Genomic DNA, 66,764 nt, shown 5'->3' with positions numbered 1-66,764 from the left:
CTGGAGGAACTGGCATCGCTGCTTTTCCTAACTCGGGAATGCAAAGTCAGCCTCCAGAGCGGGAGGTCACGGTCAAAGCCCCTTTTGCGATGGATGGCGTGAGCTGTCGGAGCTGTGTCATTGGAAACGAGCTCCTTCCAATGGAAAGACGCTTGTTTCCTTCTGGGAAATCTCAGCAGAGGGTCATTAATCACCAGGCAGGGCAGCACTGCCTGCTCTGTGATGGGATATGGGTTCAGCACAGTGCTGACAGTGGATGTGCCATATGGCCTTCACTAAGAGCTCTGGGCCAGCTCTGGTGCCTGGTGCTGCTCCGTGAGTGTGCAAGCCCGGTGTGCAACAGGCAGTGGGATCTCTCTGGAAAGCAGAGGGCACCACTCCTGTTTCTGGCCTGACTACATGTTTCTGCATGCAAATTTGACAGTGGCTTTTCAAGTGCAAATCTCCTGTGAAAACAAAAGGGAGTCCCGAAACTGGAGCATTGAATTAAGCTGTTCTTGCAACATCTACCCAGATCCTCCTTCCTCGTGCCCTGCGCTGCAGAGATGCACCCAGCACCTTGCTCTTTGAGCTCTGCCATCTATTTTTAGCTTGCCTGGAGGAAGCACACATTTCCCTGCAGTAACACCCACCCTCAACAGACACTTCTGCTCGGCTGAGTTGACACCCAACTTAGTCGAGTGTGCCCGACTGCTCGGGGCTTCTCATCAGGAAGGTCGGTGCCTGATGGGATCAGACAGGGAGAGGGAATGGCACAGAGACATGGCCAGGACGTGCAGTACCAACACCAAGGGTCTGGCCCCCCTCCAGTCCCAGCCTGAGGGCAGGGAGGGACAGGAGTGCTGGGGTGTAGGCGTTTACATCAGCAGGTAAAATGTAATCCCCAAACGTTCCCAACATCCAACCTGGCTTCTCCCAGGTGCTCAGTGCCGCGGTGCTTTCCCCTGGCAGGGCGTCAGGCTCCTTGGGAAGCACCCCCCATTCATGGGCACCCCTGGGCAGGCTCTGCCTCGTGGTGTCTAAAGCCGGGTGCAGCGATGTGGCCACGCTCAGGGCTCAGCTCCGCAGGGCACGTGGAGACACGATGCAGTGGGGCATCAGCTCCAGGGAGCTGGGTCACAACTGGAGCACCCCAACATGCAAACTGCCCCCCCCAGCACCTTCCCACAGAGCTCATCGGGTGGGAGTGAGCAGGTTCCTGACACATCTGCAGGACGGGACGGTGCAGTTCGGGTGACACGGGGCTGTGGCAGCATCCCCAGCCTGGAGCGCGTCCACAGCCCGGGGCTCCACACCACACCACAGCCGATGAGTCACCACCCAGGGCTATTTTTACCCCCTGGGGCAGCCTCGCTGGGTCATTCCCGGTTCCTAATTGCTGTGATCAGACCTTCATAAATCTCCTCCGAAAGAGGAAGTCTGGGAAATCGAAATGTGCTGCTGCGAGCGGGGCGGGCTGGGCTGGGCTGGGCTGCGGCAGTGCCGGCAGCACCACGCAGGGCCAGCTTTGGCCAGGGGACGGTGAGAAGGACGGAAAGCTCCGAGCCCTGACCTGCTGCCCTTCACACCTGGCTCTGCAGAGCTCCCCACAGGGATATTTTGGCTGACATTTAACTAAGGCCACCACAGGAACAGCCTTCTTCCACCTCCTCCTCTGTTCCCAGCCTCTGCCTGCTTGCCTTATTGCTCCCAAGCTCCTGGTGCAGCCAAGCTGAGCCGAGCCGAGCCAAGCCGAGCCAGTCCAGGGGAGCAGTGCTGGATGGAAAAAGCCAACCCCTGATCTCTTGCCCAAAAGTCACACCACACCCAAGCGTCTGCAAAGGCTTCACTGAACAGTTTGTTGGCTATTTTTGTCATTGCCTCTGCCCTTCCTGGCCAGGGCTGAGATCAGAAACAGCAGTGCCATAATGGAGAGGATGAGATGACTCTGTCCTGGGAATGGATGGAAGAGAAAGGCTGGGAGATCCTGCCAGCAGGGTGCTGGAGATATTTGGACATGTTATCATCATTGAACCTTGGTGTTCTGGACTGTCAGGGTTGGGTGCTGGTTGGACCCCATAGGAGGGTCCTGCTGATACTGCCAGGGTTTGGTAGTGGGTTGTGGGCTGAAAAGGAGCCACCAGCAGAGATATGCAGAGCACAGAAACATTGCCATCTGCTGACATGTCCGGGCACGCTGCGTTGGACCCCGCCACGCCACGGGTCACCATTTCCAAAGGGAGTGGGATGTCGGCTGCTGCCCTGGCTGGGATAACTTCTCCCTGGCTGGCAGCAGGGCAGGAGCACGGTGGGATGGTCCTACTGAAACACAGCTGTGGGAGGACTGGCTGTTTGGCACTGATGTGCAGCACAGCAACTCGTGACCACAGCGATGGAGGCCGAGCTCCGAGCACGGTGCTGCAGGTGCTCCCGCTGCTCACCAGCCAGGAGATGATGGAGGTCTCCCTGCTCACCCCAAAAGAGTTAATGAACCCTCACCCTGCTGCAAAGAGCAACTTCAAAGTGTGGGGCAGCATCCAGCACAGCAGCCTCGTGCAGACAGAGAGGGCAAGTCTGGGTAATTACAGCCTCTGATGCAAGTGCTGCAAAGGATTTGGGAAAACGTGCACTTGGCTGCAAAAAAGAGTTTTGATTCCCCTCATCTTGTTCCCCCCCTGAGTTCCCCCCTGGTGCCCTCCAGCTACAGAGCTTGGAGATGCGTGTCTTGGACTGAATTTGCTTTGTTTCAAGTTCCCTGGGAATCTGGCACTGGTGTTTCCCAAAGGAAGGGTGCTTCCAGCTTCCCAAGCAGCAGGGCTTTGCCATGGTGGGCAGAGAGCTGGGAGCCCCCCCATGCTCTGGTCTGGGTCTGCAACCACCACCCCCAAGAGATGCAAACCCACAGCCCCACTGGGGACCAGCTGCCAGCCCTGCACCCCCAGGCTGCAAATTTATCCCTGCATGGATCTGGCAGGAGTGAGGGACCAAACTGCTGCCCATGGCCAGCTGGTGGGCAGCGGGATGTGCTTCCCCCATTCCTGGGGAGGCAAGCACCCAGACACAGGCAGGAGACTGAGAGGCTGGTGCTGCTCCCAGTTTCTTGCAGAAGGAGACACAGACACGGGTAGGCGTGCAGGGACATGCTGGGGCCGGGCCACGGCCTCCCACCAGCACCTGTCTCTCAGCTGGATTCAGCCTCAGTGCAGGGATGGGGTCAGATGAGCAGCCACTGCCTCGTCCTCCCCATGCCCTCGCCCAGGGACCAAGAGATGAGTTCACATCACACCCCCCAGCTTGTCCTTCTCCAGCCTCCTCCCTCCTAGCTCGAGGATGCTGCTCCCCCAGCCCACTCCTGCCTTCCCCCCGTGTCTTTGTTCATCTCCTCAGGGACAGGGGCAGGGGCACACACCTCTGCTTTCCCACCACCCAGCACGGCCCCTGGCTGGGGTGCTGCCAGCAAGGGACAGGCTCATGCTCTGGGGGAGTAGGACAGGCTGGGGACAGGGTCTCAGGGCCATGAGTAGCCCTAAAGGCTCCCTGGAAGAGCTGGAGGGGTGAGCAGAGGTTGGGGGAGAAACTGGGTTTCCTTGCCTGAAGTGGGTGCATTAAAACCCAGAGTTTTTCACCCATAGGTATCACTGAGGTTGTTTTCAGCTTGGTTCTAGGGCACAAAGGGGTCTGGGGCCATGCCTTCCTCATGCCCTGTCCCACCAGCAACCCCCTTTGCCAAGGGACCTGTGCCAGGCTGGGCAGTGGTGGTACCTCGAGACACAGGGACTGAGGTGGCTGAGGGATCTCTGCAAAGCCATGACTGCCTGTCCAAATCTGTGACCACCATGAGGATCCCTGCAAGTCCCCCTGGGACTATATGGGATCTGGTGCTGGTGCAGCTGCTCCAAGCTCCAAGCTCAGAGCAATCCTGGTCGGGTGGAGCATCCCAGGGGCACGTCCCAGACTCTCCTCTGGCAAAGCACATTTCCCCTTCTCAACTTGGCCGGTGACCTGGCAGCAAAGGCAGTGTTTCACTCCTGTGTCAACATTTGGAAGAAAAGGGGGGGGGGAAATAGTAATTTCTGTCAAACGCTGGGAACGTGGATGTCCTGAAAACAAACAGAAGCTCTGTTTCTTCAGTGAAAGGCCGTTGTAAATCTGGTCGTCTGCCAAAAAGTGATAAAAATGATTGCTGTTCCGGCTCTAGAGAAGAGTTTTGTTGGAAATGTCACCCCCCACGCACTCTCCCCCCAAATCTCAGTTTTATGAAAACACCATTTTTTATCAGGAGCCTGGCAGGCAGATGTTTGGCCCGGGCCCCCGTTGGAGGCCAAATGCACCCAAACTGCCATTCCCAGCTCCCTTTGTGTCATTTGTTGATTGACAGCTGTCAGTCATCACTCTGGAACCTGGATTCCCCCCTGCCCTTCTGCAGTGGTGTTAGTACAGATATTCCCCAGGGAATGGTCATCCCACACCATTCCAGGGCACCACTTCCTACCTCAAAGTGATGTGCTTAGTGCCCAGCACAGGAGGATGAGGGATGAGCAAAGGGGCTGTGCCAAGGAGTCAGGCCACAAGTGTTGTAGCTTTGCCAGGATGAACCATGGCGAGTCACCAGGAAAAAGCCACTGTCCCTGGCCAGTGCCTGCCTGGCACAACCTCTGGTCCTGGAGATGCTCTCTGGAGGATGCTCTCTGGAGAATGCTCTCTGTCCACACTCTGGCTTGTTAAAGGGCAAGGGGAAGAACGGTTGTATCCTTGGATCTGTGAGCTGGACTTGTCAGGGCTCGTCCCATATTTATTTATGAGCAGTGGCAGGTTTTCAGTGAGTTGTTTTCCTGGTGTAATACTAAACTCCCAGCCTTTTGTTCCAAGGCACTGCCCCAGCTTGGGTACCTCAGGCCCAGCCTCACAATGCCCCCCATTTCATCCAGGGTGGCATTGATCCCTTTTCATGGAGCAGAGCAGGGCTGAACACATGAAGGCAGTTCTCAGTGTCCCCTCTACTCGTCCTGGCACAGCTGGCTGGGGCTTTCTATGTCAGGTGCTGTGTGATGGGTACCCTCGTGCTGGGCCACTGCAATGGTGGCAGGGACATTGGGGACCTGCCAAGCCCTCCAGCTGCAGGGCTGGGCACTGCCAGCACCACTGACTCACAGGGATGTGGACAGGCTGCTGCACTCAGGTACCTGCAGACCAGTTCTCTGCAAATAGTTGGTTTAATGGTTGGGTATAAATATTTCCTCTGCTCCAGCCCTGTTGCAGGTCTTTGCAGGGTCACATCTTTCATGGAAATCTTTTGGACCTGCCAGGGAACAGCCCAAGGGCTGGAGAGGGACCAGAGCAGGGTTACAGTGTGGCTGTGCAGATGTTTGAGGGCAGTGTAAGGGACTGGCCTGCCTGGGCTCTGAGGCTCACCTCAGAGCAGAACCCACTGATTTGGGGGTTCCTCTCCACCACCTCCACGCAGAACCCCCATCCCTCAAGGTCCCGGCTGGAGGAGAACAAGAGGAAAGGACTGATTTGGGATCAAGGGCTGAGGTGAGCTCATGGCCACGGAGCTGCACACCCCGGTGCCCGCGGGAGCCAAGCACTGCCTGCCGCGGGGACGTGCCCGGGCACAGCCGCTTCCCCGCCGCTTTGCAGGATGAAAATCCCACGGTGCGGAGCCTCCTCCTCCGCGGGGAGTGGCGGAGGGGGAGCTGGCAGGTGGAGCGCCCGGGGCCACAATTCCGGATCAAAAAACCACACGCGTCCCGGCTCCCGATAAGGAGGCAGGAGCGAACCCCCGGGACCCGTCGGAAATGCGCATTCGCTGGCAGCGCCGGGGGCGAAAAGCGCGTGCCCGCCTTCCAAGATGCGTGGTTGTTGTTTTTTTGCACACTCAGACATAAATAATGATAGAAACCACGTGCAGGTTCCAAATTAACTGATAGAACACCCAGTTACCCCGGTGGATTTAACTCCCCCTTTCCGGGAGCATCCACAGGTGGTGTGGAAGGATTGCTGTATTGTTTTCTTTGCCCAGAGTAGCTGCTCTGGACATTAATTTTGAAGCAGACTCTGTCTTTTTAGTTCAATTCCTGCTGTCTATAGCTCAGCCTCATCTTTAACTGGGAAAAACTCCCTTTTTGCAATTGCAGCCTCACTTGGGCTCACGTGGGTCTGGGAAGGAGCAGAACCCCTCCACTTGTCTCCATCTGCTCCTGACCCATGTCCCTGTGGAAGCACCGACAAGATACTCCAGGATGATCAAGACAGCGTCCTTCTGGAGCATGTGCCTTTTAACACCTTTCCTTTCCCGAGTTTCATGTGGTGATGGTCAGACAGGTAACAGAGAGCAGGAGTGTGGCTGACTTTGGAGGGCCTGGGATCTGATAAAACCGGATTGCTGGAAGCATGGCCCTTCTCCCACTATTTCACACCAACCAAGGATGTCTGATTGCATCCCTGCCTGCCCCACAGCAAGCTCCTGCACAAGGCAGAGCTTCCAGCTGCATCCCAGAGCAGGTCCCTAAGCCAGACCCATGGTGGGAACCTGACAGCAGGGAGCCAGGGAGAGCTGGGGTCCTTCGGCCTTTATTCTAATGATAATCAGGCTGAATTCCTCTGGACAATCTCGAGGGACAGAGCACAGCAGTCAGGGAGCTTTCCCAGAGAGCTAACCTTGCTTTCAGGGGTTTCCCCTCTCCAGTGGGATCCAGGTGGGCACAGGGCCCTACTGGGGACCTGTCCTGGAGCTCCTGCCCACGTCAGATCCCCTGCACGGAGGCAGCATCCCTGGAGCACATGGTGGCTCATCCTCTGCAGCAGGAGACGGTTTATGCCCGGACATGTCCCACAACCTGCTGAGAAGGGAGAGCTGTGTTCCCTGGGCTGGTTTCTGTCTTCCTAGTGGTATGAATGAGTGCTGGTGGAAAGGGGAAGAATGCCATGTCCTCTCGGGAAGAGTCTGGTCCTTCCCAGCAGGCCAGGAGAGTCAGCCCCCCAGGATTTACTCTCTCAGTTGGTGCTAGAGCTGCTGTAAATGCAGACAGCCAAAGAAAGTGGGGGGAGTGGGCCTGCCCTGGGACCCTCTGATCCCCATGGAATTGTCATCTGGAGCTGAGTGGAAAGGTTATTTTAGCGCCTGTTTGAGAAGCAACAAGTTGTCTCTGCTGCTTCTTTTTTAACCAGAGCCTCTGTGGCCAGTCCCAGAACCGGCTGCAGTGTGGGCAAGGAAGCAGCAGCTCCTGCTCCTTGCAGGCACCCTTTCCAGGGATGATCCCTGTCCATGGAGATGGATGGACACCCATGATAGGGTGCCTGGGTTGGTCCATGGAGATGGATTGACACCTCTGGAGGAACTTGTGATTTTGGTGTTTTGCTTGATTTACTTTCAAAGTCACTAGTTATGAGGGTCCATCCTAAGTAGCCTGAGGGCTCAGCCAGGCGCACTGGTGCTGAGTGGGGACTGGGACAGGGCTGCTGAGCCATATGTGGAGCTGTACGTGGCCTCTGTGGGTGCCTGCACCCAGCTGTGGGTGTGGGGGTCAGAATGTGGGGTGCAGCCCATCCCTTGGTGTGTCACTGGGTGCCCGTGGGCAGCACAGTGCCGAACACGTGCGTGCAAGCCCGAACCTAGGAACCTGCCACGTGGAGGGATGGAGGAACCCAAAAATCCCAACTTCACCATAAAAATATCAATCATCTCCAAACATCCGTGCGATGCTGATCCTTCCCTCCCTGCCCGGTATTTTCTCACGCTCCGAAGCTGGCAGCAGACACTGGGAAGCAGTGTTGGAACTTGTCCTGCCGTCCCATCAAGGCCGTTTATCTCCACCATCGAGCCCTAGAGCTGGAAGAGCTGCAAGTAGGGGCAAGGCACGCTCCTGCTTGCTGCTTTCCATTGCGTCACTTGGACACGGGCTGAGCGAACGCCCCAGGGCCAGATCCCACACACACCACCCTGCCTGGTCCTGCAGAGCACAGCAGTGTCTCGGTGGATTGACAGGAGTCACCTTGGTGATCCCCCTGAGCACCACCAGGATCCCTGCCTTGCCCTCCCAACAGCCTGCAAAGAACCAGCATGTGACTGCTCTGCATCTCTCCCAAAAGTCATCATGGCCAGGGCTGCACACCCAGCGTGACCCCAGATGTGACCCTTGATGTCTGACAGGGATGGGGAAGCTGTTTGGGAGACACCTGAGGAGCAGAACATGGCCCAGGCCCGGCTGGATGCTCCTGCTGGGATGCTGGGGACAGGAGGGGATGGTGACATAGCTGCCTGGTAGGGGATGATGAGGCACCTGCCTCGTGTACGGCTCGGCACCGTGCTCAGTGTGGGATCCTGCTGGGAGCGAGCCTGGGTAATTAATGCAATTACGAGGCAGGCTGCTCCTTGCCCCTCCCTTGCTGGCTCCTCTGTGGACCAATGGATTTGAAAACCCAGCCACCCTGCCCTGCACCCTCTCGGCCCCAGCACTCCCAGCCCCAGCTGCCCATGGCTTCCAACACAAACACCTGAGGTCCCCTCACTGAGCCCCCACGGGCACCAGCCCCTCAGAGCCCTGGCTCCTCACTGCCAGGGCTTGGCCAGCATGGCACAGCATGGGATGGCACAACGTGGCATGGCACCAGCCAGCTCTGGTGTGGGAAGGGGCAGTGTGGCCCTGGGGATGGGGATGCTCACCTTCCCCATCACACCAGCCTGAGGCATGTTCCTCCAACAGCTGTTCCTCACCTGGGCCATGTGCCACCAGCAGTTTGTAGAGATGACAGCATGATGGTCTGTGCCACCAGGACAATTAGACCTAAGAATCTGACCCTTCCCACCTCTCACTGTGCCCAAGTTGAGGAGATCCCCCATCCCTCAGTTCCCAGGGAAGCTCGTGCCTCCATCCTGGTAGCTTCAGGTCAGGCACCGCCTGCCAGATGGATCCCCTTTTCCATAGAGAACCTGTCCCTGGGCACTGGCCAAGAACATGCTTTTATCAACAGGGGAAAAAATAGCTCAGCAAAGCTTTGTGTGCAGAGGTTCCTGATGGAGCTGCACAGCCATGGGCACCGCTGGCAATGCCCCCAGCAGGGCAGAACTGCCCCGAGCCCGTGGGACTGTGGTGCCACGCTGCCCTGGGGGCTGGCATGGATGGAGCTGGGGCTCAAGGCACGAAGCAGCACCAGGAGCAGCCGAGCCAAGACAGGAAACCCGCCTGGTTTCCTACGCACTCATCGCTCGGATGGTTTCTCATGTGTGGGTGCTCTGCTGTCTAACAAGAAGGCTGAGCTCCCCACGCAGTGACACCGAGGTGACACCAGCAGCGACACCAGTAGTGCCTCCCTGACCTCTTATTCCACCGCCTACATGCATGGAATTTACTGGCAGCAAACAGCCCTGAGACTGTCACTGCTGGGTCAGAGCAGCCTGCATTTGGCCCCACACTCTCCTGCATAGACAGAGCTGTGCTGGGCTCGAGGTGGGGGTGGTTTGAGGGCTGGTGGTGAGGCCAAGGGGGTTGTGAGGGCAGGAGGAAGCTAGTTTGGCTTGTGCAAAACCCACACAGCCAGAGGAAGCTTCTCTTCACAAAGCCAAACATTAAAATGTGAAACCATTTTTTATTTGATTTCAAGTTAATAAAAAAAGCTGACACTCTCCATTTAAGGAGTATTGCAAGGTGAGAGGCTGCTTTTAAATGAAAAGTTCCAGCTGGTGCTGAAAGTGTTAAAAGCAAACACTCAAGAGTATTTGTCTTTGGCCTGCCTAGTACTTGTTTTTCTAACAGAAGAAATAGTTTTATTTCAAAATTACCAGAACCCTCTTGCTCCCCCGGGCCTGGCTGTCCAGGCAGGTTTGCTCTGGGGCAGGCTTTCCAAACCTTGGAAAAAACTGAGCCTTTAAAAAAAACCAAAAACACTCTAAGCAGTAAAAAAATAGGCAAAGCTGTAAATGCTTGTTGACTACATTAATTTCCCAGTTTGGTCATTTCCTGAGTGGAAGCCTGTGAGCGGCATCCCATCCTTGCGGGGCAAAGCACAGGATTCTGCTGTGGGGCAGTGACTGCAGGGCTGCCCCGGGGCTGCCCCATCCCAACATCCACACGCCGTGTTGGCCACCTCACCTCGAGTCTGCTGGACCTGGGATTGGATGGGCAGGAAGAAGGAAAAAAAAAACAACCCAAACCAGGCTGTTTTGATGGCAAGAAACCAAATGTCCCTCTGCACCCTGACCTTCATTGTGTGGGGAAGGAGGGAGCGACTGGGAAAACGTGATAAGGATTGCCAGAGGTGACACCAACGCTGGGTTTGAGCCACACGTGCCAGCACATGCAGTGAGTTTGTCCGTGCTCAGCAGCAGGGGAACGCCGAGTTCCGGCGTTTTGGGATGGCAGCGCTGGAGCCAGCAGGACTGTGACAGGGATTGGGGCTGGAGGAGGGGGGCTCCCCACTGGCTGGTGCCCCAGAAGAAGTCCTGGTGCCCAAAAAAAACAGACCTCACTGGAGGAACCAGGACTGGAGAACTGAGGGGGAAGGCACTGCTCTGGGGAGCTGCTCCAGGGGAAGTCTGCAGCAGCTCTTCGCTGTCCCCAAACTGGGGGTGCCAGGGTGGGAAATCACTCCCTGGAGGCTTCCCTCACGTTGACCCTGCCCCATCCCTCATCCACAGGGTGCAGCGCTGTTCCAGGGGGGCGGGACCCACTCACAGTGCTGGGAACGGGAGTCCTGGTCCCCCCCAGGGCTGGGGGGATGATGTGCTGTGCCACCTCCTGCTCCAGTGCCACACAAACAGCACAATTGGCGCCCAGGCTTAGCTGAGTGTGCTAATTTGGCACCTGGCGACTTGACCGGGCTAAAAAAACTGTTTACATTCGCATTCCATCGTGTTTGGTTTGCGATAGGAGCAGAACAGAAGGCGATGGATGCTGTGGGTTCTCGGCAGGCTTAGGGGGCTTTCCTATGAGAAAAGCTGTGATAGAGCCCTGGCAGGTGCCTATCCAGCTCTTCTTTCCCTGATTTTTTTTTTTAATGTGTTTAGCCTTTACCCCATCCCAAATAAAAGGAGTGATTTAAAACTCTTTGCAATAAAACAATTCAAACAGAAGCCAGTTTGCAGCGCTGTGCAATGAGGGAGAGGGTTCGTGCTATTTGCTTAATTACAGGTTTTTGTTTGACAAGTACTTCTGGGTGAATTGTTTGCAAATAACAGGTGAGTTTATTCATGCTCAGAGTCCTGAGCCCTGAGATTAGAGCTGGGCTGGGAGATGGGAGGCTGGAGGGTGCTCAGGGCTGTGGGTGACCTCTGGAAAGCCCCTGTTCTCTGGTCCTGGAGGGCTTGAGGGACCTGGGACCCTTGCAGGGTTTTGTCAGAGCTGGGTGCCTTACACAGTATGGTCTTAATCACGTGCAGTTTATCCTTTTATAAGTTGCAGACAAGGATTAACTAGTTTATGAAGTCTCTGTAAAATGCAGTCCATTAATGGGGGTGAGCAGCTGTGGGAAGCCTGGATTCAGCATGCCAGTCCAGGCCACTGACTCCCAGGTGTTTCCTGACCTGGCTGCAGGAGATAATACCTCTCCTCAAGACTTCTTCCCCACTTTATGATGCAGATAAGGGAATTTTGGGGTGTTGGAAGGAGCTGCCAGGTGTTCAGCTGATACCGTAGTGGGGAGTAGGTGGATTCATGATTAGAGGTGTCGAATGTTCAGAGCTGGGATGGACAAGGGATCTGTGTGACCAGAGCTGGTCTCAGTCATTGTTTGGGCCATCCTGCTGCTGATGTCCCAGCACTGGAGCATGAGGGTCTCCCTGGCATGCCCAGACTGATGGAAATGGCAGCTGCCTGAGTGTGTGGAGCAGGGAAGTGACACCAGGCAGGGGGATGTGGCCTCAGCCAGGAAAAAAAATAAGTGTGGGCAGCAAACATGTTCCTGTAGCCGCCCACCTCCCTCTCCAAGGGCTGCAGAGAGCGAAGTCCAGGTGTTCAGATGGAAAAGTGTTCCCCAAGTGAAGAAATCCCAGTGTTTGCAGCCTCCACACCAGGGAAGAGGCACACCTGAAACTGTGACTGTGCCATGTCAAGACTGTGAAATGGAGACTGAACTGGAATCATTCCATCAGGAACACGTGGAAAGGCAGCAGCCACATCTCTCCCTCCCACCCTTCTCACTCTGCATCTGCCCAGACCCTGCTTGGTCAAGCCTGTGTGAGCCCCGGGGCCGGGTCCGATGTGGGGTGAAGGGGTGGGAGGCAGCTGCTGCCGGCCTTGTGCGGGATGCGAGTGTTGAACTGGGATCAGAGGGGCTGAACTGGTGTGACTCAGGTGTGACTCAGGGCCGAGTCACGCAGCACCCGCTGCACCCGCCGGCTGCTGCAACTGCGCCTCGCCTCAGCCTGCGCTCGCTCATTGTGCTGGGGGTGATCCGGAGCCGGCACGGAGCCACGGTGATTCCGAGCCATGATCTGGAGTGTGGGAAAAGCGCAATCGCTGCAAACAATCAGAGGCAAAGCCGGCAGCAGCACGCAGCGAGCCAGCGAGGAATTTGGAGACACATTCCAGCGGGGATGACAGAGGAGGGGCTGGGAGCTGGGCCGGGAGCGCAAAAAAAAAAAAAACATGCTCCGATTTGTTTTGGTTTTGATCCCTCTCTGCAGGGCTGTCCCGCCCCGCTTGGCTTTCGAGTAAAGCCGCTGGGTGCTGCAGGCGGGTGGCACGGCTGGAGCTGGGACACGGGGAGCCCTGGATGGGCGGGCAGTGCTGCCCTGCTGGCACCGAGGTCAGGGGCAGCTCTGCTGTGCCCTCCCACGCCTCGGCCACGCTCCCCGTGACCGGGATCTGGGACATGGGGACATGGCTCCACCAGCCGCGTGTGGCCATACCCTTCTGGCAACAGCTGCCACCAGGATGGCACCAGGGCCGTGGCCAATAGCCCATGTGCCAGCAGCCACCCATGTGGCTCAGCACCCCCCTGCCAGCAGGTGCTGCTGACTCCAGGAAAGCTGCTTCCTGCTCCGTGCCTCAGTTTCCCCTTCAGCCAACAAAAAAGCACCTCTGCACCTTAGAGACCAGCAAGGCTTTGCCTTGGAAGGGACCAGCTTTGGGCACAGGGACATGTCCATGTGCACCTTGCATCCAGTGCAGGCAGCAGTGGTGGCACACAGGAGCCGTGGTGGCCCCCAGCCTGGCGTCCCTGTCCCACTCTGCTGAGGGGCTGCAGCAGAGTCTGTGACCTTCCAGCTCCTTCCTTCCTTCCCTCCCCTCCCAGCAGCCCCTCCCAGCTCTTCCTGACCCACTTTCTCTATCTTTGCACTGCACAGTAAAGCAAAAGCAAAGTGGAGCAGTGGGAGTGGACGCTGGCAAGGCCACCAGCACACTGTGTGGTGACTGACAGCACTGCCCTCCGTGGCACAGGACAGGGCACGAGCATGGGGCAGGAGAGCTGGTGGTGCTGGATGCTGCTCAGGCTCTGAGAGAGGACTTGGGGTCGCAAGGATGGTTTTCTTTTGCAACATGTTCAAGGCCATGGCTGTCCCAGACAGCCCTGCACAGTCACAGTCACTGACAGCCCCATCATGTTGTTGGTGTCCACTCACCCCGCTGGGAAGGGAAGGTGTGGGGCAGAGCCAGAGGGCCAGGAATTTGGACTTCAGCTCAAAAGATTCACAGCCACCTCCACATCCTTGGTGCCCACCTTCATCCCACCCCACCCATGTTCTCCTGCCTTGCATGGGCACCTGGTGGGCAGAGGCTCCTTCCGAGGCCCAAGGGAGGGATAATTGGCAGAGTGTGCAGGGTGCCCTGTGCCATATTTCACTCATTGCTCCAGGCAGAGCAGCCATCCGGGAGCAAAAAGCATTCAATTGTTCACTGATGCTTTCCTTTGAAGCCCTCATTCATCCTCCAAGGTCTGTATTGATTGGGGACTCCAGGAAAGCATCTGCCCTTCTCTGCCTTCATCAATGACTTTCCCACATTAATCCACCTCTTCCCTTGATAACCACACTAATTACTCTCAGCTAAGTTGACTCTGGCAGGTCAGTAGAGGCTGGGAAGAGCAACCTGCTCCACGGCCTGGCTGTGCCTTAAAGCTGCAGATCTGTCCAGTGCCAGGCCCCAGCACTGGAGGGAACTGGCCATGCTGGGAACATGAAGCCCATGGCATGGATCTGACAGGAGCTTGTCAGGGGCCATACCGCAGATGTGTGCTGCTGAGAGAGGTGATTGCATTCCATTTTTGAGGCTTATGTACCTCCAAGGGAATCAGTGATGACTTTCCATGGGTGGGGATCCCAGGCTGTGCCTCAGTGGGAGGCACATCCACACTCCCCATCTGCATCTGCCCAGACTTGGGGGTTCAGTTCTGTGAGGGGCTTTCTCTGCAGGGCTGCAGAGTGTTTTAGACCACTGTGGAAGGTTCACACCCTTCAGCCCAGGGTGGTCTAGGCATGAGATGAGGTCTTTTCCATCTCTGCCTCTGCTTTTCCTCGAGGGGGAATGGGAGGGACGCAGTTCTTTGACCTCAGCCACGGTCGGGCTGAGCTGTGGCTCAGGAGCAGCCCTGCAGGAAGGAGCTGGGCAGAGGGAAGCCTGGATGGGCTTTGAGGGGCTGAACGTTGTAGGACACGTGCCAAATGTCCTGCTGGTGGGCTCCCACTCCCCCACCACTCCCAGGAGGCCGTGAGCTGTCTCACTGTCACTGCTGTGCTGCAGTAGGCAGCTCAAAAAGGCTTCCAGAAGACATGGGAGGTGCAGAGGGAAATGCACGGCAGGGATGATCCTGTTTTAATGCCACAGAGCCTGCTCTCATGAGGAATTAAGGCAAGAGGGGGTGTCTTGACCTGTGAACCCAGAGCAGCAGAGGTCAGAAATGTGCCCAAATGACCTCTTTAAGGAGGCATGAAAACCTGAAGACAGGATTGGGTCAACACCTGGCGAAATGGGAAGGAGACCTCAAGGGAGAGACATGTTTAGTCCTGATTCATCTGGAATCAGCTTGGCAGCTTCAGGTTTATGTCATGTAGCCTTTCTGAGGCAGTCTGACTTCATTTTCCACAATGTGTTGCCTGTTTAAAATGCAGTGAATTACAAAATATGTCAGTCTGGCAAAGAGAGGGAGATATTTTATCTTGCCATGTAAGTCTGCTTGTGACCCAGAAGATACCAGCTTTCTGCTTTGTGGTTCCCCCAGGAAAATGCAGCATCTCCTAACTCAAAGCCTGTCTGCCTGTCTCACTCCAATGGAATGGGTTTTGCTCTCAACTTTAATGCACATAAAGTAGCTTTTTGGGCTGCAATAAACTCAGATTTGAGGGTAGAAAAGGGAGACAGAAAGTGAAGCTTTGCAGGAGGGAAGGTGACCGTGTGTACACATGAGGAGTGCTGGAGATGTCCTGAAGACAATGGGGCTGTAGAGGTCTTGGATTCACAGAATCATAAAAATATAAAATAATTAAGGTTGGAAAAGCTCTCTAGGACCATCAAGTCCAACCGTTACCCCAGTACTGCCATGCCCACCACTAAACCAAGTCTCTAAGCACCATGAATACACCTTTTTTGAACACTTCAGTTGATGGGGACTCCACTACTTCCCTGGGCAGCCTGTTCCAATGCCTTACCACCCTTCCAGTGAAGAAATTTTTCCTAATATCCAATCTAAACTTCCCCTGGTGCAACTCGAGGTCCTGACCAGCAGGAATTGTCCTGTAAGGCCAGGCTGCTGAGAGCAGGGAGAGAAGTTCCTCCTGCACAGCCATGGCACCCTCCACTGGTGCCTGTGGGGACACGGGTGCCAGGGGACACTGGGGAGCTGTGCTGGGCCCCTCCAGCTGCCCTGTGGGGTCTGTAGGTCCCCCAGGCCACCCTGTGAGGACAGGACACCCCAGGCTGGCCCCCGCCAGGCCCCGGTGGCCATTCCTGAGGTGCAGCCGCCATCTAGTGACACACAGACAGGCTGGCCCCACTCCCTGATGGGTCCTCAGGGCGGTGCTGGCCTTGTCCCTGTCCTTGTCCCTGTCCCTGCCGTCCCCTGCTCCTCAGGGTTGGGCGAGGGGGCAAAGCCAGACCCAAGTAGGGAGCAGGAGTGGGGTCCCCTCTCCTCACCCTCTTGGGGTGAGGCAGTGCAGAAACACCAAAGTGCAAACCAGTGTTGCTTTATTTATTTATTAAACCATGGATTTGTTAGGGTTGGGAAAGCCCTCAAAGACCATCGAGCCCAACCACTAACCCAACACCACCACGTTCACCACCAAACCGTGTCCCAAAGTGCCACATCCACACGCCTTTCGAGCACTTCCAGGGATTGGGATTCCACCACCGCCCTGGGCAGCCCGTTCCTCCCTGAACACCACCCGTGAGCACAACAGGACGAGCCCAGAGGAAGATCCCAACCCTGTGGATGCCCAGCATGAGGGGCTCAGCCCTGCCCAGAGCCACCAGCAGTGACAACCAAACCTCTCCCGTCCCCAGCCATGGCAGCCTGAAGCCCTCCCACCCCATGCTGCTCCTCCACTACATTGAGGCCCATCATTATATCTTTAAACCCCCCATAATGTCCTCTTTCTGCCTCAAAAACCAAACAAAGGCAGTGGCCATCCCGTCTCTTGTCCCCCCTCCATTTTCCTCCTGCTGGCTGCCGAGAAAAGGGATTCAGCCAGGCCCACTGCATGTGAAAAGCCCCCGCCTGCCTTGTGTTTTATGAAGGAAAATCTCCTTGGGAGAGCAGCCAAACGTTCCCAGCCTCCTGCTGGGTGTTTCAGACGGGCTGGAGGATGCGAGGGCACGGCGGCCCCGCGGGGTTGGGGGGAGAGCAGGGGGACAGGGCTGGGCTGCTGGGATCTGCAAAGGCTGCCATCAGACTGCCGTGGAGGACGAGACCAGGAGGTCACTGCTGGACTTGGGTGGCCAGAGACGAGTCTGTCTCTGCTGCCCTGAGAGAGGGAGTTTTGCTGCTGGGATGCCGAACTCGAGTGTGCATCCCTGGGGAAAGGATGTGGGAAGACGGGTCTGTGTGTGCTGTGAGCTGGGCACTGGGGCTGTGACACATGTGGGACCACGATCTCACCACGAGTTGGGCTCTGCACTGCACTGTGCTGGGTGCTGTTCCTCTCCTCTCCGGAATTTCTCCATTATCCCCATCCTTTTCCTCTCCTTTTCCTTTCTCTTTCCTCCTGCTCTTCTTCCCACACTCCCCCCCACTCAGCACCTCTCCTAGACCACACATCCCCACGCATTAGAGACCTCTCAGACCCAGCAACTATTTCAAAGGCATCCAAGAGGCCCCTGGGGCTCCAGCCCACCAAATCAAACTCAAATTTGCAGCTTATATGCAAACATGCTGTGTGTGGACGCGGAGGCTCCGCTGGCACACACAGCCAGTAAACAGAAACACATGGCTGAGCCTGCAAGAGCAATAACCTCCGCCGAGAGCTGGGATGTGGGGAGGGATCTTAACCAGCAGCATCCAAAGGGGATGAATCACACCCCGCTGCAGCTCCAGGGGCACTGCCAGGCGCTGAGTTCCCATGCCAGTGTCTGTGGCAAGGCTGTACTTGAGAGAGAGGGAGAAATAGGGGGGGAATGGATGTTTCTGCTCTGTAGCTGAACCGAAAACCACAAGGACAAAGTCAGACAGGCTCAGACCCAAAGAGAGAATCTCTGCCATGTTTCCTTTCCTGGTTCACTGTGCAAATGCTGCGTTGCACACGAAATTAAAACCTTCCTTTCTTTCTTGGGGGCCATTTAATATCCTTTAAAGGCTTTTTCTCTTTCTTTCGAGGCTGGGACCAATTTCTCAGGGAAAATGCTGCTCACCAAAAGCACGTTTTGTATCTGAGAACGACGAAACAAAACATTTAGCAGCTCCAGAATTAAACTTGTTATTGGCAAGCCTTGGTGCAAAGTATGTCAATGTTTTTATTGCATCCATCCGCCCTCCCCTTTCCCTGTGAAGCTGCTGCCTCAGTTTGACCCACGCCAGCAGACAGCTTCACACATTTTCAAACTTTGAACCTCTTATTTGTAAAACCAAAGGAACCTCAGCTCTTAAGCTGTTCAGCTCCTGCTAGCGTGGCTCTCCCACTCCACCTTCCTGTCACCCAGAGATGCTGCTCCTCCTTGCTTTATACATTTCCCCCTCTAACGTTTCCTGAAATGTGTTTTTTGGGGTTTGAAACCATGTCAAAAAAAAAAAAAAAAATCCTCTGGACCCCCAGCACTCTCCCTGCTGGCTTTTGCACCCAGATGTGGTGTGTGGCCCTGAGGTGGGGACCCAGCTGTGCAGCAGTGTGAGAAGGACATTCTCTGCAGAGCCATCTCTGCCTGCACTTTTCACAAGGGCAATGGGATACACTGATTTTTTTACACCAGAGCATGCCTTTTTCCAGAATTTTTTCTTCTCCAAAGCAGACAGGGTGAAGGAGGGAAAACTCCCCACCAACAGCTCTCCCTTTCCTCCCTGCAGCCTCTCCCTTTGGAGAGTGGTGCCATGTGACACTCAGGTCCCAGCCCCTACATTTCCTCACTTCAGGGCTTTCCAGCCGCAAAGTCGTGGATGGCATCGGGAGTCGAGATGACCTCTCCATCAGGGAGATCTCGGATGCCAACGGGCCTTCCAAGTGCACGAGCAGCCACAGTGGGGTGTGCTTCTCCTTCCTAAGGCGGCAGAGAGGACAGGCAGGCACAGGCAGCAAGTACAGGCAACTCCCGCTCCGCCCAAGGCACCACGCACATGTCGCTCCCCTTCCCGACTCCTGGCCTTGCTTCCTCCTCCTCCTCCTCCTCGCATCACGGTCTATATTTAGTCCCAGATGCTGCAAATCCTTTTGCACGACTCCCACGGAGCGCCTGGCAGGATCAGGGCTGGGATTCCTTTTGGGCAGGGAACACCCCGTCCAGTATTAATAACAAATAATGAGGGCAGTTCCTGGAGCACAAGATAATTATCCCTGCCACGCTGGGGGCTTCATTAAAGCTCTGCCTCCACGTGAACAAACAGGCTTTAGCCGGCGATGAGAATGATCCAAGGAAAACCTCCCACGGACACCAGAGGAGGGCAGAAGGAGGCAGGGGGATCAGGGCCCCACAGAGTCACTTGGAGTCTCCTCTGATCAGCCTGTGTGTCCCAGCTTTGTGTCGGAGCTCCTGCGTGGCCCTGGGGACGTGCCTGCCCTGGAGTGACGGCGGGTGGCTCGGGTGGCTCTCAGCTGTCACGTCGTGCCTTGGGCTGCAGCCACAGCCCCCTTGTCCCATGGCTCTTGGGGAACTCAGGCTCTGTCCAGCTCCTCCTTTCCAGGGATGCCTTTGGGAAAGTGTTTTCCTGCACCACTTGTTCACAGCAGGGACAGAAGAAAAGGGAGATAAGGGGTCGCACTGGGTGTCTCCTTTTCCCCTCCACATCAAAGCCCCGAGTTTATCGCCAGGTCCTGGCTGAGAGTGGGACTCCTTTTAGACAAGTTGTGAGGGGAAGGGGTCAGGTCTGTCTCACTTGGTGACTTGGTCAAAGTCTGTGGTTTAATCACTGAGCAGCTCTGTCAAAACTGTTCTGCCCCCCACCCGATCCCCTTGAGTGACCAAACCTCACCAGGGACCTGCTGCTGGGGCCCCATTTCCCTGTGGTGACAGATGAAGGGTCAGGTGACAGATGAACTGTGGGTCCAGGTGAGGTTGTGGTTGTAAGTGAAACTTTTTCCTTCTCATTTGAAGATGGGATCGTGGGAAGACCTGGAGGCCTCCAGCTCCAGAGGCCCCTCCGGCAGCCGGGAGATGGATGGGTTCAGGGTGAAGAGGAGGCAGCAGGGGGGAGTTCAGCCCATTTAGGAGGAGGATGAAGCGCAGCAGGGGGTTAAAAGTCAACCTCTTTCCTTCTCCCAGCTCCTCCAGGTCAGAGGGAGCTTTCCAAGGTTATCAGCTGGGGTCAGACACTGGGAAGGGGGCAGTGAGGGTCTGGGGGCCTGGGGCACCAGGGCAGGGGGCTCAGCCCCACTCAGTGAGAGTCTCTGACCTGGCTGCTGCCTGCAGTGGTGACAGCGGGACAGCGGCGTGACCTGGGGGTACAGTTACCATAACAGGCATCCTTACACTGCTCCCTGACAGCCTCCTGGGAAAGGGCACACACAAATTCATGGCTACAGGTACACTGAGGGGGGACCAAATCTCCCAGCTGGAGGAAGCAGGACAGCAGAGAACACTCTGTGCAATCCGTGTTGCCCGTGGGCTCCACACACGGTCAGTGAGGACTTGGCTCTGCTGTTGACAATGCTGTACAAGTGCCCTTGAGGCACAACTTGTGCCCTGAGTCCTTTGCCTGAGTTCTCGCTCCTCAGACGACCAGCCCAGCTCCGGGAGAAGCTCTATGGAGCCCTCTTGGCTCTGTGGGTGTGAGATGAGGCCCAGACTCTGCTGCAGTTGCCCTGTTTTGATGTTGTTAATGTGACAAGTTGGATTAATTAAGTGTGTTTGGAGAAGGCTCTGGCGTTCCTTCCTTTTTGAGGGCTTTTACTTCAAAGGAAGGCAAACAACGAGAGCATCTCCCTCCCTGAAGTGCCTCGGGTATCATGTCAAGGCTCTGCTGAGCCTTGGGATGTGTCCTACCCTCCCATGGCCAGAGACAAACAACCATGAGGGAGCCACAAGCTTTCTCATCAGTGCAGGGATTGGGGGCTGGCTCGGGCCCACACACCTCACAGCCCAGGAAAGATGCTCCAGGATTTCTGGGAGCATCAAAACTGTTCCTACACGGATGGCTATCAAATCTGAGGTCTGACAGCCATGCCAGAACATACCTGGAGCTTGTCTGCTTCCCATGTGGGAGCTCCCCATTGCCCACGGGACTTGGTGTCCCCCCAGCTCTGCCCCAACACACCAGTGAGCAGCTTCTGTCCAGCACTTTCTCTGGAGAGCTCGACCTGCTGGCTGTGACCTGTGAGTCTGGAAACTTCAGGAGAACAAACTGGCTTTTTTTAAAGTCCTCAAGAGGCGGAGAAGATGTTTCACACTCCTGCTGGGTTTGTCCTCACAGTGTTTTGGAGTGTTTGGTAGCAAAGTAAGGCTGTTACAGAGCTCCCTTCACATCTGTTTCCTTTGTCTGTGTGTCTGTCAAGAGTCTTTTGCCCCAGTTTGCTGATTTTGTGACAATGGCCTTCAAATCCCCTCTGGAGAGGACGGCAGCTGCGAGAGAAACACTCACCTGCACTGGCAAAGAGAAAAAGGGTTTTAAAGCTGGGGGAAGTGCTACTTTTTATATAAAAAAACCCAGGGAGCATTGCCCCATGGCCATGGAGGCACCAGGCCCTGCACGCTGGCAGCATCATGGGGAAGATTTGATATTAAAAGGTGCAGCAAAATAAAGAGCAAAAGTAGGAACAGGGAGTGCACAGCACTCCCCTCCCTTCCCTGGGGAGTTCACTTCTTATCTAGCCCCACTCCCGTTTCCTACTGGGATAAACCAGGAATGGGTGGATTTGGTTTCCTTCACTTTGCAATTGATGTGGCCCACCCAGACCACCCCACAGATGGGGAAGAGCTTCCAAATCTTCTGTCAGGGGTGGGTTGAGAATCAGCTGCACTCCAGGGCCACGGCTGCCACGCCGGCACAGGAACGCTCTGGAAAATTCACTTACCAGGGCCTCTTCATCTGAAGAAAAGTGGAGGCACGGGGGGTCCAATTACAATGTCTTTAACATTTCTGAGCTCAGCGGGGCCTCGCTGTCTCACAACTGGGTCACGCAATCAGCCCCGAGCTGCAATGTCAAACTGGCTCCAGGATTAAGTGTGTTGTAACTGGAGCTGCGAGCCCAGTGCTGGGAGAGGGAGACTTTTATCTGGCTGTGATTGCGCAGTGGGAGCAGGGGTGAGCTCCCCCGACCTGTGCTCGGCAAAGGGCTCGGCTGTGCGTGGCCGGAGGATGGCTCGGAGCGCTGGCCGGAGCATTTGTGTGGCACCATGTCCTCACACCTACTTTGTGGGAGCTGGACCCCTTTGCAGAGCTTTTCATGATGTCTCTGAGGGACAGTCTGGTGCTGCTGGGTGGCCTGGCCAAGTGCTGTTGGGGGAAAGGGAGATCTGAGCTTGCAAAGCTGCTCTTCAGCCCCGAAATAAATGGTTGTCACAGCCCCCCTTTTGCAAGAAGGGACACAAGCGTTGAGTCTGCCCGATACTGGCTGAACTGGTACCCACTGCCCTTGTATTTCCCCCCTTCCCAGAACCCTGCTCATGTTTCTTGTCCTCATTGCAGTAATGTGTGTGTGTGGGGGGGGGGTTTCCTGCAGTGAAGCTGCTGGGGCAGACCTGGGTTTGAATTGTCCATGGAGGGTTTTCTGACTCTTGACACTCCCATACCAGGAGGAAAATGAAGCAGAGCTGGAGTTGAAATGTCACGTCAGCCTAAGACAAAGAGTGAAACACCCATCATTTTAGTTTGATCAATATTTACTTTACACTTTGAAATCTTGAAAAGTTGGAGCAGCATCATTTCCTAGCAGGGATGAGAGGTGGTGCCTCTCCACAGCGAGTGAAAGGCACCAACCTGCCCTGGCTGGGCTGTTTCCTTAAACACGTGTCCATGATGGTTGGCACAGCCTGGGACAGGGAGTTTGGAGAGAGCTGCTTTCCTCTGCTCTCACCAAAATCCCACCTTCTGCTTGACATTTTGGGAAGCCAAACCTTCTTGCCTGTGCCATGGGGGAAGATGTGCCAGAAAGGGACTTTGAGGCAGCACTGGAGAATGTCCTTAAAGGTGTGCAGGGAAAGCAAAACCCCTGAGCTTTGGTCAACCTGGTTCTGTTTGCTAGAGCCAGGGAAGAGACGGACCTGCAGTCGTGGGGAAGTGCAAGTGAGAAAACAACCCCGTGCAAGTGAGAAAACAACCCTGTTGTCTTGTTCAGAGCGGGGGGGAAAAAAAGGGTCTGAATCAAAGACTCAGCTTTGCTTTCCCGTGCTGGGCTTTGCTTTGTTCTGTGGCTCTGCTTTCCCCCGGGCTATCGGATCCTCTCCCCAGAGGCCCTGGCAGCTGTGCCGGCTCTGGAGGCACCGTGTGACTATTGTGTCTGCACAGATGGACAGACAGACCGGCCGCGGGCTCAGGCTCATGGGGCAGCCCCGAGCCCAGCCCTGGGGTTGGAGGGGCGGGTTGTCGCATCCTTTCTAGCACAGTCGCCGGGGTCAAGGACTGCGGGGAAGCGTGATCCGCTGTAGGAGGAAAACAGGAAACGGCGCTGGTGGCAGGAATTTGTTCCGTTTAGCGTTTCATGTCCCAACGAGGTGTGGGGCCGGGGCTCGTTGCATCACGCTGCTGGAGGCCGGGTCTCAGCAGCCACAGGCTGGGCGTCCCTGGTCCCCCTGTTTTAGCCAAGGTGTCTTTGTGGGGAGTCCTCACACTCCAAGGGAGACACTTTGGGTGCCACAGGGTCTGCCATCACCCTGGATGTACCTGCTTCCAGTTCTGCTGGGGTCGGGGCACTGTGAATGCCACCAGGGAATGGGTTAGGATGTATCCAAGCAGAAAGCAACGCCCATTCCACGTGCTGCTCCAATGTAAATGTGTCCCACCGATGCTGACTCCAGGGCTGGTGCACGATGTGGGTCCTCGCCCCGTGCTGTGCCCTGCATCTGCCAGGGGGCCCTGGGTGCCCCAGCTCATCACAGGGATGAGGGGCTGATCCAGGCAGTCCTTGCAGTGCAGAGGGACTCTGGAGAAGGGCCAGGGATCAGGATCTTTCATGGCCACAGTGCCATGATGAGGAGCAGCATGTGGCAGGTCCCGCAGGACACCGTGTTATCTGTGATCAAACATCTGTGCTGTTACACCAGTGTTTAATCTGTAAAGATTAAACAGCTGCAGGTTTTGATCCGGGATGTCTTCCTGTGCAATGGGTGCCTAAAATCCCTTCTGCCACTGGGATGCTGTGGTGGGAAGTGCCAGGGCTGGATTTCTGGCTCCCAGCTCTAAACTGCTAACTGTGGGTGCAGCAGCCTGTCCTGTGGCTGCTCAGGTCCAGGCAAGCTGTGTCTGGGGGAGCAGTGACCACTCAGAGGATGGGCCCTTGGACTCCAACACTGGCCCTGCTGCTCAGGCAGAGAAGCTGTGGCCTCTCCAGGGCTGTAGCCCGGAAAGCCCTGCCTTTGCCTGCTGATCATCTGCCAAAATGCCAAGTGGTCCTTGTGTAAACTGTGTTTTGTGTTCCCGGGGAAACAATGCTGCTTGCATTGTTTGGGGCTGAAATAGCGTCCTGGAGAGCCTCAAAGCCCTCAGAAAGCTCTGGCTTTCTATAAGTACAGAGAGGCAACTGGGAAGGGGGACTGGAGCTTGCGACAGTCGCTAGAAGGAGGGTTTCTGCCCATCTCCAGGTTGTGTCACACATGCTTGTTGTCCGGACCACAGGGAGCCACGGCTGAGGCGCAGCTTAGCATCCTCTACACGTGGCCAGATGCAGGTGAGCTGGGAAGGGCTGTGCCTGCCTGGCAGGGCCTTTGTGAGGCTGCTGGCTGCGACCTGCACCCTCCCCGTGCACTCACGGGCACACGCACACGCGTCCCGCTCCCGGCCCCGTGCGCCCCAGCTCCCGTTTCCTCCCCGCGGCAGCCGCGGCGGGCGGGATTAGTGATTTATTAATGAAGCAGAGTGACTGTGCCGCTGGGGCGTGCCGGGCGGAAATATCTGCTCCGAGAGATTGGATAACCCTCTGGCCTGTTTCCCCTCGCAGCCTTCAAACGGCCGCGGCTCCCAGAAGCACCATATCCTTTTCCTCTGGCTGCCAGCTCCCTCCCTCCCTCCCTCCCTGGGGCAGGCTGGCTGCCACTGAGGGACACCCTCGCTCTCCACTCTAGTGCCTGATCAATGGCACCAGTTACAGGATCATTTCTTGTTATTTGGTTGCCACAAGACCCATAATTAGTTTATTATCATCCATGGAGATAATAGATGTTGCATTCCAGTTGCTCTAGGAGTAAAGCTGTGTTTAACTCTGGGGAGCTCCAAAAGTAAACAGCCAGGGAAGAACTGGCTCAGCGAGCAATTGCTCGTGGGCTGAAACCTTTCCTGGGAAAACTGAAGCCAGAAGCAAATATTTATGACTGACCTGTAAACACCCCTGAGGAAGGTTTCATAGAGGGAACCATCCCTGTTGTGCCTGTGCACCCTCTGGTCTGACACCAGGTAGGCTCTGGGCTGTGAACACCAGGACCTGCCCGCAGGGTGCTTAGAGTCATAGAATCATGGAATGGTTTGGGTTGGAAGGCACCTTAAAGCCCACCTTGTTCCAAACCCCCTGCCATGGGCAGGGGCACCTTCCACTAGCTCAGGTTGCTCCAAGCCCCGTCCAACCTGGCCTTGGACACTTCCAGGGATGGGGCAGCCACAGCTTCTCTGGGCAACCTGTGCCAGGGCCTCCCCACCCTGACAGGGAAGAATTTCTTCCCAATATCCAATCTAAATCTCTCCTCTTTTAGTTTAAAATCATTCCCCCTTGTCCTATCACTATCTGCCTGTGTTTCCAAGCATGGAGAACTGGTAATGCAGTAATGCAGTGTGTCCCCAGCGTGGCTGAAACCCTGGGCCGTGGGGTGTGGAAGGAATGTGTGTGCACCCGCACGCACATATGCAGCCTGTGCATCCCGTGGCAGCTCCTGCCCACCTCCATCAGCACAAACTGCTTCCAGGAAATGAGCTGGGACAGGAAACAAGCACTAATGAAGAATCCCTTGGTGAAAAATATGTTTCTACAACCATTAGATTATTTTGTCCTTGAGAGGCAGGGGAGGAGATAATAAAACAGCTTCACTGCATTCCAGCCTTGGCTTTGGGGGCACTGATGCTGTGCTGTCCAAGGGCCCTCTCTGGGGGTGCCTCATCACCCCCTTGTTCCTATCAGGCCCCACCTTGTCCCACACTGCTGTGGGAGTGAAAGCATCTGCTGTGGGGCTCTTCCTCTGCAACTATGTGCATTGGCTCAGGTCTTCACTGAACAGAGGTGGCCGTAGGGTAACCATCCAAAGAGGCAAAGCCAGAGCCCGCTTTGAGAAGGAGCCTGGGGAAAAATACATCCTAATTTAAGTGGTGGCATGCTCCCTCCTTTCAGATCAGAAGGGTCCCTGTGGGGTTTGTGCAGGGGATGGGTGTCTCCTGCCAGGGACAGCAGTGCCTGCAGGTTACCCCAGCTGGCTCAGTGGGCACCACAACAGGGACACACAAGTAGCAGGGACTGTCTCAGCCATGAGATGTCCTGTGAACATCCTCCAGGCATGGGCTGGGGCATCTACTGAGGCTGGAGGGGACCTGTGCTGTCCCAGGAGCCTAAGGAATGTGTAGAAAAGAACACTGGGGCTGCTTGCTGGCTCTGGGCTGCTCTGAGTTCCTGAGTGGTGGTGTTTTCCGTGAGCTCCCAATGGCCTTTCATCTCCTGCGCTCAGGAGTGACTCAGACCAGGAAACTGGGGAATGTGGCGGTTCAATTCCACCATGTCGTGTTGCCTTGCATGTCTTCTGCCCGTTCCCGTGGCAGTTCCCAGCCCGGGGCTGCCAACTGTTCCACACCCTGGGGTGCCTGCAGCACCCACATCCCAGCTGAGCCCGCCGCTCGGCATCTCCTGGGCGGCCAGCAGCAGTGACATTCCTTTAGAGATGGGACGTTTCTGCTCAGGAAGGCCTGAAAAAAGCCAGGGACAAAGGGGGGAAGTGATGGTGGCTGTGTCTGGAGTTATCTTGCCGCTGCACTTGCGGGGGCCGCTGAGTGACAGCGCTTTTCTGTTTCGCTCCGGAGAGTCAGGAAACACTCATCTCCGCCGGCTCCCTTCCTGCCCTGCCTCGCCTGTGCTGTGGTTCTGTGGGTCTGGGAAGGGGGATGGAGCCCACCAGCCTTCCTGGTGGTGCCCAGTGCCTTCCCTGTGGGTCCCTGTGTCAGCACATCCTAAATCTCCTCAGCCAAAGTCCTGAAGCCAGGTGGGCTTCTCCTATGCGGAGCATAGCCAGGGTGGCAATGGAACATCGATGCCTTTTACCCAGACCAGCTTGTTCCAGCAGGTGGGAAATTGGTCAAACAGCTCCAGACAGCTTGGAAACCCCCAAACCAACTGCTTTTCCACTGATTCTTCACTCTTTCAGTTCATTTAAATCAGATCATTTCTCTGACTCGGCTCCTCAGCAGACTCCCAAGAGAGGAAAGCCACAGGGCGGCAGCGAGGGTGGGAAAAGGCAGGGAACTGCACATGGTCCCCTGGCTGGTGGGCATGGGGGCCTGGGATGGGAGATGCACCATCCTGGCCGTGCCACTGAGCTGCAGGAAGCTGGCAGAGAATCACAGCCCCACTCCTGTAGCCAAACTGGCCCTGGGATGGCTGCACAGGGAGGGGATCCCCCAGCACAGCCTTCGTACAGTTTCCTCAGCACAGCCTTAGTACAGGGTGCAGGACCATTGTATCCTCTTCCCTCAAATGGGAAGTGAAAGAGCAGTGGTAAAAGGATGTTTAGCTTAACCCTGTCTGCTTTGGAGTATCCTGTGATGAAATGTTGCTTTACAGCTTCTTCCAGAGCTTGCTCCACTCTGGATGCCAGTGATGCACCTGGGGCTGCAACAGGAACAAAGGAATCTGTTTTCTCTCCCTTTAGGAGTGGGAGAATCACACTAATGTTTTCAGTGGGAAGGACTAGTTTTTCCACCATGGAAAAAAAAGTGTTTTCATTTTGCTAATAATATTTAGTACTTCTCGAGCCAAAACCAGCCCCAGGGGCGTTGGCTGGACTGAGCTATGGCTTCTCCCACTCTTGTGCTGCCCCTGTTTCAGCCACACACACAGTCTGGTGTCACTGGTCCCTTGGTGCCAGTGGTGGGACAGGAATGAGGATTTCTCCTGCCTGTGTGCTTAGAGCCAGTGCACAAACCCCAGGTCCTGCCATGGAGACCTGAAGGAAGGAGTTTATGCAGCACCACAAGCACGACAGGAATCTGGTTTATCACTAGAGCTGGTTTAACTCTCCCAGGCTGTCCTGGTGTTTGAGGTGCATTTCAGCTTTTTTCAAACATGGATGTTTTATAGCTCACTTGTCAGCCAGGTTCTCTGCCAGCACTGCCCACTGTGGTTTCAGCCCCTTTTAACACTTTGACAGCCCTGCTGGGTCCTGTTTGCTTTGCTGTTTGTCCCAGGCTGGGGTGGGCAGGGTGTGCTACACCACGAGGACCTGCTCTGATGGTGTGACAGGGATTTTAGGGGTCCCATTTATGGGCCACGTTCAACCAGAGGGGCTGTCGCCAGGCCCTGCTTTCAGGCACTGAAAACACCATTGCTGGAGATTTTGCTTCTCTTTTCAGGCTTTTAAAAATTATTTGAAAACACAGAGGTTTCCACAGTGACTTACAGGTTTGGAAATGCGAGTGGTGTGATTTTTAAGGGGGGTCAGAGAAGTGCCAAGTTTCAGATCCAAAATGGAGATGTTTGCTTGGGCACAGACTGGGGCACCCCTAATCCCCCCACATCTGGAGATGGCATTTGATCTCCTTCCCCGCTCCCACATCCTGGATGGATCCACTCGGCTCCTTGTGATGGAAATGTCACAGCCACTGCCTGCAAACCTGCCCCAGTCTCTGAGCTGAACAGTCCTACACTAATAACAGATTTTTCTAGGGCCAAGTTCCTAAAGTCCCGCAAAAACAGGGCTTTGTCATGGAAATGCTGAGACGACATTAATGGCAGTGTCCTGAACGCAACTCTAATTAAAGAGAGGAAGGAGAACTGAAGCAGGATGTCCTGTTTGGCTGCCCAGGATGGAAAGCTTGTCACAAATAAAGTGCATTCTCGTACTTTGTCTCCGTCCCTCTGCACAAGGCTTTCCCAGATTCTGCAAACGCTCGTTTTCTTATCTCTCCTGGATTCTTGTTTCTTTTCTTTTGAAACAGCTCCTCACAAGAATGTTTTTTCTCTGCCATATTCCCCACCGAGCTCTCAAACTCCCCCATCACATAAATGTCATCTCAAACACAAAGTGAATGTGCTTTTTATTCCTTGAACAAAATCACTTGGGCACAGTTGCTGGTTGGCTCTGTGCAAAGAAACTTTCCTATTAATGTTGCAGAACAAGCCCTGGTGAGTGAGCAGGGACAGGCAAATCAAAGCTGGGAGTAAGATGGCAAATGTTTCCTTTTGAAAAGAGGCTTTCCATGGAATCAGCCCAGGGTATGCCACAACCAATCTCTGAGCTGCTTCCTACAATGGAAAAATAAATCGAAATCAAAACAGAGAAAAAGAATAAAATAAAAAGAAAAAGAATTCAGAAATTACAGAGCAGTAATTTTGCTCACTGTGTGCCACAGGATTCTTAATTCACCCATTTTTGTACTCATATGGAACCTGCTGAGTGTTGGTCACTTTGTAGCTGGGACTAATCTCAGTAAAGCTCAGGTTTAAGGCTGACACTTGAACTCAAAGCACTGTCCCAGCAGCGCTCTTCAGCAAATCCAGGATTAACAACCTGGTGTGTTTATGGAAAATAAGATGATCCAACCTGAACTGTTCCTTTGTGCAGCAGGAGGAACTGGGCACGTGACGATGTCCTGCTCCAATGACTCCATTTCTCTGCTGATCCCGATGTTATCGCTCCTGCTGTGACACTGGCCGTGGTGCCTGTGCTGCCCTGCTCGTTTGCTCAGAGCACAGACCCTCTCTGGGCTGGTGCCAGAGAGGCAGCAGCTCCAGGGCTGGTGTGAAGGCTGGATTTCTATGAATAAAGCAACTGAAGGCTCCCTGCTGGGCTGGCACAGCCTCCCTGAGCCTTGCAACCTCCAGGAGTAGAGGGAAAATGACCTTTTGCTGCTCAGCTAAAGTTGGGTCATTCCCACCAATTCTCCTAGGCAAGTTTATCCTCTTTGTTGGGGCACTGGGGTGACACTTGGGCACCTGGATTGGGGTAGAAATTCCAGTGTCTGCTCAGCCCTGGTTGGGACTGATTCTGCTGCTTCTGATGGGCAAATCAGGGGCTGGGGAGGGAATGAGCCCACTCCGGCCCCATGGGGAACTTGGCAGCCCTGCAGGTGATGTGGGGCTCAGGGCTCCTCTCATTACACCTCCAGCTCTGCCACTATTCCTGGCCTTGCACAAGCACTCAGAACCCTGTCACAATCTGCCCTACCTCGGCATTCCCACCTGGTCCCACCACAACAGCTCTTGTCCCCCCAGTCTGGCCTGGAGTCCCAAACCCGGTGCCGTGACTCTGCTAAACCCGCCCTTCCTGTGAGGGGAACAAAACACCTCCTGGTATCCAGACCTAAACATCCAACTGGGCTCTCCTGGACCTTGTGCCTTTCCCTTGTCCCTCTGCAGCCCTCCCACACCCCAGGGTCCTGCTTGGAGGGTGCATTCCTGAGGAGCTGTGTACACATCCCCTGCATGGCTGGCACGGTTCTGGGAGCGTGTCCCCGACACTGGGCATCACAAACTGCTGCTGTCACAGAGACTGGGGGAAAGTTTAGGCCTCCTCATTCCTGCAGGTTAATGAATTACCTTTATGCACCATGCACACCCCATGCTGGGAGCTCAGGGGGGAACAGAAATAAGAATAAAAAAACACGGGGCAGGCAAATTCCCATGTGTTTTGTGCACTCTAATCCTCCCCTTCTCCATACACCTCTCACAACGCTGCTCTGCTCACATCCAGGGCTGGACATGGGGATGGGCTCCCCACCTTGGCTCCCTTGATGTCAACAGACCCATGAGTAGGACCTGAAGCCTTAATCAGGCTTCAGCTGGGGGAGTTTGGTCCAAAAGTTTTGGTAGCAAAGGGTAAACCAGCAGGTTGGATCTGGCAGCAGTGGCGGGGTGAGGGAGCAGAGCTGCTTGCACAGGGCAGGAGGTGACACCATTTCCTCATGCACTGAGTCATCCCAGCCTCGGCATTTCCAGATGCACCTTTGCCTAGTGCCAGGCTCTGCAGACGTCTGACCTTAGCAGAGATGATGCCTGATCCGTTCAGAACCGATTGTGTTTGTCCCTCAAGGTGTCTCTCTGCTCTGGGTTTGTCCCTCTGAGCGTTGGCGGGGGCATCCCTCCAGCTGCACGCACCGGGGACGGACAACTTCGGGGAAGAAAGGTGGAAGTCTGCCAAAATATATTTGGAGAACCACAGATTTAGTCCTGAGAGGTGATTTCATCCAAGTTCAGCTGTGAGGTGTCTGTGATGTGCTGTCAGGGGGGTCCCTGCCCACGTTGCTCCCCGGAGCCAAGTGAGCCCCTGGGCAGGCAGCGAGGCTGCCTAGATAAAACCAGGATAGAGGCAACAAGAGAGCACAAAATAATCAATTTAACCACTAGGCCACATTCACCCTTCCTACAGTGATCACAGAGGAGCTCCTCCCTGGAGAAATTTGGCCCATTTTGTCTAATTAGTTTCTCTCCTGCCGACACTTGCTGACATTTGCTGCTGACATTGCCCAGCCGCGGCTCCACGTTCCGAGCAAATATTTTGGTTGGATGGGAGAAAAACTGCTCTGAGGAACTTGTCTGAGTATGTGGGAACCCGAACTGCAGCTGGATCCCCTGAGCTCCCTTGGGGCCCTGTTTATTACCTGCAGCCCTGGAGGGAAGCAGGTCTGGGAAAGTGATGCTCTTGCTTCAGGATGCAGGATGTGAACTGTTAGCCTGGGCTCTGATTTTGGGGCAGAAACCCCTCATGCAAACTCTGTCAGGGGTCCAGCACAGGTCTGACTGATGTGTGAGAAGGAGGGAAGGGTGATGAGTCCCTCAGCTGCAGCAGTTTATAGCCTAATGCTCTTTTCCCAGGATTTCTCTGGCAAAGTGCTGGGTACCACAGGGAGGGCCCTCGCCTTGACTGATGCATAAAACTGACTGACTCAACATCTTAAAATGCCTAATGCCCCTGGAGATAGGATGCTCAAGCATCTCAGCAAGGTTCAACTGCATATTCTCCAGCTTTGGAGCTTCCTTGGAAATCTGGCTTGCGAGGAGGAGAAAGAAATATAGAGAAAAGTACTCTGTGGATATTAAAGGCTCACTAAAATGGAGAGTAGTGGTGAGAACTAAAATGGTTTGGATGAGACCACATAGATGAGACCACACAGATAATGTTTTGACTCTTGGTCAAGCCCCTGAGACCTCAGTTCACATCCTCTTCCCAGAGAAGCTGGGAGAGGGTTTGTGGTTTGCTGAAAAGGGACCAAAATTGGGCCAGTGTGAGGTCTTGGCCACATAAGAGGTCAAGTTGATGCCCTGCCTGCTTGTACAGACAGCTATAAGTAGGACTTTTGGGGAAAAAGACGAGGGGATCCACTAAATCCCATCCAGTAAGTCTCATCTGACTCACCAGCCTGACAGCACTGGGGAGGGACAGAGAGAAAAATGGTAAATATTTTTCAAAAAATACCCAGGGACTGTCCCTCCCGGGCAGGAACTGCTGACAGGTTTTGGTGCCGCCCTTCACCTTGGATAAGTAAGAGGGGAGCACCCGGAGCCGTGTCCGCAGTCGGGCCCCGCCGCTGAAGGACGGCAAGAGCAGCCACGGGAGCCCTTTGTCAGGAAAAAGCCTTCATGACTGTATTTGTGCAGGCAGCTCTAAAGGCTCAGACCTTTATTCTTTCAGGCTTTTAAACTAAAGGTCATTTTCTCTTCCCTTCCAGAATTTAAAAAAAAAAAAAAAAAAAAAAGAGAGAGAGAGAAAAAAAAAAAGTGAATTCCTCTTGACGCAGATCCCCTTCCCCTCTGGATGGGAGTTCAATTGTTCTTGCAAGCAAACTCCAAATCTGCCCCTCGCATTCACTTCCTTTTTCCTGCCTGAAAGGAAACAGAGATTTCTGACTGTGTGAACTAGTCCTTTATTTAAGGATACAAGAAAATAGCTAAATGCTAATTCAGTGTGGCTCTATGCACTTTAGCATGCGGCACGGCAGAACAAAAGAAAGAGAAACATATCCCCGCCCTTCCCAGCTGAATTGTAAACTGCCCACTGGTTTGAGTATAATGGGTATTTATGAAAGTTATCCTAAAACATTTACTGAAGTCCAACGCAAACCCAAACCGCTCAGTCAGGAAGCTTTTAGCTACCAAAAATAATCACCAGGCCCTGGCTAATATTTTTAACGATCATGCGTGCTTGGGAATTTCCTCTTCCCTCCATGGAGATAAGTGATTAAACAAAATAAAGGCAGTGGCCATTTTGATACACTGCAACGTGTCAGAGAAGAGACATATCAACAGTTCTTTTTTTGTATCTTTTTCCTAAGTCTTGACTTCTGCATTCACTGTCTGACTTTTAGGCTGAATCCCACTTCTCTATTATGTTGCTGAAATCCAGTGAAGTCAGCAAAAAAGCCATGAAAGTTTCCTGGGTAGGACTTTTAAGCCAAGGTATGAGATCCATTAAGGGGGGGACAGTTATCCATTACACACCTTATTAATTCTGTAAAAAGGACATTGAGCTCTATTCAGCTCATGTTATTTGGCTTAATCATTTCTTTAGAACAAACACCATTACTGTAACGTCCTGTCCATTCTCCAGGTCTTCTCCATGGAGACCTGCTCTGGCCTTAATTCCACACAATGGGATCAGAAATGGACCTTGGAGTGCATTTTTCCATACACCAAGTATTTTTGAAGTAGAAAACTTTCAATCAGTTTCAAGTGTTCTCTTCTGCTACTGGGCACGTTTAAAATGTCAATTATTGTTCTCTACAATGACCAGTAAGTGTTGCTGGGAAAGAGGTTGTGGGCTGCAGGCAGGGAGGAGGAGGAGGGCCCTTAGCCCTCAGGATTTTGGTGCAGAACGGAGTAACCCCAAAGAAGTCACCTTTGTAAGGGCATGGAGTGATAGGACAAGGGGGAATGGCTGCAATATGAAAGAGGAGAGAATTAGATTATATATTAGGGAGAAATTTTTCCCTGTGAGGGTGGTGAGGCCCTGGCACAGGTTACCCAGAGAAGCTGTGGCTGCCCCCGGATCCTTGGAAGTGTCCAAGACCAGGCTGGATGGGGCTTGGAGCAACCTGGGCTAGTGGAAGGTGTCCCTGCCCATGGCAGGGGGTAGGACTCGATGAACTTTGACATCCCTTCCAACTCAAACCAGTCTGGGATTCTGTGAAATTAATGGCAGGTCTGAGGGAATCCCTTGACTGATCATTTGGTGTAGCTTTTGGCAGAGAATTCAAAATGCATATTTTTGGTCTTTGCTGAAAGCAAAGTTCTGCATTTAGGATTTGGATTCTGTTATCATAGAATAGAAAAAAGAATGATTGCACATGTATCCATCTTCAGAGATGTTCCTGGTACAAGAAAATGGAAGCTAGATTGACTTAGTGAAGTTTTGGCAGTGGAAAATATTTTCCCATCTTCCTGTGGTGGTGGGAGCTGATTCCAAGGCAGATGCCAGGGATGTGCAGGGAGTGCACCTCATACCTGATGGAATTGGGGGGGGGGGAACTGGCAGGTGTCTCAACCCAGTAAGAAGCCCAGGCACCTGGGTCCCTATTCTGTCTGTGACAATTCTTCTCCGTAGGGATTTGCAACAAGAGAGGCCCCCACAGTCCCAGTGGCTGAGGGAACGTGCTTTGTCCTTGCATGAGCTGGAGGCACTGAATCCCCCCACAGTGCAGATCTAATCCATCCTGTGTGTCTTTCCATTGCACACGGGTTTCTCAAAGATACAGTCTTGCTCAAATATTTTCTGAGTGCCTGATACCTTCCTGCAGCCAGGGGAGGTATCTGTGAGCGATACAAGCTGCTCCGGCAGGACAACACTGAAACCTTATCTCTCACCAAAGGGCAGATAAAGGAGCCCTTTACCCCGCTGGCTTAGCAAAAGGGAGGCTCTGGGCTTTTTCCCATCTCTGTCCTCGATGTTATCACAACAGCAGCAGCAAGGCTGACATTGGGTACACGGGGGTCCCAGTGGTGCCCCAGAGCACATTGCTGCAGAACAGGGGAGTTTGGCAGTTTGTCCCCCAGCCCAGGGTTTGCTGCTTGTGTGCAAGACACCAAATTGCACAATATTTAGTCTCTGCTCCCTGTCTCCCTCACTTTCTCCCCTTCTCTTATCAGGCTTTCCTTGAACTCTTTGTCAAGAGTGAGAGGGGAGGCTGAGCCCTCAGGGTGGCTCAGATGAAGCACAGCAAGGGCTGGGGTGTTGTGGGAGCTGCTCACCTTGGTCTTACAGAAACTGCCCACCACGGTGTTACTCCCATCTTACGGCTGGGGGTGCAGGTGTTGGTGCTTCAGTAGTGTCTTGGGGTCACTCTGATTCAGGAAAGCGCAGATGTACAATGTGCTTCACAGTAAGGTCTGGCTGATCTCTTGATGCCAGTCTTAATTTTGCTGGAGTTGATTTATGGCCCTGGACAGGCTGACCTTGATGGCACAAGCTCCCCCACACCTCTGACAAAGCACAGGAGCACGTGCAGGGCTTTAAGCGTGTGCTCAAGCGTTGCTTGCAACAGAAATGTTTCCCTGGCCGGGGGCTGTGTCCCACATGGAGCCTTTGCTTTGGCTTATTTCCACCTGCCAATCTTCTGTAAGAAGCACTACTTAAAGTCAGCATCACAGAAGTCAACTCCCAGCTTTCTGTCATCACAACCCCAACTCCTTGTGCAATATGATGTCAAATATCTAATTAACATATGGGTAGCAATTAGCTTTTGGTGTTAATGAGCAGCTGCTAGTACAAGTGGGAGGGAGGGGAGGCCTTACGGACGTCAAAAGACCTTGAAAAATGTCTTTATTGCAAAAGTGGAGGCTTTGATGAGGAATGAGAGATCTGCACAAAGGGAATGTCTTTGCCCTGGGGAAGAGATCCAGCCACACTCCAACAGCATCTGCAGCCTCTGGGTCAGAGGCAGATCCAGCCATCCCTGGAGGATGTTGCAGGGTGCTTCCCAAGTGTTGAAAATGAGGAGTCTCTGACTCTCACTGTCAGAGATAAAATAAGCATTTACTGTGAGATAAAAACCTAGAGATGCAAAGTCCTTTGGGCAAGCTGGAAACAGAGGAAGACTCGGCAGAGGCAGCTATCCCAAAGCATCTTTTCTTTACCATTTTTCTTTTCTTCTCTCCTTTTTTTTTTTTTTTAAGACTAATAATCAAAGAGCTTTTTGAAAAGACTAATAATCAAAGAGCTCAGGGAACAAATATTCCCCAAAGAGCTCTGCCAAAAGAGCCTTCCTCAGTGTTGTTTCTTTGTGACTGAGGGGAGGGTCCCACTGGACATGGGGCTGCAGAGGGCCCCAAAACCCCTCTGCAAACAGAAGCCTGTTGGTCCTCTCAGCTCATCACCCCACAGCATGGCCCCATCCCAAACCAGCCATCGTGTGCCCAGGTTCAGGTCCTCCCCAGACACTGCACTAATGAAGTTTTGTTTAACAACATTTTTTTGAACCTTTAGGGAAATTTGAGTGGGAAAAACACAATGTCAACCAATCATTCACATTTCGAGGCTCTAAAGTTCAAAGCTCAATTTTGGAGCTGGGATAGTTTCGGAGGAACTTTTTTCCTGAATTCTGATTTCTCTGAAATGTACAACATTCTCTGCAAAACGCGGATGAAATTCCTTGTCATAGAAAGTTTCCAGCAGGAGAAGACAAATGTGTTTCCCAGCCAGGCTGTGGATGCCTGACAGACTCCCAAGGCTCTCCCTGCGCGGTGAGAAGCACTAATGAAGAATTCAATCTCTGAACTTGATTAATTACGGCTGCACTGTTGGGTATTCCCAGGGCATCCTCAGAACTCCTCGATCCTGCCCCGTGTGTGGGAGGCACATCGTAATCTCTGGGCTGGACTCTGCCCAGCACTGTTCCCTGTTGTTTTCCCCATCATCCTCACCTCAAGGACAGGCTGGAGAGTGGCCAAGTGGGTTCAGAGGTGCCCCATGTCCCCAGGATCTTGTGAGATCTGGGCATCTAAGACCAGGTGCCTCACAAGAAACAGCAGTGAGGGGATGAGTTGAGTGGGGTGCAGCTCATCCAGGGGATGGTGGGGAGCATAGAGAATGTAAAAAACTTATTGAAATGTGGCTGCTGGGGGTCTTGCCCTGGTAGTGGTGTCTCTGACTCTCTGCAGCATCACAGTAAGAAGCACATGCTGGCACAGAGCAGCCTAAAAAGGCCAATAAAACAAACCAGGCAGGATTTGGTTTCTCAGGAGCAGCTGAGACTTGGAGGGAAAAAAAAAAAAGACATGTAAAAGTTCCTGCAGCAAAACCGTGGGGGAAAACACCAAACACAGCCTCAACCTTAAAGGGATCAGAGTGGGCAGGGTGTATTCAACAGCAGCCACATCAGCTGACAGAAGGGCAGCATGACACACTAATTGGCCTGTGCTAATGAGGGGCTAAAGCCCACTCCATCCCCCTACTCAATTCACGCCTGACAGGCCCTGAATGCCGTGGAGCAGGTCAGTGGTGGAGGGGGCTCACGGCCTTTGGAAAAGCCTGTGGAAAACACGTGTCCCGGCTTGGGGCTGCCTGCCCATCTGCGTGCTTTGCTCTGGTGGGTCCACTGCCACCTGCCACCGTGGGCTACACAAAAGGTCACCTCAGGATGGGCTGGGAGCTGCCAGGGAGCTAGAGCCCCAGTGGAGATGCCAGCAGGAGGTTGGGGGACAATGGGAAGTGCAGGCAGAGGCAGGACTGTGGGTATGGCCAGCATGGCCGAGTGTGCAGCACCAACACCCTCTGGCTTCCTCCCTCTCTCCCTCCCTCCCTCCCTCCTTCTCACACACCATAACTGAGCCTTGGCTGACACCCAGGCTTTCCCCCAACACCGACCTCCCCGGGAGGACAGTGGTGGCTCTACAAGATGAGGCGTCACGATTTCAAATGTAAAAACACCCATTCATATGGCCCCTGCTGACCAATTCCCGCTCCAACAGCTATTACTGAGGACTCCAAAGACTGGGTAAACAGGAAACGTTTTCCACACATCCCGTTTCACTCCTGCGGCTCCGCTGCTGAGGCCAGAGCAGTTCCGCTCCGTGCCTGGCTCTGCGTGCACATAGAGGTGTGGGTGGATGATGTCCCTGTCATGCCCTGTGACCTGCACTCATCCCGGGGCAGAGGACACGGGAGAGATGGCACAGGACCAAGCAGTGGTTGTTTCAGATGATAAAATTTGAGTGTAGCGTTTTGGGGAGGATTCCAGGAGCTGTTGAGAAGGCTCTGCACATTATAGGGATGAGCCTGTGTGTCTGCTGATGGTGGAGAAAGCTCTCAGCTCTGGACCTGAGCTCCCAGTGCTCAGCATTTCTGATCTGAACGGAGCATCCAGCGCTGCCTCATCTCACAGGTGACACGTGCCATCCATGTGAACCCTGTGCCTTTCCACGGGGAGATGATGCTTAAAACTCATCACCAACTAGAAAACCACAGGGAGATAGACCCTCCCTATAGGTTAATGTGTGCACAACAGCATTTCATGCACAACCGAGCACCCCCCCACACACACACAAAACACACACACTCTTTTGCCTCGAGGAGACTCCCCTGGACAGGTGTGCTCCCACAGAATCCACCAGCTGGGAATGCTTGCTGCCAGCAGCACACGATGTATACAATCACCTATTGCTGGAGAGGATGATGGGCAGCAGAAAGCAGCCTTTAAAACCCTGTCTGCCAAGGAAAACAAGAGGGGGCTTTCTTTAGCCATGCATTTATGTAAATAAACACAGGAATATTTTGCAACTCCCAGGGGACTTGCCCAGAGTACTGTTTTGCTGAATCAGGGTGGGAGTAATCCTGTGCTCACCGTGAGCCTGCGCACAACTGGAAGGACCCCGGCACGTGCGGCACGAGCCAGGGACACAGCCCTGCTCCAGGGGAGCCCCACATGGCACGTGTCCCTAAACCCACACCATGTGCTCTGCCAGGATAGGGGCAGAACCCACGGGCTGCCGTGGGGGTCTTGAGGGTTGACATATAATTGCCACCACCACAGCCTTCATCCTTCTAAAATGTCTCCTTTCTTAGCATGGTCCGGATCAAAGGTTCAAAATCCAATTAAAAACTGTGTTGTTCCTCCTTTGGTCGCCCAGAACCAAGGTCACACATACACGTGTATTAAATTTGGAATTATAATCAGTTTTGCCCCAGAATGGGCTTGAAAATCAGGGCACCAGGGCAGTTGTTTTCATGCTTCTCTGCCGCCCGGCCCTGAAGGCGCCATCTTTGCTGGGTGACGTCCTGTAGGTTTTGTCACCCAAACTGCGTGTACCTCACTCCTTTCCAGCACAGGCACAGTGTGACGGGGGTGACAAGCCATCCAGCAAACTGACTGACCACAGTGCTGTAACCCAAATTTCAGGGGGTCACAAATACCCCAGAACACGCTCCGCTGGTGCGTAACACCAACATGGCCCCTCATGACAAGATGGCCGCCAACCCCGCCATGCTTGGCACGAGCTGTGAGGGAGGATGGGGATCCCCACTTGCCGCCGATCCACCCCCTCTGAGGGGGAATGAGTGGTGTCTGTGGTGGGTGCTGCCGAAATGTGCCCCAGCGAGGCGGGAGGGCGGGGGGCAGGAACCCATCTTACGCCTGGTGTGAGGCACAGGAGGGAGCCCGGGCAGCCGCCCTGTCGCTCCCTGTGTCCCCGGGGACTCGTGTCTCCCTCCTTTCTGTTTCAGCCCCCCGTGTCCATCCCTGGTGGTCACGGTGTGGGGGTGCCGCCCCTCAGCCCCTCTCCCTCTCAGGGTGCGGGGCGGCCGTGTTTGTTCTCCTCGCGGCGCCTGTTATCAGCTCACAACACACACAGGAAGTCCTGTCTGGGATTGTCCATCCCCGGCCTGATTTATACAGGAAGAAAAGCATAAAAAGCCGCCCTTCCACCTCAGCAGCCACCTCCTGCCTGTGCGTGGCCGGCAGCTGGCCATGCTGGGGCCACCAGGCAGGTGCCTGGGCCCGCTGGACCCGGGGTGGCCGGGCAGGGATGGCCACCGGGAGCCATCTGGGAGCACAGCACTGGGGCTGCTCCCAGCGCAGCGGGGGACAGTGGGGTGCCACAGGTACTGTAGAGCCATAATGGGAATGGGGTGGATGGGATGGGATGGGATGGGATGGGATGGGATGGGATGGGATGGGATGTGGGGCTGGCGCTGGGGCAGCGGGAGTGTCCTTGCCAGGTGAGACCCTGCGGGCTCTGGGTGGTTTTGCCCCTGCTGAGGCAGAGATGATGGTAGGAGCGTGGAGCAAACAAGGGCGTAAAGGATCTTTTGGAGCACATGGGTGTGTAAAGCATCCTTCAAAGCACAAGGGTGTGTAAAGCGTCCTTTAAAGCAGAAAGGTGTGGAGAGCATCCTCCACCTGAGCTCCTGGTGCGGCTGTCTGCTTTGCTCAGAGTGGAGCTCAGCCTCCAGCACTTTTATTTTTAATTCACCCCACTGGCACTCGGGATGTTTTCCAGGAGCAGAGAACTCCACGGGTAAATTTTACCTCCTGTGCGTGTAGAGGCTGCAAACACTTGCACAAATTCCTGTGAGATGGCTGCAAATTCTTAGCAAATCTCTTCACTTTCCGTTACTCTTTCCCTTTTTCCTTTGCCTGCTCTCTGACCACTGATACACCACCGCACTGTCCATCCTTCTGCCCGTGTTCCCTGCCTGCCGGTCTCCTCTCTGTGCTGCCAAATTCAGCCCCAGATCCAGGCAGGATGAGGGGCAGGACAGGGATGTGGGCAGGGATTCTCCTGCCTGTCACACCAAGGCTTTGTCCTGCCTAACAGCCGAGCCTGGAGTGTGCCGGGTGTGCATGCCTGGAGCTCAGCAAAGCCTTCCAAATTTACAGCCATGGAGCCGGCTGATTTTCATGCTGTCTGTTTTCAGCTACCTGCCTGTATTTTGGGATAAAAGAGCAGCTGAGATACCACACCAGTGAATACTCTCAATAGAAATAACCCAGCATACTTTTTCCAAGGGTCTAACATTCGTGGAATCAATTCGCTGAGCAGAGAATAAAAAAATAAGAAGAAACAACAAGGCTTTGTCAGTGATGAAATCAATTTAAGACTGGATTGGGAAGCTGTGCGAGGCAGAAGTCCAAATGTGGTGGCTGGATCCTGAGCATCCTCAAAAATAATCCACCTCTGGGCAGGAGTGGAAAACATGGAGTCTGTCCTGGCAGAGTCTCAGTATTCTTCCCTGTGATCTGCCGATGGAGTTACTCCCCCCTCTCTGCTGTTCCACTACCATCTCTCACAAGTTTCCCTGGAGGTAAGAAAGAGAAAATGAATCTGGTCTGGAGGCTCATTTGAGGTATTTCCCAGGCTCTGCTGCTGCAGATGGGGCTGGCCCGGGGGAGGCAGATTTACAAACTGCAACAAATTAGGGTAAACCAACCTGCCTCACAGCCCCACCAGCAGCAGGGGGGCATGGCAAAACACCAGGGGAGAGGTCTCAGACCAGACAGGGAAAGAAAAGCGTCTCTGCAAAGAGAAGGGGGTGATCAGAAATATTTTCTTTTGCTCTGTCCTCTCTCCCGAAGGGAGCTCTTGGATCCCCATCCTGCTCATAGCCTGTGAGGTGAGGGCAGAGAGGAGCTCTGCTTAGTACAGGTTCCTGGAGCTGGAGATTTTCTCCTGGAAGAGAAGGATAATCAGAGCAAAAATCAGAGCATTTCTTGTGGGAAATGCTCTTTGCTGAGCTGCTCCCTAGGATGGTCACGGTTCAGGGACCAAGCTGTCCTGCATCTCCCAGCTATCCCACTGCACTTCCCATGCTCCCCTCTGGAATGATTCACTGGGGAAGTGGGGTGGGGGACCATTCCCTGCTGACTAATGCCGTGTTTTGCCAGGGAAATTTCACAGAAAGCTGCAAAATTCAGTTTATTCCTGGGTGGGATGAATCATTTCCCAGTTTTTACACTGCAGCCACTGCTGCCTTCTCTAAATGTAAATAAGAGCTCAAGTGTGCATGCAAAGGAAAATAAACCTAGCTATGGGATGTTGCCCTGTTCTTGCATTTGTTTTTGCACAGCTGCAGCTCGGCTGCTGGTTGTCCCCATGGTCACCTTAAGTTATAACACACCTGTCCTGAGACACTTAATGCTTGTTAAGTCCTTAACTCAGGCAAAAAAAATACCACTTTGTGGGGCTCCAGTCTCGGTTATAATACACAGAGCCCTGGGCAACTGGTGACAACAGACTGAGAGCTACAGGCCAAGTACCTTTCTTGGTTTGACCTGTTTTTATCCCACTGCCATCAGTGGACTCATCTAGATTTCCACTGAGATAACTGGTCTGCAGCTGACGCAGCTGAGAACAATATAGGACATAATAGAATAGTGGGAGGTCGTTTTCCTCACAGAGCTCTGCAGAGCAGGGGCTGCTCCAAAGCCTCAACTCAAGTGTAAAGTTTACAAACAGCCTTATGAAAAACCTGAGCAGAAGAATTTGTCCTAGAACAGGAAAAGCCATTCCCCCCTTTTTTTGAGAAGCACCAAAAATTCCTATTGCTTTAGCAAGTGCTTCCAGTTCTGTGCCAGACCCCCGCAGAGGCCAGCGAGAGCCCATTGTCCACAGCAGGTACGGGGTCAGCCAGGGCTTGTAGCAGCTGAAAGGTTTTGCATCTGTATGTGTGTCACTCTCCTGCCTGTCCCCCCATCCATCTGCCATTTCAGCACCTCTGGCCCCAGTTTGGGGCAGCACTCGTGTGCCTGGGCACGTCCCGTTTTCTGTGATGGGATGGAAGTGCTCCTCTCTGATGTGGGACTTTAGTGCTGACCTCCTATTAATTCTCCTCTGTTATCATTCCTTTTTTGTGCCTACAGAGCCAGAGCAAAGTTAAGTCCCCCCATCCCCAGATACCTCACACCCTCCAAGCTCTCCTATCACACAGGGGACCACTTCCAGCCCACAGCTCCGTGCCTTGATCCACCACAGATGCTCTCAGGGGGATGTTGGATGGCCAGGCAGGTGCATTGGGCTTGGCAGGTCTGTGGGACAGGCTCTAGGAAACAGGGGGGTGGGTGAAAATCTGACTTTTGCAGCCAGCCCAGTGCTCAGCCTGAGACCTGCTCCAGGCCAGCACTCGGTGTCCTTCACAGCTCACGCTGGTGGTAAAACCAGTGGGAGACAAGGAGGTTTTGACATTGTTAAATCTAAGAGGGAGGTTGGGCAGAAACATTTCTTTCTTGGCCTGGAGACAGGCATTAATATTAGATGTCATGGGAGTACACTTCTAGTGTGTGAGGGAGAAAGCTGTGGGGGAAAAATGTAAAACATTGGTCAAGGGAGGACTTCAAATTCAGACAGCCTTGCAGGCAGGAGCCAAAATCCCTTGCTGCCTTTGTCAGAAGCTCATTACACTGACCTTAACAGTGCCAACAGATCTGATCTTCCCCCACTCTGAACTGGCATAACTCCTGCTTCCAAGGGAACTTTGCCAGGCAGTGTCCTGGGGGATTTCCTCCCAGCATAATGAATATTAGCACATAAGACACCTAACCCTCCCCAAGAGCAGAGGATTAAATGCTCTTTTAATGGGCTATAAGCAGTTCTTTAGCAGCTGACACGGGCACTTGCTTGAGTAAAGATTTGACCCAATAAATGGAATTGCGAAGCAAACATTTTGCAATTAAAATACTGGCAGAATTTTAAAATGCTCAGTGCACTTAGGGAATAATTGCCTAATGGCTGAGAAGGCTCCACAGGGGACCCTGGAAGGTGGTGTGCTCGGTCCTGTGCTGGGGGGTGTCCTGCAAAGAGCTGAAGGATGAGTACATCCTCTTCCTCACCATCAAATTTACGCTTGGTATCCCAGGGCCTCAGGCAAAGGTTTCCCAAGCAGTTAGGGCCTCCCTGTGCCTACCACAGTGTCACAGTGTCCGTGCCTCTGGCACACCAGTGGTGTGAGCTCAGTGCCAGTGCCACAGGGAGTCACGATCCTGCTTCCATCCTCCACCCCACTCCACAAATGTTTCATCCTCCACAGCTCCACACCTTTGGGAGTGTCCAGGGCATCCCACACCAGGTCCATCATGGGCAAGGGCTGGGTCACTGGTCTCTGCCTTCCTGACAAGGGGAGTGTAACAGTGGGCTTTTTCTGTCCTGACAGTAAGAAACCAAGATGCTCCTTAAGGAAAGGATCCCTGCCCAGGACACATGATGGAGCACCGTGGACAAGGTGAGTGCCTTGGCTGCAAAATGAGATCCCGTGCTTTCAGCATGGCCGGATGGAGAAGCTTTCCCTTGGCTTCCAAATGCATTTTGCAATTATTAGGCAATAATTCAAGCTCTGTTCATCTCCCCCGTACACCAGAAAAAACAGTAACACTCTCGGCATAACAAGATAATTACCGTCCCTTCAAGGCTCTTGGGAAAAGTTGCCTCTGCTTCGTGTTTAGGAGATTAAATGAGCTGAAATCATTCCCGGGAGGTAGGATGGATCCACAGGGTGAGCAACCCCGCCTGTGCTGTATGAGATGCTGTGTAACGTGGAGCTGTGCTTCCACCAGCACCAGCAAGCCTTTCCTTTGCTGCTGGGAGGGATCCCAGCACATCCCAGAGCGGATTCCCCTCTGTTCCCTTCCTCAGGGAGAATCCCACCAAAACTCCTTTCACACGGGGAGCCCCACTCCAGAACACCAGCACCCATCAGCTTCCCGGGGGGGTGCAGCACGACCCGAGACAGCTCCAGTTCCATCAGCGGCCTCAGCGTATCCCTGAGGAAATAGAGGGGATGGGCCAGTGATCTCAGTTGCTCTTTTGGCGCCATTGTTGTTTAGCTGGTAAATATTTCCTTTAAATGCTTACATGCTTTCGAAAAAATTACAAAACTTAATGGGAACAAATATTCCCAGGGGGCTGTATCCTGCCATTCATTCGCACATCAGATCCCCGCTATCTTCAAGAATGGCTCTGTGCATGGGCAGGCGCCTAAGTCATTTGAAAAACAATAAGCCTCTGTGCTCTAATTTTCCAGACAAAAATGTAGACAAAACAAGTGGCAATTTGGCACAAACCGAACTGCTTTGATAAATAACTGGGCATTTTAAGAGGAGCAGCCTGTAGGCAGCTGGGATGGGCTGCCTGAGCTGTGCCGGGGCAGGTGTTGCCCAGCCGGAGCTGAGCCCAGTGTGTCACCCTTGGGAGTCTCTCGGGGTCGATCCTCACATGGCTCCACAGCTGGGGGGCCCTCCAAGGAATCCTGTAATCATCCTTTAGGGCTCGCTGAAAACCAGCCTCCCTGTCCTGGCAATTTATTGCCGGCTTCTGCAGGACTTCGCTGTTGTAATGAGCTCAGGGGGATTAACGGGGCACGGCGGGAGGCTGTGGACCAGGTCTCTAACCTAGGGAAACACGTCTCCTCTTAAAATTATACGTGCTCGTGGGGAGTGCGGAACCAGCCACAATATTTTTTAGCAAAGGGAAATAAATTTGCCCTGGGCACTGCACTGGCGATGGACCATTTCCCCGGGGAGTCTGAACACCCCTGGGCGAGGGGCCGGGGGCTGCGCTGGGATCTCCCCCTCTTGCTATAATCCCCTGCCCACCCAGGCGAGCTGGGCCATAGGGGGTTCAGGGACCTCGTGTCCTCGCAGTGTGGGGCACGCCGGGGCTGAGGGGCTCAGCCTGACGTGGAGTCACCAGGTAAGGCTCCAGATCAATCCAGGGCAGGGGTTTCTTGCAATCCCGCCTCTATCAGAGGCAGCGAAAACTCACGGGGCGCACCACCAGCGTGTCCCACCACCCCAGGCTGGGCTCCTGGGGGGGTCCTGCCCTGTCCCCGCATGACTCCCCCCCCCCGCAAGAACTGATTTCTCCGGCGGTCTTGCCGTGTCCCCAGATGTTCCCGGGGCGCCGGGGGCAGGTGGCGGCCGGCGGGGCGGGGGCAGGCGGAGGCTCCCCGGGCCCCGGCGCTTCCCCCCGGCCGGGAGGCTCCACTTTCCTCCCCGCCGGGAGCTCATTGGGCCGGGGCGGAGGGACCGGCTCGGGCCGGGGGAGGAAATGCGCGGGGGGCCGCGGCGCGGCGGCGACTCCGCGGCTCCGGCACCGCCACCGGTGAGTCCCGGCGGGCACCGCCCGGCGCTCGGCACGGCCGGAGGGGCCGCGGCCGCATCCCCCGGCGGGGAGGGGCGGGGGGTGCCGGCGGAGCGGAGCTCGGTACCGCAGCGCTGGGAGGGCGGCCGGGGGGGCCCCTGGGCCGGCGGAGGGGCTGCGGGGCTGCGGGCAGTGCCGGGGAGCGGGGATGGGGCTGCTGCGGCCGCGATGAGCATCCCTGCGCCGCGTCCTGGCAGCCCCCCGGGGTACCCGTGTCCCTACAGTTCTTGCAGCCCCCCGGGACACTCGCGTCCCTTTACACGCTGTGACACCCGGGATACTCGCGTCCCTGCAGTTCCTTCAGCCCCCCGGGACACCGGGTCCGCGCAGATCCTCGGACACCCGCGTCCCCGCAGCCCCCAGCGGCCTCCGGGGGTCCCCGCAGCCCGCTCCGTGATTCCCGGATCCCCGCAGCCGCTGCGTGATAACGGTGTCCCTGCAGCCCCCGCGGTCCCGTGTCCCTGTGTGCCGCCGCACCGTGCCGTACCCCCGGAGCCCCCTCCGCCGTTCCCCCTCCCTTCTCCCCGCTCCATAGTACCCGCATCCCCGCGTCCCGCTCCATCCCGCCCGCACCGCGTGCCGTGCCCCGCGGTGCCGCATCCCAGCCTGCGCAGGGAACAGCTGGAGGTGTCTGTAAGGAACAATCCATCCCCCTGCGGCTGGTGCAGACCCTCTCCAGGAGGGTTTGGCTCTAAGGGCACAGGCCAGGGCCAGAGCACGGCTTGGAGCCACGGTTTCACCTGCAGAACCAGGCCAAGCTGTTGGGAAAAGTGCAGCCTGTGAGGTTTATTGCATCCTCCCGAGGGGCTGGATTGTCTCGTATCCCTTTGCAGGCAGAGCTCGATTCCTCCTGCTGCCATCAGCTGGATCTTTAGTCTTGGTTCCATGGGCAGAGCTGCACAAAGTGCTGCTCACCTGTGCGGTGGGTTGTGTTTGCCATTGGTGGCTGTGGCAGGTGAGGCAAGGGCAGACTTAGGAGAGCTATAGGAATATTTCTGGCTGGCAGGAGAAGGATCCCCAGACTCACAGGAGCACGTGGCCAGCCAAGGAGCCTTTGCTGACTCCTGAAGCAGCAGAAACTTAGAGGCACCCGCATAGTTTCACTTGCCAGACCTCTTCATTTGAGGGACTACAAAGGCAGTGACCAAAAACTATTTTTTTTAACATCATAAAAAGATGTTTCTTGGGTTATATGTGTTAAAAGAGCAATATTAGAATAGGTGGTGGCAACAGGTTGGAAGATCTTCAGTGGCTATAAAGAGGCTGATTTTCATAAAATTATAGAAAAGACAAGTATAGACTATCATGTTTTGCACTTTTGCAACTTTTTCTTGTATGAAGCGACCATAGTTTTATGACCCAGAGGGATCCTCTGAACACTCGAGGTAGGGCAGTGCTGCTCCATTTCAAAGTGAAAAAACAAACCGTCTGTATTTTAGGCTCGTGCCCTGCGTTTCTTGCTGTCCCCACAGGGAAAGCTCCAATGGCAGCCACGGGAATCCTGTGGGAGGACGGAGATGGTTGGCAGAGTTTGACTTAGAGACTTCAGAAGAAGCACTGCTGGCCTGGGGATCTGGGATTGTAGGGAAAATATGTGTCCCAGTATAGCCCTGGGAAAAGCTGGCTGGCGGAGCAGGGGGGAGTTAGTGTGTCTGTACACCACTGTCCTTGGGATGTCTCCAGGAGAACTGGGGAAAAAGAAGGCTTCTTCACTACTTTTAAAAAACCTTCCTGCAGGTCAAGCAAGGTTTGCTTTCCTGGTGGTGGAGATGCCATAAATCAGTCATTAGGAGATGAAGTTTTGTGCTATGTTTGGAGGAGAATGGAGGACTATAGGCTCTATAGCACCAAAATCCTCCTTACATCCTCAGAACCGGGCTTGCATGGAAATATGCTGTGATATTTGACATTTGATAGTTGATGTTTGATATTAAGGAACAGGAAGGCACCAGACTGGTTTCTCTGCAGTTGTGAGTCTCCATCTTTCCATGTTTAAGTTTCTCTGCCTGCACAAAGGAAAGGATGATCCTGAGTGCCTCAGAGGAGGGATTTGAGACCTGCAGGCTCTACAGATATATGGTGGCTATCCCTAACAAGTCGTCTCAGAGTTAGGAATTAATCCTAATGGAGATTGGGGATCCACCTGCAACTTTCCAGTCCAATCCCACCCCAGAGCACTTGGGGATTTTAGCAAGTTGGTTTGCAGTCACCATATTTCCAGTCTCAGAAGGAGGTTTCTTGTGTTGCCTCCCTTTTCTCAAGGTTTAATCAGAACAACAGATTCTTTCTTTAATTGGTGTATGTTTAAGGTGGGTTTCTTTATTTCTTCCTCCTTCAGCTGCTGCCATCCGGAGGCCAACTGGTTTGTTTAAATGCAATACTGTTTAAATTAGATATTGTTACTGACCTTCTTCTGCCTTGTTTCATGTTTGTCCTCAGCTAGAAAATCAAAAGCTCTTTATTTGTGGCTCAGATCTGACTCTGCAGACGGTACATATGGCCCTTGCAGCACTTTTCTCTGGCACGAACTTGTATTTTAAAGAGAAGAAGATCAGATTTCAGTGTGTTATGTGGTGGGAAAACATAGCTTTACAATGCTGTGTGGATTAAGAAATTAGGGGCCATTGTTTTGCCCTCACTGCCTAGAATTAGCAGAGTGTTTCGGGCGACACAGGTCCCTTCCCTGTCTCTCAACACTGAGTGGACCCTGGTGCTGTGAGAGCCTCTCCAGGCATCCCCTGGGGTAAATCACCACCACAATATTGAGATGAGTGGGGAAAAGTGGGTTTGTGCCTGGAGGAGCTCCCTCCTTTCCAGGGGTGTGTCCCCCTTTCCAGGGGTATGTCAGATGTCACCAGCTGGGGAAGGACATGCATGTTCACACTGCTCTTCTCCTGTTTGCAGGGTTCCACGCTGAAGGACAGGACATGTGGTAGGAGGCAGCACATCCCACTGAAGAGCGAGAGCTGGTCGTGCTGCACAGCCCGGGGTGCTGTGGGAGGGACAGGACATGTGCCACCTCAGCTGCCTCCTCTCGGGACTCCTCCTCATCCTCAGCACCACCAGCACCGATGGCTTTGCCCGGGCAGGGTAAGGCCCCATTCTGTCTGCACCTCCCAGGTGTGCCCATGTGCATGTCATGGTGAGGCACATCCTCCCCAGGTGAAGAGCCCTGTTTGGCAGCATGGACATGGGCAGCTCCCCGGGCTGGTCAGGAGGTGGAAGAAGGCTCTGGCAGCCCTTTGCTGGTTGTTTGCTTTGTCACTGAAGCTAAAAAACCTCTCAGAGAAAATGCCCGTTTAGCTCCAGGCAGGGACACAAAGACACTCTGGGCTTTTTGTTCGTGAGAGTCAAAAGGTGATCAGGAATTATTATTATTGTCTCTTTCAAGCACATCCTTCACAAAAATATTTGTGAAATCTTGCTATCAATCACAGCAGCTGAGCCTTGTAAAAAAGTTGTCAAAGGAGGATGCAGCTCCCATCAGAGGAGGATGCAGCTCCCAGCTCTGATGGACACAACATCTAGGGGACACGGGTGTGGAATGCCCTGGTGGGCTGGTGCCTGCTGCGCCCAGGATGGTGCTGTGGTCCATGATCCTGCAAATCCAGCAATTTCCCTTCCCTTTCCAGGAAAAGGGTCTGACCTGGCACTCGGGATCCCAGTATAGGCTGGGCAGGCACAGCTCAGCTCCCACTGCATCAGAGGAAGCCCAGAGCTCAGTGCCCCAGATTCTTCCCCAACCAAGAGGAGCTGGAGCTCAACATCCACCTCTAGATACAGCTCACATTTTCTACAAAGTTTGTTTTTACACTGAAATGCTCCTCCAGCATCAAACCTTTCACATTCTGAAACCACAGCTGAATTCCTCACTCTCACGCACAGGCTGCAACCAGAGCTTTATTCTAAATTTTGCAAAGCAAACAATTGCCATTTAAAAATTGCATTTTCTATAACATTAATCACGAGGCTGAGAGGAGTTCTCTGGAGTTAATGGAAGCCATCTGATGTCCATGCTAATTCCCAGGCTTTTTATTTTAGTTTCTAATTGAGCTGGGAGGCTGAGATGAGGGGATGAGTTCCTCAGTGGGACTGACCTGCTTGGGCTGAAAAATGTTGAAAAAGAGGGTATTTAACCAAGACCACTTTGGCTGTTAACCTTGGGAAAGTTTTTGGCTGGATAACAGTTATCTTAGGATATCTTAGGAAGGCTGGAGGGCCCCTTTCATCTAGCCTCTATTTTTTTTTGCGGTGAGCCTGACCCTGCCTGTGAAGTCATTAATTTCTTAGTGACCACAGAGGCATCTGTTTCAGGAATGCAAAAGTCTCAGAAAGGAAAAATCCACCCAGAAAATGAGTAATTTTGGGGGAAGGGAGATGATGAATGGAATGAGTAAATAATCCCTAAATCTGAGTCCTGACTGCTCCCCTGGGACAGAGGGACCGTGCTGGGTGAATGTTCGAGGAGGCATCAGTGCCTTGGCACAGGGGCAGGGGGGGGAGTGCCTGTACAGCCCAAAGTGCTCCAGATTTGGGCCAGTGCCCCAAAACAGCTTGAAGTGGCCTCCCAGGGCACTGGGGCAATTAGGCACTGCTGTTTCACTCACCCTCTGCAGAGAGGGGCTGTCAGGCCCCGTCCTGGCGGGTGAGATGTGACCCTGTCCCCTCTGCTCAGCCGCAGGGTCTGTGCCGCGGCGCCGCAGAGCCGGGCGGGCGCCTACACCGAGTCCCACGTCCAGCCCGTCTACCAGCCCTACCTCACCACCTGCCAGGGCCACCGTGTCTGCAGCACCTACAGGTGAGGGCACTGCCTGTGCCACGGACCTGCTCCCAGTGTGGCAGCAACTGGGGGGGCTGTGGGAGGGGGCAGTCCTGCCTCGATCCAAAGGGACGAGGCTCCCAGTGCCTGGTGGTGGGTGCCAGTGCAGGGAACAGGATGCTCGATCCAAAGGGACGAGGCTCCCAGTGCCTGGTGGTGGGTGCCAGTGCAGGGAACAGGATGGAGGCTTGGGGAAGGTGCTCTGGCACCCGGCTCAGCCCCATCCTTGCACTGCAGGACCATCTACAGAGTTGCCTATCGGCAGAGGTACAGGCAGCTGCCTGAGCCCGTGGCCTCGTGCTGTCCCGGCTGGAGCAGAGCAAACACTCACACGCCCAGCTGTAACAGAGGTAAGAGGTTGCTGGACCAGTGCTCATCCCCAGATCCCTCGTGTTCCTGGAGGAAGCCCATTCACCAACACTCTGCCTGTCAGGTGGATTCTCCCTCTAGGAAAGCATTTAAATTTTAAACATCACAACCAAATGCAGTTCAATATCTGATTAATTCCCAGCCTTTCTCTGCTGTCTCTTGGGCCTTTTTCCTTTGGGATTGCTCATTACCTCTATAGTTAACAGCGGATAAATAAAGCGAGTAATTCCTTTCCACATAAATCAGCAGTAATGGAAGAGAAATGCTTTCAGGAGGCCACAAATGCAAACCACAGCAGCAGTCAGTCCATCCCCTGACAAGCTCAGTCCATCACCCTCCTCCCTCTGTCCTGCTGCCCCTGGGCTGGTGCTGGTGTGTGTTTTGAGGTGTGCAGTGTGTGTGTTGCATCCAGGGTGGGAGGGGGGAGCTCAGGACCCCCAGAACTGCCGGGTGACGCTGTGCTGGTGTTTCCTCTCACAGCTCTCTGCTGGGTGCCGTGCCAGAACGGCGGGAGCTGCACCTTCCCTGGCAGATGTGCCTGCCCACCCGGCTGGACGGGGCGAGCCTGCCAGACAGGTACTGGCCATGTCACTCCTCTCCCTGCTCTCTGTGCTGCTGCTGGAAGAGCTCGCCTTGGGAAGCATCAGAGCTGCTGCCATGGGGCTTTGGTTGTCCTTTGACCATGCACCGACCCCTTAGTGGGGACAGGGACCAGCACTGTGGCTCCTTACCAGACCTCGGGACGTGCCTAGTGCACACACATACACAGCTCCATGGCATTGATGCCTGATGGTCTGGCCAGGAAAGGGTGGGAAGCCTGGCTCCCAGGGGAACTCCCTTTGGTGAGCTCCTCAGTGCTCCCAGTCCTCATGTGCAGCCCTGGCACCCACATTTTCTCTCCGCTTCTGATCAGAGCGAGCAGAGCTGTGAGCACACCAGCAAGAGCCTTTCTGCAGCACAAAAACCTTGTGGGGCTGGCCCGAGGTTGTGTGCTTGTGATCCTCCCTCTCCCAGGCTTTGTAAACTCTTGCTGTAAACTAAGACACCCATTTACTGCAGGGACTAAATCTGTAAATATCCAGGGGTGGAAGGGAAGCCTGGCAGTCTCCAGGCACCAGGCTCCTCTCCAGCACAGGAGCAGCCCGATGCTCCTCACAGCACAGGGAAATCGGGCAGGGTGGAGCACACCAGTGGTGCAAAGCCCCTGCCATGGCATTTCCCAGCTTCTCCCAGCTTTCCACCCTCCTGTGAGGCAGAGGAGGAGTGTGTGGCATTGACCCATGCTGGGCTAGGCAGAGCTGAGCCCATCACTGACAGCTACGGCTCCAGCGCAGGAGGAAAAGATTTTCCCACTGCCTAAAACAGTGCTCGGGCGTGGGAAGCGGTTCAGCTCATTCTGCTTTGTGGGAACAGCTCTAATAACTCCCCCGTGTGAGGAGAGGTTACTGGGTTTTGTACACACTTGAAAGGCTGATGGCTCCTCACCACAGCTGGCTGGAACCAAAACCCTGGCCGTAAATCCAGGATGAGAGCCGGGCGCTGCCTGCGCCTGCCTGGCCAGAGCCAGGACGTTTCTGACCACAGCTTTTGCTTCTGCTCTGTTGTGGGGGGAGTGGGCAGAAGGGAGGAGGCCAGATCCCCCTCGGGCTTAGCACAGGTTTATCCAGCTGGGCTGTCCCAGATGCTGGTGGTGCTGAGACACCCAGAGCTGTGCCCAGCACAAACACCAGCACATTCCGGGGACACTTGCTGAAATTCCATTGCAGCCCCCCATGCCTAAGCCATTTGTGCCACTCACCCCTATCCCTCCTGCCCTCACTGAGTCATTCCTGTGTTTCAGATGTGGATGAATGTGCCAGCCAGAGCCATGGCTGCAGCCAGCTCTGCGTCAACACAGCCGGGAGCTACCGCTGCACGTGCCAGGATGGCTTTGCCCTCGCTGCTGATGACAAGGACTGCCGGCCCCTGGTGCCAGTGCCCGAGATGGACACCTTCAGCCAAGCAGGTAACCTGTCCCCCCAGTGCAGCCCCAGCTGCTCTGGGCCTTCAGAGAGCTGGGGTTAACACTCAGCATCACTGGCTGGAGCAGCTGTGGCCAGAGAGGGGACGACAGCCAGAGAACCCCTCGGCTTTATTCTTGGTGGCCCAGGAGTCCCTCTCCCACCCAAACAACTTCCCCTGTGCACAAATCCGTCTGTGAGAGTGACACAGCCTGGCTGTGGCTTGTGGTGTCCGGGATGTGCCTGTTCTCTCCATCACCATCATCGTTCCCACAGGGCAGGTCTGGAGCCTCGAGGAGCGGCGCTGGTGACGGCCCATTATTACTTTTGGTACGCGCTGTGACACTTCAAACTCGTACCGTGAGTAATAATGCGCTGTGGCCAGCACGGGCATCACGCAGCAAACACCTGGGAGAGCAGGGCACTGCCTGCATGTGCCATGCCTGCCTTTGTCCCTGTCCTGGGCCCTCAGCAGGATCGACTCCTTGTGCCCACCGTGGGACAGGGCACACTTGGGTGCTCTCTGACAACATGGGTGCCAAAGGCCAGGCTCCACCAGACACCTTGTCCTTCAAGCATCACCCCGTTACCAGAAGAATCCCCCGCTTTGTTGCAGGTGCTCCAGCAGCAGGAGAAGCCTGTGCCATTAGCAGCTGGACTAGATGCCAGTGCTTGCAGCAGATGTTGAATCCAGCTGATGCTCTGGGGCCTGATTCCGGCAGGGCAGACCCTGGGGGCTCACTGAGAGGGCAGGGGAAAACAGCAGAGCTTGGCCTGAGCCCTGCAGAGATGTCTTTCTCCCCAGCACCTTCCACTTCACCTTGGGCAATGGGCTTTTACTGACTGACCTTCCCCTGGTCACTTTTTCAGGTCCCTCCAATGAAGTGAAGGAAGAAATGAATGACCTGAGGAGCCGAGTGGAAGCGCTGGAGCAGGTGACTTCCAGCACACCCCTCTACCCTGCCCTGCTGCTGCTCGAGGCTGTGCTGAGCCAGCTCCCACCCCGGGCTGTTCACAGCCAGGGTTTCCCTCTTCCCCAGCTCTATTTTTAACACAGTGCTGGCCTCGGCAGCGATCCCAGCAGCAGTCCCAGCTGTGCTCCACGCTGCCGGCAGCACCCACGCCGCGGCTTTTCCAGCCCAGCAGCCCTTTGAACACCACCAAAGCCCCACGAGCCTGACCTGGTGGGTGCTGCATTCCTTCAGGAGGTCCTCCTGGTGTGGGGGGGACACACTCATGGCTCCCCTTCTCCCCGCAGAAACTCCAGCTGGTGCTGGCCCCTTTCCACAACCTCATGCCATCAGCGCCGGAGGACGTCGGCACAGACCCCATCAGCCGACTGTCCCACTCCCTCCAGCAACTGGACAGAATTGACTCCCTGAGCGAGCAGATCTCTTTCCTCGAGGAGCGGCTGGAAACGTGTAAGTGCCTGGAAAATCAGGGCTGAAGGATTTCCCTCCACCCACACTGGCCACAGTGAGCAGATGCAGGCCAGCGAGATCAGTAACACATATGCCACTGTTAATCTAGATCTCCCTCAAGCTCAGCAGCCTGCAATTAATAAAAGATGAACACAAACAGCCCATTAGCTTCATTTCAAAGCCGTTTCTGTGGCTGCACCATCTGACTGCCCATGTAGCAGCCAAAAATTGTAAGGTTGGCACAAGGAAACGTGGCTGCCGGGCAGAGCAGAGGGAGCCACTGTGAGCAGTGGGTCACGTCTGGCAATCAGCACTGCAGTCCCTTCCTGTATCCTTGTAATTTGGTCCTTAGAAAAGAACTCCCAGCTCTTAGGAAATTAACAGTCCAAGAAGTCAATCAGGGAAATTTAGGGAGCGTGCAAAAGTTGGCAGATTTACGAGCCTGGGAAGTTTTGGGCATTTCTTTTTGAAGCCTACAGACCAAGCAGTGCACCAGAGAGGGTCTCCCAAGTAGCAAACTGAGCAAGAGACCTCAGTGAGAGTTGCCATGGGTGAAGTGGCTGGAGGTGGGGGGGTCCTGCCTGGCATGTCCCCCCATGGCACCACAGAGAGGGGCAGCATCCCCTCATGGCCCTGTGGTGCTCTGGAGAGTGGCAGTTTGACTCCAAGCAGAGCACAACCATGTGAACACTTTATTTTGATAGGGAGCTCTTTGCAGCTCATTTTCCCATTAAATAATTCCAGAAACTAGGCATGGCTGGGCCAGCTCAGGAGCTGGTGTGCAGCAACAGCCCGGAGCTCGTGGCAGGAGACTCAAGAGAAACTGGTTCAGGGCATATCCAGTCCCAGTTCACTGCTTTCAGTAATGGCTTAGATGGAAAAGAATTCAAAGAACTTGTTTGAAGACAAAGTAGCTGCAAATAGACACTTAAAAAGCATCTCAGAAAGGGGTAATTATCAGAACCATGGAGTGTTCCAGCAGACTGAGTTTCCTAGTAGTGCTCTGTACATATTATTAGTGACAGCACTGAGGAATGTGAGCAGTATCACAAGGTAACATGGATTTATTCCAAGGGATGACTCCAAAGTGCTGAAATTAATTTTTGCCAAGCCTGCTCCAGCAAGCAAAACTTGTTTTTGTTCCTTTTCATGGTCTTGCAAGTCCCTGGAGGACACAAAACTGTCCTGTCATACTCCAGCAAGCCCTGGGGCTCGCAGGGCATCCCATGGAGTTACTCAGCCATCCACGTTCTGTGCCTGGTGAAGCATTTCACAACTGAATGCTACAATAAAACTGCACTCCCCAATTAGCTGCTCAGTGGGGGTGTGTGTAAGGACCAAGAAAAACTACTTTCTCTTTAAACCACCAGCAAAGGCACCAGAGGAGAGCTCTTGAAGTCATAACCACTTTGGCCTCTCTAAGTCTGAATTAGCCCTGATCCAGCACAGACTGTCACTGTTACTGTCACTGGCTTTGGGACACTGCACGCAGGGCCCAGGCAAGGACTGTGACACACCAGGGAGGTGAGAGTGACACTCCCTAGTGTGGTGGGACAGAGCTAGCCTAGGGTTGTTTGCCAAAGGGAAAGCTGCAAGTGTGGGTGATATTCACAGAGGTTTAAGGTCAATCTGCTTGGGAAAGAGACAAACCAAACCCAGGCTACGGATGTTGCTGAATTGTTTCTTTTTTTTCCATCTTCCCAGGTTCCTGCAAGAACGAACTCTAGCTGAACACCCGAGGCCTTGGAACAAGCCGAGTGCATCCGCAGCTCTTATCTCACTCTCCAGCCCCAGGCTGGGGACAAAGCCACATCATCTACAGGAAGGCACATGGTACCAGGAGAAGGCTGGTTTCCCATCAGCATCTCCATAATTTTCTCTTCCAGCTCACCTTATCAAAGGTCACGCAGTTACTTCCAAACTGGATTCCGAGCCCTCCACATCTCCCCCCTTTCCTGCTGGAGACGCAGCAAATAAATGCCTTACCTCGTGCCACGAGTGCCTGGTTGTGCCAGACTGCCTGTGTGTGAAGCTGAGTTTGTTTAGCTTTGCCTGGCTTTTCCTTAGCATTATATGCCAGGCCGTGCTCTCCCAGGGAGAGCAGGGCAGTGCTTCCCCACACTGCCCCGACTTGCTGTCACGTGGAAAAAGTGGGGACAAGTCCTTGCAGCCCCGAGATGTCACGGCAGGGGACAGGTGCACATGGTCCCTGCACTGGGTACAGGGAGTGGGTGCCCATCCCTGTGGTTTGGGGAGTAGAAGCACAGCCCTTCTGCCTGGGGGGCACAGGGAGGGACAGGGACCCCCCACTGCCCCTCAATCACCAAACTCCCTTCCTGCAAGAGCTGAGGGATCAGCACCCCACCTCCTCCTCCCTCAGCTCCCACACAAGACCAGGAGGCTCCTTTATTTAAATAATCATAGGTGTAATTTTTTTTTGTAAAGCACATAACATCCTCAACCCAATTAAAAGTGAACAGCAGACGACTGCACACAGAGGCACTGCTCCCTCCTCCCAGGAGGAGTCAGACATGGTTACCATCCCTCAGGAGCCCTCCCAGGGCCCTCCTGGGTTTCCCCTCCATGACAGCCCTTTATCTGCCACTCTCACAAAGTGCTGGTTTGGTTCCCATCCTCCCACCCCGACCCATCCCACAGAGGGTCTGACCCCTGAGTCTGTACCATAAGGCCCCTCCAATAAAGCCCCTGCCAGCACCAGCTCGGCCCAAGGGCTCCCTCCACAGAATTCCCTGCCTTTCCCAGTTGAGGCTTTAACCCCAAAATACCATATAACTGCGATTCCACTAACACAGGCTGCAAAAGCTGATCGTGTTGGTTACCTGAGTAGCCCCAGGTGGCTCATCCCAAGGTCCCCTGTGCCATGAACAGCAGAGCTAAAGGTAAAGGAACTGCGGACCTGACCCAGCCTTCGAGGGCATCAACACACTTCCACAGCTCCCAGTGAGGGATCCAGGAGCTCTGTTGGTCCATCCATCACCCCAAAGCACAGGGGAACCCCCTTTATCTGACCGGGAAAGGCATTCATGTCCCCAAAAGGGAGAGGTGAAGCCTCCCAAGCCCTGTTCCAGCTGCAGCTCACCCACCCTGTGGCTCCGAGGGGGTTTTACAATCCTCGGAGAGCGGCAGAGACACGCGGGACAGGCACCATCTTTCGGCCGGTGCTGACCATGACAAGTGACAAAACGAGCCCGACAGAGCCCTTTGCATCTGTAAGGGGGCACTGCAGGCACCGAGATTGTGGCCAGGCTGAGCCACCACCACGGCAGGGAGCTGCCAGCAGTTTCCCAAAACAAGATGCGGTTGGCATCTGAAGGAGACAGGCCCGTGAGTCCCGCTGTGCCGGATGGCAGCGCTCTGGGCTGTCCGGGGGGGACACTGCATTCCCAGCACTGCTGAAAAGCCAAATCTGCATTTTCACCCAATTCTCGGCCCTCTCTGAGCATCAAGGTTGTGCAGATACAAACTGCTGCCTGGTGGTTTCCATCTGGGACATCACAGGGCTGAGCCTGCAGGAACACACGTGCAGGGACACTCACGTGAGGCAGAGCCCAGGCTCCAGCCAGGTTTTTGCTGTCACCCTATGCCAGCTGCCTGAGCCGGCGGAACTCACCCCTCTGGTCATTGAGCCCTTTGGTAGCACAAGTTTGATGCCTGAGAAATTCAGAAAAAGGAGACGTTTCATAGTGAGAAAATGAACCCATAAGACAAATCCGCTCGAAGGGAAACCTCAGTGCTGGCTTGACACCCTGTGTGTGCCAGTCCACGGTGTTCCCAGAGTTAGAAGTCACTGCAGAGGAAGAGAAGTTCCTTCAGTATTTGGCAACAACAAACAAGTCCCTTCAGCCACCACCACACGGTGACATCACTGGAAAAGCCTCTAGGACGAGTCCTTGGCCTCGCTTGGACGGCCCGACAGCCTGAAGAGGGTCTCCCTCATGGTGCAGAAGCATCTGTCAGTGAGGTCGGTGACATCGTCTGATGTCAGGCCTTTGGTCTCTATTGGGGGCAGAACCTCCACCTTGATTTTGCCTGGGAACAAGAGAGGAGCCCGTGAGAAACCCACATGCCACAGGAGCTCTGTTCCCTGCTCTGCTCCCTGCCCTGGGCAGTCCCAGCATAGCCCTCATCCCGTCTCAGGGCTTCAGGCATCCATCCCTGGAGTGCAGACAGAGGCTGATCCGTGGTTAGACCAAGAGCTGTGCCAAGTAGAATATTCCCCTTGTGCCCCAAATTGCCACCCCAGCCAGAGCCTGCCCAGAAAAGGAGAGGTGGTATCCAATCTTTAATGAAAACATCCCTCAGTGTATTTAATTACAGCCTTTCCTGAACTAACCCAGCCCAGGCTCTGGTGCCAAGTGCTTTGAACTGAGTCCAAACATCTCCCAGCGGGACTTCTGTTCACCCCAGCTCTGCTTCCCTCCCACACCCTTGTGAACCAGATCTCCACAGGAGACAACATCAACACTGTCTCCAAGTGACTCTTTGGTACCTGATGTAAACAGTTTCGTCTTTGGGTTATAGAAGGTGGTGAAGGAGGAATACACCACAGGGATCACGGGGACCTTGGGGAAGGAAAGAAAAAGAGGAGTTACTTGCACTGCAGCAACTCAGGCTGGCCAGAGACAGGCAGCAAATCCCACACAGCAGAGCTGACCTGGCCTGGCTCTCAGACACACAGGGCACACACAGCAAGACTCACTTCCAAAGGCTGGGACAATTAGGAGTCAAACAGGATCAAAACCACTCCCCAGCAACTCAAGGCACAGGGATACTCAAAGAACTAGGGCCAAGTTCCACTTCAGCCTCAGGTCAACACTGACTTTTAGGGCTCCTCATCCCAAGCCAGGCTTCAAAGCTTGGGTATTGTCTGTCCTGCAAACAAACACTGCAGGATGTCTGTTCTGCCAGGCCCTGCCTGCTGTACCAGCACGTGTCTGGGGCAGGGCAGTTGCTGTGCCTTCAGCTTCTAAGAAAAGGAGTCACCAGTTGCCATCAATTGCTCCCAGGGAAGCTTCAGGCAGAGCCAGGGCCAGGAGGGCAGGCACAGAGTCGTTATTCCATACTGATAACACAGACAGGATCTACAGTAGGTGACTCAGGGGGGTGTAGCAGAGGCAGGTACCAGTTCCACTGACATCCTTCCCTTCCAGCAGCTGCCAGGCCCTGCCTTGGCTGCGTCACCCAGGCAGGAATGGGGATGGTACAACACAGGCTGCACCCTGGGTTTAGTTAGTCGATCTCAGCAAGAGATCTGGCACCTACTCCCTTCTCCAGAATCCCTGCTGTAACATCTCTCCTAGGGAAACCGATTTCCCCTGAGGCCTCGAATCATCCCAGTCCCTGGCACACTGCCCCAGTGCCCTACCCAGGCAAGCAGCCCCCTCTGAGAGCATGGACAGCTCTGGCTGGCTGAAGCCAAGGAGTTGTTTGCCTGCTCCCCCACTGACTGTTCATGGATGTTGTCACTTTGGGGAAAAAAGACATACCAAGAAGTGCCATATGGCCATCAGGGAGGGAGCAGCTATTTCCACACAGAGCAAGCCCAGATGTTGCTATAAAGCATGAGCATTAACAATCCTGAATCAACTCTGCCCTATTGCAACCTGGGGGATTGAGAAATGCATCGACAGCTTTGGGATTCCCCAGGAAAGCACCCACTGAGCTCCCTTCCCGGAAGGAGCTCTGGGCTGCAGCCATGCCCCCAGGAGCCCCTGGGCACAGGCACTGCCAGGAAAGCCTGGAGTGAGGGTCAAGTGTGCCTGCCCTGCAGATGGAACATTGGGACTGGGGCAGGCAGGAGAGAGGAAAAGGCAGCTCTCCACTGCCTGCAGCCACCTGTCCCCAGGGTCAGGTCACTCCCACAGGGGATGGAAAAGGCTCTTGGCTCCTTCTGGGCAGCACTTCTGACACCTAACAGTGGTTTACCTGGGGAGGTGTTACCTGGGAACCTGAGAGCAAATAAACCACACACTGCATGACCAGCCTGGAATGCCACTGCAAAAGCACTCAGGGTGCCTGTGCAGGGGCAGAGCACTGTTACCTGTGCCTGGACAGCGAGGTGAAATGCTCCTTTCTTGAACGGCAGCAAATCCCCAGTGCAGTTCCTTGTGCCCTCTGGGTACACCCACACCTTCAGCTGCACATGGGAGAGACAAGGCTTAACTCCAGCAATCCACCTGCAGTGCCCCGAGCTGCCAGCCAGCTTTGCCAAGAGCTGCAGGTGGCTGTGACTCCAGGTCAGCCAGCACCAGGAGTTGCACATGCCCCCGTGCCACCCCGGGGTGCCCAGACACAGGCCACCCCACCGAGCCCCACGGCCACACTCACGTTCTCATTTGCCATGGTCTTGGCAACCTCAGCCATCACCATCTTGGCGCTGCTGGTGCTCTTCCTGTTGATGAAGATGACGCCGCCGAGGTAGATGATGAGCCCCACGGTGCCCGTGTACATCAGCTCCTTCTTGCCCACCTGGACACAGTTGTCAGGCAGGATCTCCATCAGCCCTAATGGGATGGCAGAGGGCAAGACCCAGCAGTCACCCTGCCTGCCTGCACCTCAGGTGGGACAGGGACACGAGCTGAGGTTGGGAGGGGACAGGGAAAGGCTGATGCCTTGTTTCAATCCTGGCTTCCGCTGCCACCAGCAGAGCAGGAGACTTGGCACACAGCAGTGTTAGTGGGGCAGGGTGGCTGCAGGTGACAGCAAGAACCCCCCAGAGGCAGCTCAGTCCTCAGCCCCAGGGAGCCCAGAAGGGCCACTGACACACACGCTGGGCCAGCCAGGCCACCGGTGAGGCAGGGATGTAAAAGGGAGCTGGGAAACACCCGAGGGGCAGCAGTACCTGGGGTGCTGCACAAGTGTGGGATTGCTCAGAGCGAGGGGAGACTCTTCCCACGTCCAGCACTGACAGGGAAGCTGGACCAGCTGGCTCTGCAGCACAGACTGGCCAGGGCAGGGGCTGTTTGGCCAGGACACACGAGCAGGACTTCTCTGATGGTGAGCAGGAGAACTGCTCCTTCCCTCCCACCAGCTGCTCACCCATCATGTCAAGGATGCTCTGATGGTTGGACACAATGATAGCAGGGCCCTCCACCTCGAAGTTCTCCAGCCCCTTCACCTCAAACCTCAGGCCAAAGAAATACTTGAAGGTCTTGACCACAGCTTTGATGATTCTGTGGAAGAGAAGAGCAGTCAGTCATGGGGTAGGGGGGTGACAAGGGCTGCTACACCCAGGGAAAGACAAGAAGAACTCTAGGACAGAGAACCTTCAGTTGCATGCCAAGTCCTCTCCACTCCTAGTGTGGGAATTTTACTGGAAGCCTGGGGGAAGCTGACTGTAATTTTGAGGCTGGTTCAGCCAGACTCAGTAGCTCATGCTTCCTTTAAGCTGACAGCATCAGCTCACAACAGGCTCTTTGGAAATGGCAAGCCCAGCCTAGTGCAGCTGTGAGAGCTTTGCAAAGAGGGCGCACTGGAAACCCTCCAAAGTCCAGGAGAGGGGACATTGTTTTCAGCACTGGATAAAGGACCACTCCTGCAGCCAGTCCCAGCTATGGAATGCTGTTCTTTTCGCCTGTGCCATGGCTCTGGACTGCTCCAGTGCCACCAGTGTCTTCCTCCTGCAATCAGTGCCCCCCCCCCCCCAAGTTGTTCAAACAGTTCTCCCAGGAGCTGCCACTCCCCAGCACGCAGGGATCAGCCCTCACACCCAACACCCGAGGAAGGCTCTGCCCATTCTGCTCCTCACAGTGCTGGAAGACACTGCTCAATGATACAAACAAACCTGGGGTGCCATCACCTCACGGGAATCCAAGAGAGGAGGGGAATGGAGGTGAGAGACACTTCCCTGCACAACCCAAGGATGTGAGCAGCAATCAGGATGCTCCCCACGCAGCTTGGCAGAGGCCCGGTGCCCCCCGGCAAACACATCTTCAAGCTTTTGCCTGTCAGTTCCCTTCCCCAGTGGATCTACAGGTCTGACAAAGCTCCCAGCTCTTCCCAGGGCTGGGGGCCCGGCTGGGAGACACTGGCAGCTCCACTCAGCCGTGCCAACACATGGAGCAGGCTGCCATGCCCTTGCCAAGCACACCCAGCCCAGGTCCACCGGCCGAGCCCCTGCCAGCCCATGGCAGCAGGGCCCATCTGTGCCACCCCCAGGCAGGTGGGACCTGGGGACCCTCCAACTGGGCCAAAGGACACAGCCAGAAGCTGGCAGAACACAGGGGCTATTTTGGGCAGGGGAGCAGCCATTTACCAGGACAGGTGGCAGAGGAAACTTGCACGTGAGCAAAGCTCCCAAGAACAGCCACCAGCTCTGCTCTCCCCCAGAGCTGATTCAGGAGCTGACCTGCCCTCCAGCAAGCACCTGGATGTCCTGCCTCAGGGACACCTTCCCCCTGGCAGACAGGGGATGGAGCTTTCCTCCCTACAGGAGGAGACAGAGGGACAGTGTCAGCTTTGCCACCCCACCACAGGATCCAACTGAAGATCTGTGCAGCACCATCCTCCTGGGAAGCATCCTTGTCACCCAGAGCAGGAGGTGAGCACCTGGACAGCACCTCATCCTGGCTTGGCAGCAGCTCCCAGCATCTGCTCTCCAAAAGTATCCACATCCCTGCCATCTGCTCTCGAGCCACATGACTTTCCCCAGCTTGCTCCTACCCACAGTGGGGTTCCCAGCTCTGTGGGGTGTCCTGCCATGCAGACCATCCAGGCACTGGCTTTGACACTGGAGTTCAGGCCAGGCCAATGCCCCCGGGTGACACTGTTATCAGTCCTCAGTTCAACTGCTCCAAAGGTTATGGCCACACCCAGGGAAAGGACACAGGGAGGTGTATGGAATGCAGAGCTCCAGAGCTCCATGGGTCTGCTCCAAGGTTCTGGGGGTGTAGCTCAGGTGAAGAGATGAGGCTGCCCGTGAGAAGAGGCAGGGTGACACGAACCAGTGAGGTCATGGGGGATGCCATGCCACCAGGCTGACCTAAATCACACTTCTCCTCCCTTCTGACTGCCAACCAAAAACGAGGTCACTGCTCTGGAAGTCACACTGCTCAGTGGCTGCCGGGAGAGGCTGGTTACACATTACTCAAGAGCAACCATCCGGCTTCCTCCTGCCAGTCCAGAGCCAGTGTTTCCTTGCACAAGATATGGTGTGAGCCACTGAAAGAGGCAAAGGGGCAGAGCTCAGAGCAGTGACCAGCAGCCCTGCTGAGCTGCCCACGTCATCCACAGGGTTAAGAGGATGGATCCGACCCTCCTCAAACCCCAGAAACAGCTTCTCTCTTGGTATAAACGATCCAGACTTGGTGCAGCCAAAGCTGCAGAGAGCTGTAAACCCAGTATACATAATGCCAGATGAAAAGAGTACAAAAATAAGAGGGAATGTGGCTTTTCAGTGCATCCATAACAGTCTGAGTGTGAAAGCCAGCAGCCCCCAGATTCACGTGCTGTGCTCCACAGGCTATCCCAGAGGCCTGTTTGGGATACTCTGATTTTCAAGGTCTAAGGAAATCTGCTTACCAGATTTGAAGCCCTTATGAGAGGTTTCACCACTAGATAAACAGCTCTATCTCTATCAGACACCCAGGGCAACCTCTTCCAAGCCACACCAGCTTGGCACTGGAGCCAGGAGCACAGCAAGAACGGGGTGTTCTGCGCCAGACAGTGACACTGTTATCACTGTCTGTCCACCAGCACACGCTCTGCTCCAGCCTCCTTTCTCAAGCTGGAATAAGCAGACTGGGATGTTGGAGAAATAAGGAACTTGCTGGATCACCTCAGCCACAGACCTCCCAAGGGCTGGGATCCATCACAAGGATCATCAGCCAGTGCCAGCATGTGATTCTGGCAAAAACTCAGCTCAGAGTTTCAAAATGAGGCATTATCCAATGCAAGAAGTTCTTGTTCCCAAATAATTCCTTTAAGTTTACAGAAAATTTAGAGGGTTTATTTCTGGGGAGGAATTAAAAGGAGAGCATCTCCATCACTGACATCATAAATTCTCCCAGCTGCAAAGATGGTTGTGCATTAGAAAGCTGCTCCTGAATGAGCCAAGGCAACCAAAGCTGGAGACAGGGATAGGCAGGAGATTCCAGAGCAAACTGCTGTTTCCAGAGCCTGGGACCACAGTACGGGCTGGGGTGGGCAGGGCAGAGCCCTCAAGGCAGCACATCAGTGCCCTGTGCCCACTTATTCTGCCCTGAGTCCTTCCTGTGAGAGCCACACTGCAAAGCAAAGTCCAGCTCCACCTGCTGAGACGCTGCCCAACCTTTGATCCAAAAGGATGTAATAAGGCAACAGGGCTCCCCTTTCGCCTGCATCCATATAACCCGGCCCGGATATGGAGGTGAAAAGTTGCCTATGGGATTGCAAATCCAGGAAACGGAGTTGTCCTGTGCTGCCAGCAGAAGTGCCATCTCTGCCCTTAAAACGCGCCTGGCACGTAGAGGAGCTGCTGGACGAGAGCAGCTCCTCAGCCCCTGCCCCGGGCGTCCTGTCAGGACACACGGGCTGACAGCAGCTGCACGGCTGCCCCGCTGCCGGCTCCGGGCAGCACATGGCACCCTGCCGGGCACGGCCTCTGCCTCGGCACGGAGGAAACACCCCAAACACAACCACAGAGTCGTCAGGGTTGGGAGGAGGGGGATCACCCAGTCCCACCCCTCCGCCGAGGCAGGGTCACGCACAGCAGGTGACACAGGAATGCACCCAGGTGGGTTTGGAATGTTTCCAGAGAGGGAAAATTCACGACCTCCCTGAGCAGCCTGCTCAGGCAGCGCTCTGCCACCCTCAAACACTGCCGTCCTGTAGCTTCCCCCCCCCCCCAAAAAAAAAAACCCACCCCGTGCGGGGTCTGGACCTTCCAGGCACCTCATCCCCAAAGGCGGCTCGCTGGGGGCGAGGGCTCAGCCACGGCCACGCCACGAGCCAAGAGGGGACCCCGGCTGATGTAACAGAGGCCGCCACCACCCCACCAAGCGCTCCGGGGCTGACCCCGATGTCCCCAGCGTGTGTCTCACCCGACAACCCCCGTGCCCCCTCACTCACCTCATGTTCTTGACGGTGCGGCCGCCGTTGACCAGCAGGCAGGCGGCGGCCGCCAGCGCCGAGGACACCAGGCACAGCACGCAGTAGAAGCCGATGCGCAGCGCGAAGTTGACGGCGGGGCTGAGCTCCATGAGGACGTGGAGCAACAGCAGCACCGCCGTGCCACACACCAGCCACCCCAGCTCCATGACGGGCTCCACCCGGAGGAATTCCTGCCACCGCCACTGCCGCCTCCTCCCCGAAAAGCCCGGGCTGAGCCCGCCTTATGTGGGCGGCACGTCCCGCCCCGCCGCTCCCTCAGCGGGGCGGGACGGGCGCCCGGGGAATGTCCCTCCGGGAGCGGGGTGTCTTCTTGGGGGGGAAGGTCCCTGATGGAAAGAGGGTCCCTCATGGGGAGGGAAGGTCCCTCTTGGAGCGGGGTGCCTTCGTGGTCAGGGAAGGTCCCTCTTGGAGGGGGGTTCTCTCATGGTGCTGTGCCGGTCTGGGTGCCCCATGGCACGGTGGGCGCTCAGGGATTGTCCCTCATGGAGAGGGGGTCCCTCATGGGCAGGGAAGGTCCCTCATGGAGTGGGGGGTCCCCTCATGGTGCTGTGCAGATCTCAGGTGCCCCACGGTGTGGTGGGTGCTCAGGGAATGTTCCCCACGGAAAGGGGTCCCGTCGTGGTGCTGTGTGGGTCTGAGTGGCCCATGGCAGGGTGAGGAGGGAGTATGGTCCCTCGTGGAGCCCTGTGGGAGTTTGGGACCCTCACGATGGGTTGGAAGGGACTTCAAAGATCATCTCATTCTAAGCCCCTGCCCATGAGCAGGGACACCTTCCACCGGACCATGTTGCTCCAAGCTTCGTCCAACCTGGTCTTGAACACTTCCAGGGATGAGGCAGCCACAGGTTCTCTGGGAAACCTGTTCCAGGGCCTCAACACCCTCACAGTAAAGAATTTCTTCATAGTATCTAGTGTAAATCTACCCTTTTACTGTCTAAAGCCATCCCCCCTTGTTCTATCACTGCACACCCATATCCAGATTCCCTCTCCAGCTTTCTTTTAGTTCCTTTAAGTACTGGAAAGTGCTGTAAGGTCTCCTCAGTCTTCCATTCTCCACAGGCTGAATAATGGGGTTATAATAGTTGGTCCCTCTTGGCATGG

At 54.8% G+C, this 66,764-nt stretch overlaps 2 protein-coding genes across 10 annotated transcripts; one reads left to right on the top strand and one right to left on the bottom strand.

The window, feature by feature from the left end:
* The first annotated feature begins 39,018 nt into the window (after nt 1-39,018).
* On the top strand, nt 39,019-56,571 carry EGFL7 (EGF like domain multiple 7). 9 transcript variants are annotated; one of them, XM_039379621.1, is made up of 10 exons: nt 39,743-39,917; nt 43,962-44,030; nt 48,851-49,036; nt 50,622-50,744; nt 51,003-51,115; nt 51,615-51,710; nt 52,975-53,139; nt 54,005-54,069; nt 54,192-54,318; nt 54,393-54,482. In XM_039379621.1, the coding sequence occupies exons 3-9, from the start codon at nt 48,957-48,959 to the stop codon at nt 54,312-54,314; spliced, it is 765 nt and encodes a 254-aa protein (XP_039235555.1). In that variant the 5' UTR covers nt 39,743-39,917; nt 43,962-44,030; nt 48,851-48,956; the 3' UTR covers nt 54,315-54,318; nt 54,393-54,482. The 9 variants fall into 9 exon arrangements, with proteins under 9 accessions (XP_027587483.2, XP_039235555.1, XP_027587485.1 ...); XM_027731684.2 differs by lacking the exon at nt 54,192-54,318 and adding an exon at nt 40,825-41,120 and having other exon boundaries at nt 39,747-39,917; nt 54,393-56,248; XM_027731678.2 differs by lacking the exon at nt 54,192-54,318 and adding an exon at nt 40,734-41,120 and having other exon boundaries at nt 39,747-39,917; nt 54,393-56,248.
* Nucleotides 56,572-56,960: 389 nt separating this feature from the next.
* AGPAT2 (1-acylglycerol-3-phosphate O-acyltransferase 2) lies at nt 56,961-65,817 on the bottom strand. Its single transcript, XM_027731687.2, has 6 exons — nt 65,623-65,817; nt 61,615-61,748; nt 60,904-61,079; nt 60,617-60,712; nt 59,066-59,138; nt 56,961-58,605 (listed from the first exon to the last, which is right to left on the bottom strand). Exons 1-6 carry the CDS (start codon nt 65,808-65,810, stop codon nt 58,454-58,456), a joined length of 819 nt encoding a protein of 272 aa, XP_027587488.1. The 5' UTR covers nt 65,811-65,817; the 3' UTR covers nt 56,961-58,453.
* Between the last annotated feature and the right edge of the window lie 947 nt (nt 65,818-66,764).

The sequence above is a fragment of the Pipra filicauda genome, unplaced genomic scaffold (assembly GCF_003945595.2).
Source record: "Pipra filicauda isolate LSUMZ 115617 unplaced genomic scaffold, ASM394559v2 scaffold170_size1570365_pilon, whole genome shotgun sequence".
NCBI lineage: Eukaryota > Metazoa > Chordata > Aves > Passeriformes > Pipridae > Pipra > Pipra filicauda.
The sequence above is the reverse complement of the archived record's forward strand: the minus strand, read 5'-3'. Positions and strand labels throughout refer to the sequence as shown.

Coding starts and splice junctions, on each gene's coding strand:
- EGFL7 (XM_027731682.2), top strand. CDS start 48,957: ATGTGCCACCTCAGCTGCCTCCTCTCGGGACTCCTCCTCATCCTCAGC. Junction 51,116..51,614: donor CACGCCCAGCTGTAACAGAG/GTAAGAGGTTGC, acceptor TTCCTCTCACAG/CTCTCTGCTGGGTGCCGTGC. Junction 51,711..52,974: donor GGGGCGAGCCTGCCAGACAG/GTACTGGCCATG, acceptor CCTGTGTTTCAG/ATGTGGATGAATGTGCCAGC.
- AGPAT2 (XM_027731687.2), bottom strand. CDS start 65,810: ATGGAGCTGGGGTGGCTGGTGTGTGGCACGGCGGTGCTGCTGTTGCTC. Junction 61,749..65,622: donor CGCACCGTCAAGAACATGAG/GTGAGTGAGGGG, acceptor TCTCTTCCACAG/AATCATCAAAGCTGTGGTCA. Junction 60,713..60,903: donor AGACCATGGCAAATGAGAAC/GTGAGTGTGGCC, acceptor TCCCATGTGCAG/CTGAAGGTGTGGGTGTACCC.